The sequence below is a fragment of the Equus asinus genome, chromosome 5 (genome assembly GCF_041296235.1).
Source record: "Equus asinus isolate D_3611 breed Donkey chromosome 5, EquAss-T2T_v2, whole genome shotgun sequence".
NCBI lineage: Eukaryota > Metazoa > Chordata > Mammalia > Perissodactyla > Equidae > Equus > Equus asinus.
The window spans coordinates 104,191,073-104,261,811 of NC_091794.1; the positions used below are offsets into that span (position 1 = coordinate 104,191,073).

The 70,739-nt window shown below is 51.9% G+C and overlaps 1 protein-coding gene across 3 annotated transcripts; it reads left to right on the forward strand.

The window, feature by feature from the left end:
- The first annotated feature begins 512 nt into the window (after window positions 1-512).
- LRRC38 (leucine rich repeat containing 38) lies at window positions 513-42,158 on the forward strand. 3 transcript variants are annotated; one of them, XR_011503618.1, is made up of 4 exons: window positions 513-6,993; window positions 29,880-29,960; window positions 30,640-31,549; window positions 37,644-37,776. XR_011503618.1 is itself a non-coding variant. In XM_070511023.1 (3 exons), exons 1-3 carry the CDS (start codon window positions 6,351-6,353, stop codon window positions 30,657-30,659), a joined length of 744 nt encoding a protein of 247 aa, XP_070367124.1. In that variant the 5' UTR covers window positions 513-6,350; the 3' UTR covers window positions 30,660-37,632. The 3 variants fall into 3 exon arrangements, 2 of the variants coding, with proteins under 2 accessions (XP_070367124.1, XP_014691640.3); XM_070511023.1 differs by lacking the exon at window positions 37,644-37,776 and having other exon boundaries at window positions 30,640-37,632; XM_014836154.3 differs by lacking the exons at window positions 29,880-29,960; window positions 30,640-31,549 and having other exon boundaries at window positions 935-6,993; window positions 37,644-42,158.
- Window positions 42,159-70,739: the final 28,581 nt, after the last annotated feature.

Below are 70,739 nucleotides of genomic sequence, written 5' to 3' on the forward strand. Positions count from 1 at the left end.
AGGGGTATGGCTGCAACATTTTATGCTCCACACAGGAACATCCCTTGGGAGGGATGAAGGTCCTTGCTCCCTGAGAAGAGATGGAGGGGCATCTCCAGGTGAGACGCCACTGGAAGCTGCTGAAAAACTGGCAGCCTAGTTGAGAAGCTGTAGGTAGCAATTAGGTAGTTAGTTAAACATTTCTTGAATGCCTATTATGTTCTGGGGCTGATTCTAGGAACAGGGACAACAAAACGGCTCTCATAGGAGTTCCATTTTAGTGGTGGGAGGTAGAGAGAAGAAGTAAACCAGCCAGCAAGCTAGGTAATGTCAAGTAGTAATAAATACTTGGAAGAAAATAAAACCAGGTGGTGGCATAGAGGGTGAGTGGGGAGAGAGGGAGTCAGTGAAGGCCAGTCTGAGAAGGCGACATTTGGGTTGAGAACACCTGAATGACCAATTGGCACCAACCATGTTAAGAGCTTGGGGAAAAGTATTCCATGCATAGCATGGGCAAACGTCCTGGGGTGGGAAAAAATGTGGTGAATTCGATGTACAAAAGGACCAGAATGGCTGGAGGGTGGTGAACCCAGGGGCGAGGTCCAAAATGGAGTGGGAGAGGCATGAGGGCCAGACTACCCAGGGTCTGGTAGGATTTTATTCCAAGTGCTGTTGTGTTATTAGCTAGCTATTGCTGTGTAACAAATTACCCCAAAATTTAGCAATTTAAAACAAAACACATTTTTTTTCTTTGAGGAAGATTAGCCCTGAGCTAACTACTGCCAATCCTCCTCTTTTTGCTGAGGAAGACTGGCCCTGAGCTAACATCCATGCCCACCTTCCTCTACTCTATATGTGGGACACCTACCACAACATGGCTTTTCACCAAGCAGTGCCATGTCCACACTCGGGATCTGAACCAGCGAACTCTGGACTGCCAAGAAGCGGAATGACAAAACACATTTTTAATCTCATCGTTCCTACGGGTCAGAAATCCTGGTATGCCTTCGCTGGTCCACTGCTTCAGGGTGTCTCCCAGGCTGCCATCAGCATGTTGGCTGGACTGCAGCCATCTCAAGGTCCAACTGGGAAGGCCCCACTTCAAGCTCACGTGGTCGTTGGCAGGACTCAGTTCCTCATGGGCTGTTGACCCTCGGCCAGCCTCAGTTCCTCCATGTGCAGGCCACTCCAACACGGCAGCTCGCCTCCTCAAGACACGCAAGGCAAAGAGGCAACAGAGGGAGTCTGAGAGCAAGACGGAAGTCACCACCTTTTGTGACCTCAGCACAGAAACAGCAGCTATGACCTTGACCATATTCTTTTCATTAGAAGCAAGTCATACTTCCCGCCCCCACTCAAGGAGTCCCAGGCTGTGCCGATCCCTGGGGGTCTTAGAAGTCTGCCGACCACACACGAGAAGCCATTGGCAGCATCTGAGCAGGGAGGGGACATGGTCTCACGCATGGTCTCAAAGGATCACGTTGGCTGTCTTGAGTCTTGGGAGTGTGCGCGGGGGTTGGGCATAGCAGAAGCAGGAAGGCCAGTGGGGACTTCTGTAAAAGATGCTGCCAGTTTGGACTAAGGAGGTGACGGTGGAGAGCCAGAGAAGGAGAGCAGAGGGGACTTGCCAACGGACAGGAGGTGGGGCAAGCGAGGAGGAATCGGGGACGACTCCCCACTTGCTGTGAAATGTGCGTCCTGCCTGTCAGATGGGGTGCCTCTGATACTCAGGACGTGCGCTCCGTGTTTTCTCCTCCTGGGAGAGACAGGGTGGCACTGTCCGCATCCTCCTCCAGCCCTACCGACGTCGCACATTTGCCGGATGGCTGGCCAGCATTAGGAGCCCCGGCCGGGAGCAGAGAACAGATGGCTCCTTGTGCTGGGCTGAGGGGCTGACCCCATGCCCTCAGTCTCATTAGTGGGCCCACGCTCAGACCAACCAAGCCAGCGGGGTGGGGTAGGGGGGTCGGGGAGGGTGGTGAGGGTAGCTGATCACTTATAACTGCTCACACAATCAGCCAGAGCTGGAGAGGGCTAAGGCATACGTGTGTATGTGTGTGTGTGTGCGCGCGTGTGTCTGTCTGTCTGTCCATCTGTCTGTCTCAGGCAGGCTACATTTGGAGTGGGGAGTATGGTTCAGGGCAGGGAGAGTAAAACTGGTCCTAGAACCTCAGGACATTCCTAACAAATAAATTCCAGACAGACACTTAAATTCTTTACCTGAAGAATACCACCTCCACGAAATCTTTACCTGCTACAGGTGAAGAGACAGAGTGATAGGTAATGACGTGGCTGCCACTCACCGTGTCGGTCTCACTGCCAGGCCCTAGATGGACATCTCCTTGCATCCTCAGAAGCTCCCAGCACAGTAGGCACCAGCATCATCTCATTTCACAGACCGAAGACTGAGGCTTAGAGAAGTTAAGTAACTTGCCCAAGGTGACAGCCAGCGAACGGGACAGGGATGTGACCCAGTTCTATCTGACTCTAAACCCACGTTCCCAACCACTGCCACCACCCTGCCTCCATTTAGGCTGGTTGAAGATTCATCTCCTGGTTCCAGGGGTGAAACTAGGGGCGGGAGCTTGTCTTCTAAAAAGTGGGTCCAGGCTTGCCAGCGAGGAGGAAACCAGCCTCAAGTTTCACTGCTGGAGACCCAGCAGGCCAGAGATGGACCCGCTACCTGGATTTAAGGCCTCTGCTCTCATCCATGCCGGTGGCAGATGGTGCCCCCTGGCGGTGGCAGCTGGGAAGGGCCCTGGGTAGTAACATGGAGGAGCTTGGGGTTGGCCAGCTAAGGGGGGGACGCAGACACCTCCTTTCCTGGGGCCCATGGGGTGTCCTCCTGCCTCCTGCCCAGGTCAGCCAGGCGCTCAGTGGAGGTGATACACACCAGTAACCCAAATGCCATCACCAACACCAGCTACACTCTTATCATTCAGCCGGAGGGTCTGCGCCTAAACTCACGCTCCTGCACACACCATGCTGGTATCACCTTGTTTACCATTTAGGGCCTGGGATTTTGGCTAACTTAGAGGTCAGTCTGACAACCGAAAGGGAAAACCTCACTACTGGATTGTTTTTGCCAACAGGGACCAGGCCCGCATGGGGGATTTCCTGGCGACCGCCATCCACATAGATCCCCAAGGCCCAACCTCACGGGGAGTCCGACAGGGGCCCCTTATAGACAAGACAGGAAGTGCCCTGTGACTCGGGGAGCACAGAGAAGGGGTAAGGAATTCTGCCCGGACAATTGGGGAAGGCAAGACATGGGGTTTTAAAAACATCAGAATATGCTGGGCATTTGCCACGCCCCTGTTTTGAGCCTGCTGAATAGGAATCAGGAAGTGTGTTGAGTCTGAGGATGAATACAGAAGCGGAGCTGAGAAGCGGGTCTCTGAGGGTCTCTCCAGTCACCTGTGCTGTCTGCCCTCAGGCTGCAGAGGCCCCCTTCCCAGGAGGGAGCAGGGCGAGCAGAGCGGCAGGGCTCTATTTCCAGCACTATCACTGACTCATGGTGCGACCTTGCCGAGGTCATGGCTCTGCATTCCTCGCTGGGGGAAAATCAGAGGTGGCAAGGCTTGCATTTTCCCAAAGGATGGGAGTCTTGGAATAGGAGGGACCTCCCTGCTCCCCAGGAGCCTCAGCTCTGTCTGGCCCTGAGGATGCTAATGAAAAACTGCTTAGATTTGGCTTCAAGGCACTTGGGGGGCACTCAGAGCAAGAAGCAAGGAGTTCCTGCTATAGCAAGACTTACGGCCGTTTTTAACGCAGTCTTTCTCCAAACACTTTGCAGATCATGTTCCACACCGATGTTTCCCCACGTGGCTCCACATTGCTGGTGGAAGGGCAGAGGGAAGGTATTTTCTCTCTCGTTTCAGGAGGAGGTGATCAAGGCCAGGGGTGGTATTTCTCCACATTTTCATACCAGAGGCGCCTTTTATTACTCACTACCACGCGTCCGTGCCCTTTTGCGAGCCCTTGCTAACTGCTCTGCATTTATCCAGTAGACAGTCACCTCTGTTTTCATTACTCAAAGTCACCCATGAGTGCCAGTCTCTGCTCAGCACAAAAGAACTGGGGCTACCACCACGCTCGTGGCCAAGAGTGACTTCCTCATAGGTAAAGGCCCGATTTTCACCAGATTTTTTTGAAATTCTGGAAAGAGTTCATTCTCATGGGGCCCAGGCACCCCAGACTGGGAAGTACTTCACCAGAGAAATTGAGTGGCTCCTGGAAGGTTCTGTAGCTAGTGGTGGGGCCAGGACCAGGTCCAGGGGCATGATTCCCAGGCCAGGGCTCCAGCCAACCAGACCACTCGGCAGGGAGGGCTGGCGCACAGAACACAGGCGCAGGGTGCACGCGTGCAAGACGGCAGGTGTCCCAAAGCAGCACTGCTGAGCTCTCAACCCAGTCATGAAGAGGGTCCCCTCGGCACTGGAGCGAGCAGTTGGAACCGAGCCTGAGACTGGAAAGGTGGAGGGTGTCACAGATTGATCCAGGGTGTTCTTGGAGAGCTAGAAGGGTGGGGGACCTTTTTATTCTGCCACCTGCCTGAACTTTGTCTGACACCACAATAACGCATCATTTGTGCTGCCTGGGGCTCTCCCACCCACTCTGAGGATTCAGATTATTCTCCAGCGCCTGCCTCTTCAAGGGGATGAGACCAGAGTGGGGGCTGAGCCTCTGCAGCTGGGATGACAAAAGCAAACTGGGGACCCTGGGAGAGTGGGGATACAGAGAGGGGACTCGGGAGGGCTGGCTTGGTGGCCTGGGATGTAAGGAGAGAAAGAGCTAGAGGACCCCCAGTGCCTCAAAGCACCCCCCTGTGTCTCTGACCTTCCCCCCAGGGTCCCTGCACACACTCATCATCTGCTGAGCCACTGGCTCAGTCCCAGAGGCTCAGGGTTTTGATCCATCGGAAGGCATCAAGACTGCGTGTACCTTTGGAAAAGGCTGGGGGCTTAGCTCTGTGGCTTCAGAATCCCAGCCTCCACCAATCGGCATCGGGGCCAGGGCCAGGGCAGGGTCTCTGGGGGCCTGTGCCCAACAGCTGTTCCCTGGGTTATTTTGGTCCACTGGGAGCTTATCAATTCCAGGGTATTTGGACCAAAATAGCCAGCAGCAGGACAATCTCTTGGTGGTTCTGTGGAGACCTCTGCTTAGAAAAGTTTCAAAATGGGGAGGGGGGAGGGAAAGGAGTTTGGCCTGGGGGGTGGCGAAGAGTGGAGTCTCCTGCCACTGTCGGAGCCAAGCTCCCCACCCTTATTGTCCTTCCAGCCTTGACCACTCCCTGATCACCTCCCTTGGGGACCAAAGCTGGGGCTTCGGGGTGGGAGGGAGTAAGAGTCAAGAGGAAAAGATCATTTTTAAACTGTTTCTTGACACCGTGGTCCTCCCCCCAAAACTGGTGTCATACATATTACATTCTCCCATTTTATAGATGGGGTAAACGGGGTCCCGAGACGGGGAGGCGCTGGTACTGAGGCCACACAACTAGGAACGCGGGACACTGCCTGTAGGTTGCGCCTCGGCTAGACGAGCAGCAGATCTGCCCAGCGGACGCCAGCTCCCCGGCAAGCTCAGGGCCAGTACGGAAAGTGCTGACTGTCCCTGACTTTCCTTTGGGCCACAGCGGGGGGCCCTGGCAGCTGCCGGCCTCGCTGACCCCGCTGCCTCACTGAGGTGGGTCAAGTGCGGGTGGGGGGAGAAGGAAGGAAGACCAGCCACCCCGGAGCTCCTTGGAGCCCACTGGAGCCCGGCCCAACCCCAGGTCAGCAGCCCCTGGCACGGTCCCTGAGAGCCCGCCGGGATTGCCCCAGGCACAGAACCACAGTGACCTAGGTCGCGCTTCCTTTGGCAACCGGGGTGGCCCGCGGCGAGCGCGCTTTGGCACCAGGCGGGCGCGGGGGCACGGGGCGCACGCCCTCTGGAAATCGTTGGGGTCGGGAGGCGCTGGGTTACTGAACTTAGTCGTTGAGAGCTCCTAGCCAAGTCCGCGCGACAGGTCTTATCGCCGGGTCCGGGAAATAAGCTGCCTGGGTGGGGCCGCGTTTGGCGACCGCTACTCGGCCACCCCTACTGCTCCCGCCTCTCCCCTGGGATTTTCCAGCGGGTTAATTTCCTGTCGGAGTAAATCCTTCGCGAGTCCCTCGCCCCTCCCTCCCCAGCTCTCCTCGCTCGGTTCGTGCCGCCCCGGGCTCCCCTAGTCCGTCCGCGCCGCGCTCGGTCACCCCCGCGCGCCCGGGCGCACGCCCTCCCCGCCCTCCGGCTCCCAGCGCCCGGCGGCCGGGGCCCCGCGCGCCGCCTCGCGCCAGGCTCGTCCCGAGGGCCGCGTCCGCGTCTCCGCGGCTCGCGCGGGTCCCCCGGCCATGCGCCCCCGCGCCGCCCCTCGCGCCCCCGCCGGCGCCGCCGCCGCGCTCCGGCTCTGCAGCCTCCTGCTGCTGCTCGGGCCCGGGCACGCGTGCCCCGCGGGCTGCACCTGCACCGACCCGCACACTGTGGACTGCCGCGACCGCGGGCTGCCCAGCGTGCCCGACCTCTTTCCCCTGGACGTGCGCAAGCTGCTGGTGGCCGGTAACCGCATCCAACACATCCCCGAGGACTTCTTCATTTTCTACGGCGACCTGGTCTACCTGGACTTCAGGAACAACTCGCTGCGCTCGCTGGAGGAGGGCACGTTCAGCGGCTCGGCCAAGCTCGCCTTCCTCGACCTCAGCTACAACAACCTGACCCACCTGGGCGCCGGCGCCTTCCGCTCCGCCGGGAGGCTGCTCAAGCTGAGCCTGGCCAACAACAACCTGGCGGGCGTGCACGAGGCCGCCTTCGAGACCCTGGAGTCGCTGCAGGTGCTGGAGCTCAACGACAACAACCTGCGCAGCCTCAACGTGGCCGCCCTGGCCGCGCTGCCCGCGCTGCGCACTCTGCGCCTGGATGGGAACCCCTGGCTCTGCGACTGCGACTTCGCCCACCTCTTCTCCTGGATCCAGGAGAATGCGTCCAAGCTGCCCAAAGGTGAGCCAGCGCGGGGCGGCCAGGCTGGGCTGGGGGAGGCGGGGCGGGAGAGACCCCCGCAGCTCAGGAGCCCCCGGGCAGGGCGCCTCTGGGTGAGCCTGGAAGAGGAAGCTCTGGGGCAGCTGCCCTGGATGAGAGTTGCTGCGGGTAAGGTTCCCAGTCTGAACTTGTCCTGGAACTCTCCTAGGGCGGGGGGCTGGGGAGGGACACATCTGGAGTCCTGGCTCCTGATGCCATGCGTCTCCCCCTGTTTCTCCAGCAACTCCCTTTCTGAAGTTGGGTATCTAGCATTTCTGGGTCACCCACCATCAAGATCAAGATGAGCTCAGGGGCTTTGGGTCCCAGCACTGGCAGATGCTGCCTATTACAGGCTCCTCCTAAGCGGAAGACGTCCTACTGTGTGGGAAATGGCTCACCTGCCAGAGAGCGCTCAGCTCCCTGCGCTGAGCATTGAGAGGGAGCGGGTGGTTCTTAGAACTCGCCAGCAGCCTCCAGAGCCTGAGCAGGTCTCAGGTCCTCAGCTTCCAGCTTGCTCTTCTGTCTGAAAGGGGTGAGGAGTGCTCCTGGTGAGGAGTGGCAGCCCAGCAGGAGCCAGCAAGGCAGTAAGGCTTTGCAGGGCCGTGGCTTTTCAGCCCGGATATGAAACAGGGACTGGTGCCCTTTTGCTTTCCTGGCGCACTTTTCAGAGGGGACGTGGACGTGCATACATACATACGCCTGGCAGACGGGAACATGAGAGCACAGCGGCTACGCGGCCCTGTGAAGGCCAGCGGGAAGGAGGCAAAGGCAGAGCTGAGAAGGAGGGAACCGCGGCATCATAGGCATGAGCCCCAGGACAGGGAGCAGGCGGGACGTCCTTGCCCTCAGCGGGTTCCAGCCTCCCACTCACCGGTGAGCATGTGAGCCTGGATCCCAGCGGTGACCTCTCGGAGCCATTCTCTGCCTCCCTCCCACCTTGTCCCCAAGGGTTGGCAGAATGGGAACCAGAGCCCATTAATAAGGTGCGCATTTTAAAAGGTGACATAGATGAGGGTTTAGCTTTTGTACCTTTTTCCATTTACCGAGAATTCAAGGATGCTGCTCCCCTAGGCCCTGAATTCCTGTGCTCACTTATTCATTCCACACTTGGCTAAGCACAAACCCCAGGCACGGGGGCAATTGCTCCTCAGCAGACGCAGGCCCCTGAGCTGGCACCTGCAGCCCAGGCTGGCTCTCCCACCTGGCAAGTCCTAAAAAGATCTGACTCGTAAGGTGCGGAATCTCCCGACTTTAAACTTTGCCTTCCTTCACCTGCCTGGCTCCCCAGACCCTCCCCCGGAAGCCTGTCCCGGAGACAGGGGTGTCGGGATGAAGCCCTCACTGTGGAGTGGGGTCTGCCTCCGTTCTGATTGCTCCTGCCTTTGCTTCTTGGTGGAGTCGGCCTCATTCAGCCACACTGTTGGTTGAGTTGGTATAATTGGTCGCATTCATCATCTACACGAGGGCGAGGTGTTATGGGGTCAGGAGCCATGGGTTTCTTTCAGTCTCAATTCTGCCATGGATGGCTGTGACCTTGAACAGGCCATGCCTGCTATCTGGGCCTCAGTTTCCTCATCTCTAAAGTACTCTGGTTGACCTCTGAGATCTCTACAGAGGATTTGGAGTCTGAAGACGTAGGTTTGAGTCCTGGCTTAACAACTGGGTGACTCGGGGCCGGCCCAGTGGCACAGCAGTTAAGTGTGCACGTTCCGCTTGGGTGGCCCGGGGTTCGCCGGTTCGGATCTCGGGTGCGGACATGGCACCGCTTGGCAAGCCATGCTGGGGTAGGCGTCCCACATATAAAGTAGAGGAAGATGGGCATGGATGTTAGCTCAGGGCCAGTCTTCCTCAGCAAAAAGAGGAGGATTGGCAGATGTTAACTCAGAGCTAATCTTCCTCAAAAAAAAAAAACTGGGTGACTCCGTTGGGGGTCACTTGACTTTTTTGAGCCATATCTTCCTCCTGTGTGAGACTAGCACACAGGAATGCTGTGTAGTCCTTCTGACTCGGTGGACGTCAGGATCGAAACCAGATAATGTGGGTGAAAGTAAGAAGGCAAAATGTTATTCCTCCCACTGGCTGTAACAGAGGAAAGAAAAGGAACACCAGGTGGAGGATGCCTGGCTGGAGAAGGATGGCCACGTTCAGGGCAAGGAGCAGTGTGCAGGCCCTGGGGGAGGGCCGGTCTCCATCAGGAGGAGAGGACGGAGGCAGCGAGAGGGCACATGAGGGCTTCCGGCACCTCTCGGGGTGAAGCGCCCAGAGCAGCTTTGCTCCCGCTGCAGGATGCCCGCGTGTATGGCCAGGACAGTGTCCCTTGAAACGTGGCCAGAGGCAGGGTGAGGGGGTGGTCAAGGGACTAGCACAGCCCTTGACGGGGGAGAGCCGAGTTCCAATCCAGACTCAGATTTCTGATCCGAGCAGTGTCCCGCACCCTGTTTGCTGTGAGGTTTGAACGAGCTCAGCCCTCTCAAGGCCACAGTGATGCTGAGCACAGAGTAGGCGCTCCGTGGATGTAATCCCCCCTTCCCTCCCCCTCCTGCGTTTGCGCCCCCTGCATCTTCACCGAGGCAGCAGGGCCAAGGGGCTCAGAGCCCAGCCCCTGGCACCGAGCTGCTTGCTTCCAATCCTGCCTCTGCTTCCTCCTAGCTGTGTGACCTTTTGTACCTCAGTTTCCTCATCTGTAAAGTGTGGATGATACTAGTACCCACCTCATAGGGTTTTGGGGCACTAAAAGGGTATTATGTATAAAGCACGTAGGACAGTGCCTACCCACGGTGAGGACTGTATGGGCCTCAGTGCTGCTGTTGTCATCCTGTTTGAACTAGAAGGCCCGCAGAGGTGATGGCAGTGACTTGCCCGAGATCATAGAGTTAAAAACATCTGGGGGAGGCACCAGGGCCTCCTGGCTCTGGGCCCCCCTGCCAGGCTGACCACCCACTTCCTGCCGAGGAGAATCAGCCTTGGGGCACAAGTTCCAGGGCTCTCTGGGCAGGAGCCCTGCCTCTCCCAGGGGAGGGGGTGCAGAGGGGGCAGTGAAGGGGGTCGCCTCCTCCTTGCCTTGCCCTCACCTCCCCAGCCCCTCCTACCCCAGAGAAGCAGAACGGAGCAGGGCAGGTGACCTTGACTGGCTCTGACAGCTACAAAAATTCTTGTCTGCCAGGCGAGCCTCTCGTGTGGCCGCTGCACTGACGGGAACCCTCGGTCACAGAGCAGATCATGGGGAGGAAAGAACACCGTGGGGGTGACTGGCCCCCTCTGTCCAGGCTCCTTCAGGGCTGGGGTCTCGTCTGGGTCTGAGGACTCAGGAGGAACTGCCCTGCTGGTGCCAGGTCTGCAGGAGGAGGGCGTGGGGGCCAGCCGAATGCCCAACAGCCAGCTTAGCAGAAAACCCCAAACAAGCCCCAAACAAGAAAACAAGCAACCCCCAGGATGCCTAATTAACTCTGAATTTCAGATAAACAACAAATAATATCCTAGTATGAGTGTGTCCCATGCAATATTTGGGATATACTGAAACACCAGATTTGTTTTTGTTTTCTGAAATTCAGTATTTATTGGGTGTCTTGTATTTTACCTGGCAGCCCTTTGTCATTATAAGCGTCATCTCTTTTCATGGAACAGCTGTGCCTGCCAGGTACCTCTGCCCACGATTTACCCAACAAGAAACAAATGAGGCGGGAAGACGCAAAGCAGTTTGCACCACGGCACGTGGTGGGTGGCTGAGATGAGCTGGCTCTCCGGGGTGTCCGATCTCCCACCGAATTCTTCCTGATGGGCAGAGAACTGGGGGATATCCCCAACACTGGCCCTCCCCATCTCTGATTCTCCTGGTGACGCTGGCTGACCTTCCAGCCCCAGAGTCTGTACCTGGTCTGGGGGTTCTCCCAGGAGTCAGTGGGTCACCAAGGACACGGTGACCATCCCTCTCTAAGTAGAAGGGGTTCCTACTGGAAGCAAGAGGCCTGGGCAATCGGCTGGGGTTGCGCAGGGGTAGGGGTGGGGGGAGTAGGGAGGCTCTGAGAGGCAGGGACACGCAGAATAACATTCTTCTCAGCCCACAGTGATCCTGAAAACCTCTCCCGTCCCTCCCTCACGTGCTCTTCCCTTTCCAGCAGCCCAGTGAGGTGGGCGGGGCCCCTGCATGCAGATCACTGGGGGGCTTGTTTGAAATGCATGTTCCTGGGCCCCGGACCTACTGCATGAGGCTGGGGGATGAGGCCCAGGGCTCTGACCTTTAACAAGTCTGTACCCCCTCAGGGGCTTGCTGGGTCCCCAAAAGCTTGAGAAATGCAGCTGGAGGGGAGGGCTTTTTGCCGCAGCTCTGGAAGCCCAGGTCTCCTCATGGCTCAGTCACTCACGGGCTGTGTGACTTCAGAGGACCTGTCTGCTCTCTCTGTGCCTCAGATTTTTCTTTTGTAAACAAAGGAATGTGGGCAGGAGGATTTAAAGACTCCTTCCAACTCTAAAATTCTATGATTTCAAGGGAAGGGAATACTGTCCTTGTTTTAAAGATTGGGAAGTTGAAGCCTGGGGAGGCCAGGTCCCTCCAAACGTCCCTCTGCTGGAGTCCGGAGGGCTGGAGTCTCTGTGCAGCAGGGAGCGGCAGAGCACCAGACGACCCTGGGCCCTGGGCTCCCAGGCCTGAGATGCTGTCACAGGGTGGAAGGACTTTCCACACGTGTCCCCAGCCTTGCTCCTGGAACCACAGGAAGGAACGGCCACTGGCATTGAGAATCAATCGCCAGTGGCCATGGTGCTATCTCTGGCTCTGCTTCAGAGGGGCAGAGAGCGAGCAGACTTCCAGGTGCCGCAGCCCACACCACGTCCTGGGGGTGTATGACAGGGCGGGCATGTGCAGGTCCCAGGCCAGGAGGCTGAAGAGACCAGACACCTTCTTGCACCTTCCTTTCCAGCCACGGCCATACGTGGCCTGCAGGTGACAGCCCGTAGTACTAAGGAAGAAAGGTGAGCTGATCTGCGCCCCGAGACCTTGACACAGAGACTGAGGGAGGGAAGGGCTGGGAGGAAGCGAGGACGGGGCAGAATTGAACAGGGCACTTATTATGCCTTGGGTCTGCTAATCCTGACCCCCTGGGTGGGGAGAGCTCCTAGAGAAGGTCCATCATGGTCCCTGGAGCATCAGAGCTCTGGGGGACTCAGGCCCTGTGGCACACCCTGCGAGAGTCCCCTCTAGGAAGGGTGTCCTGGCAGACAGGTGCTGGCCAAGTCACGTCACCAACCCTGCCTGCTTACCAGGCGGGACATGGGGCTCAGGGGGGTCTGCCCCCTTCTCCCAGAAACTCGAACCCCCTTTTCTCCTGTCGGACATTCTGAGGGCCTGTTTGGATCAGATGAGTGGGGACTTCTCATTATCCTGACGAAATAAACAGGAGCCCAGCCGGAGGGACAAAAGCTGATGCATGCCTGGAGGCCACATGAGGCCTTTCTCCCTCGTGACTCCAAAGGGACTCTATTTCTTTTTTTAAAAAAAATAAAAGCAGTTTTATTTTCCCAAGTATAAAATGACAGGCTCCTCGTAGACTTGGGAAACACACGTAAGTATCCTGAAGAAAATAAAACTACCCAGAACCACGCCACTATTCGTTTCACTGTATTTAGTTGTTTTGTTCTTATGCACGTATATATATTTTAAACAAATTGATATTATACTATACATCTTATTCCTGACTCTTCCTCTTATTGAGTTGTAAGAGATTCCTATCATTACAGTTCTTTGAAAATTTAACTTTAATGGACACGTAATAGGTCATCTTTTAGATCTCACATAAGATCTTATGTAAGATTAATATATATATATTAATTGAACCTGTCCTCTGTTGTTAGAAATGTGGGTTATTTCCTTTTATTTTTATATGTAAACAATGCTGAACTCGACATCCTCATCCACACAGAGTTTGTGGAAAGCTCTGGATTTTTCTGGGGTGAGTTCTTTGAGGTGAGAATGTGGTCAGTGAACGGCTGTGGTCATTTTAAACCTCTACATGCATTTTTGCCTAATTGCCCCCCAGACAGTGGGCACCATTGGACATACAGAATATCTGTCTTGCCACACCTTTCCAGTTTTTTTTAAACATGTTTCCAATCTGACAGGCAACACAACGCCGTCTCCTTATTGCTTTGATTTGCGGTATGCGACCACCGTTTGAGCAGACGTTTTGCGCATGTTTATCCACCTAAGAGAACCATGTTCCTGCCAGGGGTTGACTGAGGCCTCACTCCCGCCTGCCTTTGACAGGTCTGCACATGTCCCATGTGCCACAGGCTACCGCGTTTTTAACTCATCTCTTAATTAGAGTTGAGTCACCGGGTGTCACCTTTCTCACCATCCCCGGTGTCCAGGGCTGGGTGTCAGTTTTTACGGGCACCCTGGGCTGGAGTTCTGGTGGAGAGTCAGCTGCAGGCATGACCTAGAGCCACCTCGTCCTGTCCTGTCCGCTCCCAGGAGAGTCCCGCGACTCTGTCTCAAACACTGGATCTTTCTGAAAGTGTCGCGTTCATGGTGCCACTCTATCAGTTAACTCAAAGGTCACCCTCATTGCTGGGCAGCGTGGGACAGTGGACCTGCCTTCCTGCCCTTGTAGGATGGCCCTGGGGGAACGCAGTTGGGGACTTGCTCTGGAGAGGCCAGGACTCCCTTTACTGAAGCTGACGCGTTGCCAGCTGACTCAGACACCCAAAGTGTTAGGCCTTTCAGCCAGTGGCCTCCACGTCCCGCTATCCCAGAATCTCGGGGTCTCCACTGTAGTTGGGAATGAGATGTCACTTTCGGGCTGCAGGGCAGTGACAGCACAGCAGGAGTTCCACGTATGTGCGTTGTCATGAGGACCTGGATCGAATGCATTCACGGTTACATGAGCCAGATCGCACCCTGAACATGGTCTCCGCAGGACCACAGTGGACGGCGTGCCTGCCTCCAGTCCTGGGGAGCACCCAGGCCTCCTGCTCTCAGGTCCTCGTCCAGACTGTCCCGGGTCACGGGTCCTTCCCTCCCTCCGTCCTCATTCCCTCCCCATTCCCACCTGTACTTCTCTACCTTTCTGGTTCCTGCATACCCGTCCAGTCTCCACCCCTCCAGCCCCTGAGGCTGGGCTGGGAGCCTGTCCTGTGGGATCTCTTGGATCCTGTACCACCTCTATGACCCCTGCTTGACGTTGCGAGTTCACGAGTCTGGCTCATTCTGAGGACATAAGATGTGCCTTTTTTCTCCTTGCATCCCCAGCGCTGGTACCATATAGAGCATGTTTGGAATCCTTCCAGTGGCTTCCACTGCACTGAGAATAACCCAGCTCCCTCCCACGGCCCACAAGGCCCCCCGACCTCTCCTTCTTCCCCACACCCGACTCCCACCCCAGCCACACGGACCTTGTCTGTCCCTGGGACACGCCAAGCTCCAGCATCCAACCAGGGCCTCTGACATTGCTGTTCCCTCTGCCCCATGAGATATTTCCCCTTCAGATGGCTGCATCTTCCTCATTGTCAGTCCCCAGTCCGATGTCCCCTCCCCGAAGAGGCCTTTCCTGACCACCCCACCTAAGCTGTCCCAGCCCCACCCACCCGTGCTTGTCACATCTCCGTGTTGTGTTTACGTCATAGCACTCACTGAGGTCCACGTCGTCTTTTCCACACGTCTTGTCCCTCTGGAAACACAGCTGGGAGATGAGCACACTTGCTGCTGTGTCCCCAGACCTGGAGCCATGCCTGGCACAGACGGGCCTCAGCGGGGCTGTGGGAACGAGTGAGTGGACACTCCCGAGGCCTCTGTCACAAGGGCCATCAGGGGGCAGGCCAAGATCGTTGGCCTTGGCTTTTGTCTTCACCAAATGCCCCTCCTTGACTTGGGTCAGCAAAGGACATCCAGATCGCCTTTCAGTGAAGGCAGAGGACCAGAATGGGACTTCTCTGGGTTTCTTTCCAGATCTGTGGGATGCTAGTCAAATCCCATAGCCGCCCTGAGCCTCCAGGTCTGTGCTGTTCAAAGAAGAATCCAGCCGTCCTGCCCCCTCTGCTCAAGGGGTGCCGGTAAGATGCAGGAGGCATCCTGGAGGCCTGGCTGGCGGCAACTTGCTCTGCTCTGCTGTGCAAGGTGCAGTATGAGCAGCTGGCCAAGGAGGTCAGGACACCGGCCACAAACCTCTCCTCGCTCCCTCTCTCCGTCTCTTGCTCTCTTCAGTGTTTCTCACACTTTTTATTCTCTTCATATACCCATGGGCTTTCTCTACTTTCTCATCCATGTGGCAAAAAAAATATGTATTCCCCGCTGTTCCATTCAAGAGACGAGCTAAGGCCAGGCGAGGCTGTGTTCTCTTGGTCCCAATTCCCAGGTCCCTGGAGGAGGCTCTGTCTGGCTCTGTTCAGGAGCGGTCCCTCTCTTGTCCAGTCAGCCGAGGGGATGGATGGGGTGACATCGTACACGGGGGCTTCCAGGATGTTGCTGGGTGACCACGGGCATGGGGCGGAGTTTGGCGGTGGGGCTGGGCGGGCCACGCGCCAGGCATCCGTCACTGTGGCTGCGCTTCCTTCCAGTCAGCTGTCTGATGGCGGATACATCCCCTCACCCCAGTGTTCCTAGGCCCAGCTTCCCCTCTGTCAAATGCATCTGCCCTTTGACCTCAGGTGATGTCACATGAAGCAGCTCAAAGTGCAGTTTCCTTACCCCCACACATGGAAGCTATTCTCTTTTTCTCTTTATCCAAATCATGGAAATGCAGACAAATGGACGAGACGTGCACCCAGGCTTACAAATCCCACAGGACTTAAGCATCGCCTGTCAGATCCCAAACATCTGACAATGCACGTCGACGGGCGCTGTCTGTGTTTTCACAGCAAATCTTTGTAGCGGCTCTCAGCCCGACCCCTCCCCTTGAGAGGCTGCTGGTCAGGGAGCCCCTGGGGCCCCATCTCCTCCATCCTCCAGGCTGGTCATGGGATAAATGCCAAGGGCAGGAGTCAGGACCTCGAGGGAGCTGCAGGCCCTTCAGGATTAAGGAGTAGATTCTCAGAGATGAACCCAAACCAAAGAGCCAGGAATCGGGGCCCTTGTCCCGGCTCCATCACCAGCTAGCAGTGGGATCTCTCGTGTCCCCCCTCTCAGTTGCCCTAGATCTTAAGTGGTGACCCCAAATGTCCCCAGGGGCAGCAGGTGGGAGTCATCAGAGAAAGTGGGACAGGAGGAGAACCGAGATGGGCTCATGGGCGAACGGGCTCATGGAAAACAATTTAGGGTGCTGTACTGGCTGAATTCCCCAGAGCACATGGGCGGCTGTCTTCCTCCTGCTGGTCACCAGTTTTAGACCCATGGGCTCAATGACACAAAGGCCCCGTCTAGCTCTGATTTCGGCTGACTCTGTGCCTCCTGAGCCAGCCTCCTCCTGGTCATGGGACGAGAGCATCGGGAAGCCCCTCACCCCAGCTCCTAGAGAAGGTCTCCTGGGTGGGTCCCTCGGCACAGGTCCCAACACCCCGCAGCTCTATTTCAAATGCGGAGGTGCAGGGGTATGTTCCTCTCTCTCCCTCTTCAGAGGAAGAGAAGACCCCCGCCCCCAGCATTAGAAAGAATAGCATAGCTGTTTCGAGAGACACCAACGAGATGATCTCTGCTTTTAAACGTAACCGGCACAAATGGTTGTCTGCATCAGAAATCAAAGTTGCACACGGTCGTGTTGAGGCGCCAGGAGCTTCAAGCTGAGGGTCGGGACATCCTGCCCCTGCTGCCACCTCCTGGACCTGGGCAGGTGGCCTTTCGTTCCCTTGTCTGTCACCCTGAGGTTTGTTGGGAAGATAGGGAAATTCTGATGTAAAAGGGCTTTAGAAGGAAGTGGAAAGTGTTTGCGAAAGAGAAGGGCCACTGTGAGCCCTGTAACATTACAAGACAGGGATTTACAGACCATCGGCCCCCTTGACAATCACACAAGAACCAGAGACCAGTGATGGGGCAGCCAGCACACTCTACCCAGCTGGTGGGACACAGGAGAGAGGGTGGGCACTCCAGGTCACAGGAATTGCTTGATGATGGCAAAACCACAGCTCTACTGATCATTTATGGGGCGGGAACAAAGGGAGGAGGTAGTGAGGAGATGAAGCATATGCCCAGCTGGTACAGGACAGCCGGGAGGATGGGAAAACAGGTTGGAGGCAGATGTGGGAGCCTTGGAGGCCAGGAGAAAGAACTGAGGCCTGCAGAAAAATGACGGGAAGGATATGCATCCACATGCCCAGGGTGATTTTCTCTGGGTGAAGGGCTGGCTTTGTTTTATTTTATTTTATTCGTAATTAACACTTTATTTTTTGGAGCAGTTTTAGGCTTATGGAAAACTGAGCAGACAGTACTGAGAGTTCCCATATGCCCCTCAACCCCACGCCCCACCCCCATGCCCCTGTTATTAACATCTTCTGTTAGTGTGGTCCACTTGTTACAACTGACGGACCAGAATGGGCACCTTATTATGAACCAAAGTCCCTAGTTGACATTAGGTTCGTTCTGTGATGTCCATCCTGTGGGTTTTGACGGATGGATCATGTCGTGGATCCACCATCACAGCATTGTACAGAAGAGTTTCATGACCCTGAAACGGTCCTGTGCCCGATGTGTTCATTCCTCGTGCCTCCCCTCCCCAACGTAAACACTGATCTTTTTACTGTCTCTATAGTTTGGTCTTTTCCAGAATTGCATATAGGTTTTTTATTATTATTTTATTGAGGTCATATTTGTTTATAACATTGTGTGATTTCAGGTGTACATTATTATATTTCAGTTTCTGTATAGACTGCATCATGCTCACCACCGATTGTCTAGTTTTTATTTGTCACCATACACACGTGCCCCTTATCCCGTCACCCTCCTCCCACCTCCTTCCCCTCTGGTGACCACTAATCTGTTCCCCTTATCCATGTGTTTGTTTATCTCCTACATATGAGTGAAATCATACGGTATTTGTCTTTCTCTGTCTGACTTATTTTGCTTAGTGTAATTTGCTTAAGATCCATCCATGTTGTCACAAATGGCACGATTTTGTCTTTTTTCTGGCTGAGTAGTATTCCATTGTATATATACACCACATCTTCCTTATCCATTCCTCCGTTGATGGGCTGTTGGGTTGCTTCCACGTCTTGGCTATTGTGAATAATGCTGCTGTGAACATAGGGGTGCATAAATCTCTTTGGACTGTTGATTTCAAGTTGTTTGGATAAATACCCAGTAGTGGGATAGCTGGATCTTACGGTATTTCTATTTTTAATTTTTTGAGAAAACTCCATACTGTTTTCCACAGTGGCTGCACCAGTTTGCATTCCCACCAGCAGTGAATGAGGGTTCCCTTTTCTCCACAACCTCTCCAACACTTGTTATTTCTTGTCTTGTTAATTATAGCCACAGAATGGCATAGAGTATTTAATGTCTTCTTTTTGCTTCTGGGTGCTTTCCTGCGCTGACACATGGCCAAGTATTTTGTGTCCCCCGCCCCTTAACTTTATTTCAGTGCAACACGTAGACAGACAGGCACACACACCCACTGTTAGCAACTCCTAATGGGTCCTGTGGGGGCTGTGAAGGCCACAGCTCTGTCTTGCTGCCCCTCTCCAGGGTGAGATAACTGCTACTCGCTTTGTCCTTTCAGGCTCGGGTGGTAAGGCTCACCCCCAATGCTGGTAGAGGCCTACAGACTGCCCTGTGTCCCTCGTCGACTCCTAAGGCCAGCCCATACCTCTGTAAACAGTCCCTTTGATAGACTCACTTCAAATAACCCCATTGGCGGTGGGGGGCGTGGTTTCCTGCTGGGGTCCCCGACTCCAGGAGCTTCTGCAGATTCCTGAGCAGGCAATGATGAAGGGGGTTTTTGTGGGTTGAATTGTGTCCCCCAAAATTCATATGTGGAGTCCCTGACCCCCAGTAGCTCAGATTATGACCTTATTTGGAAATAAGGTTGTTTTAAAGGTACCCAGGATTTGTTTCATCAGTTTGGTAAGACAGGCCGACATGGAAATGATTGTCAGGAAGGAAGAAGATTCATGCTCATAGATCTCCAGAAACAGGAGGCGGGGAGCCCATGCAGGGCCACACCGGGAAACAGCAGGGACGGCCAGGAGGCAGAGGGAGTGACAGCAAAGAGCAGGCACCAGTCCTCATTGTGGTTTCCACGGGCAGGGGTGGGTGAGGGGGGTAAGCGGCCTGGGCAGGGTCAGGGCTGGCGGATTTGAATAATTTCTGCAGGCTCTGGGCTACAGGGCGGGCCCTAGTTGTCCAGTATCTGCCCTGGGGTGACTTAGGGTCCAGGACTGCAGGAGCATGATAAAAGGCAGTGGGTGGGGGCATGGACTGGCGTTGGTTGGTTTGCATGTCATGTCACAGGTGTGCACTCAGGCGAGTGTTTCCTATCTCTAGGATGGCTAACCCTGGGAAGGGCAGACCCTCCCTGGGTCGCAAGGCCCCAAGCTGTCAAAGCATCATAAATACACAAAGTGAAAACCATAATTAATACAAGAGTCACTGCAGATGTAATCGGGATGAGGCCATTAGGGTGGGGCCTGGTCCAGTATGACTGTTGCCCTTAACAAAAGAGGAAATTTGAACACCCAGATGCGCACGGAGGGAGAATGCCATGTGAAGATGAAGGCAAAGTTCAGAGGGATGCTACAAGCCAGGGAGTGCCAGAGATTGCCTGCAAAGCACCAGAGTCCTGGAAAGAGGCCACAGACCCTTGCTCACACCCTCAGAAGGTATCAGCCCTGCCGACCTTGATCTCGGCCCTCTGGACTCCAGAACTGGGAGACAAGAAATTTCTGTTGTTTAAGGCCCTAGTCTGTGGTCCTTTGTCACTGCAGCCCCGGAAACTACTCCAGAGGATGTTGATAACCTCCCTCCTGGCCAGACGAGGAGGCTTGGATGAGAGAGCCTCCAAAATGGCGTCCAGCCCTTGCGATTTTGTGATGTCAACACAAATTGCTTCACTTGGTGTGCACGTGGGGAGATAAGCACCGAGGTACGAATGGGGCTCTTGTTTCTTTGCTTGGGGTTCGTCCCTGCTTCCTGCCCCAAGCGGGCTGCTCCCACTGGCTTCGCTTATTGCATCTCCGCCGTGTTCCAGACATGTAGCTGAGCACGTCAGGGCAGCTCGCCCAAGAGAAATGGAATGCGAGCCACGTGTATAATTTCAAATTTTCTAGTAGCCGCATTTAAAAAGATCAAATAAGCAGGTGAAATGAATTTTAATATTTGACCCAGCATATCCAAAGTGTTATTCTTTCAACTTGTAATCAGTAGAAAAATCATTCATGAGATATTCTTCCTTTCTTTTTTTCATACAAAGTCTTCAAACTCTGGGCTGGATTTTATACTCACTGCGTATCTCAGTCCAGACTGGCAACATATCAAGTTCTCAGCATGTGGCTGGGGCTGCTGTCATGGAGGGTGTGGCTCTGAGTCTGTTAGTGTCTTCCAAAGAGGTCAGTGCCAGCAAGGACCTCCCTACTTCACAGGTGAGAAAGCCAAGGCACAGACAGGTCAAGGTAACTTGGCCAAGGTCACGCCAGCCAAGAAGTGGCAGAACGGAGGAATGACCCCGAGGGACTGGCTCTGGGATCTTTGTCACTAACCGTTGTACGGCTTCCTGAATCTCATTGCAGAAATGAGGGTCCCTTAGCCGCAAGCCCACCCTCTGGGTCTCTAGCCCCTGCCTCAGGCTCGGAACCACACTTGGTGGGTGAGTCCTCCCAGCTCAGACCCTTGACTTGGACGGAATCAAAGGTGACTCGAACACCTTAGTGGAAGCCAGAATAGACGCAACACCTGTGAAAGCGAGTTCAGCTCCTCCTTTCTGCTCTTATGGGAGCTTCGTCTGGAGCAGTGACCCCCTCCTGCTTATCACACCGATGTCAAGTCACGTCCTTCCTCTGCTCAGAACTCTCCAGTGACTCCCACATCATCAAGAGTAGAAGCCACAGTCATTCCAGGGGCTTACGAGGTCCCGTGATCTGACTCCCTCTTCCCTTCTTTCTGACCTAATTTCTTACCACTCTCCCCTCCATTCGCTCTGCTCCGGGTGCCCCAGACTCCCTGTTCCTCCTCAGACACACCAGGCGCCTTCCAACCTCAGGGGCTTTGCACTTGCTCCCTCTACCTGCAACGCCCTGCCCCTGGATGTCCACATGACTTGCCCGCTCACTCCTTTCAGCACCTAGCTCAGGTGTCCCTTCTCACTGAGCCTTCCCTCCCAGCCCCACTGAACCCCATGACATGCTGCCTCCAGCTCTCCTCCCTCCCCTCCTTGCTCCTCTGTTCTCCATAGCAGCTGTCGCCATGTGCCACGTCATTCAATTTACTGATTTACTCATAGTCTATCTGTCTCCCCTCACTAGATTGTAGCCATGAGAGTGGGGACTTGTCTGTTCGTTCACTGTTATCGCCCCAGTACCAGAGCTGCTCTGGTCTATAACAGGTGCTCAATAGATGTTTGTTGAGTGAATGAATGACTCAGTGACGCCAAGACAGGGCAGAGGGAAGAAGAGTGGAGCAGAGGAGGCCTCCAGAAGCTCCCCCTTGCTTGGAGAAACCAATTTAGTAAACTCATTCTCATCAAAGTATGAGTGAGTTGAGGAGTAACCTGGAACAAATACAGGAAGGGACCCCTGCTCATCGCTGAGCCACTGATCTGAGTAGCGTTTCAGACATGGTGACACTCGGATGGGTCAGGTCAGGGGAGAAGGTTGGGGCCCCCGGTCTTCTTTGAATCACAACCTATAAGCAGTTACCCGAGATTCCTTTGTATTTGGAGAGCAAGACCATGTTGGTATGGGAAAAATGGATGTTTAACTGTCAAAAGTAGGGACTCAGAAGGACATGGCCCTGTCTCCAGATGGCTGAGGGGCTGTCACTGAATACAGGAGACCTGTTCTGGCCTCAGAAGATAGATAAATGGTTAGGACTACCAGGAAACTGATTCTGATGCACTATAAGGAGGAACAGCTAGCAATCAGGGCTCCGAAAATGGGCTGCCTAGGGAGGTAGTGAGGTTGCCGTCATTGGAGGCATTCAAGCAGAGACCATATGACCACTTGTCAGTGGTATTGGAGGGAGCATCAAGTGTTGGGGGGGATTTCTGCCCATGATGCTTCTGTCCCTTGATTCTGATTCTCTGGGGTTCCTTTCATTTTGTCCTGGTTCCACTGGCCAAGGAAACATGTCTTGAGGGAGGGTCCAGTGTGCTTGAAATCCAGTGGCTGTCCCTACCTTGATGCCCGGAGCCATCGCTCCAGCTCCCTTCCCTGCCCCTTCTCACCCCTGCTTCTTCCTGAACCGAAACGGACGGAGCTCTTCAGCTGTGCAGCCGAGAAAGACAGAAGAAGCCCTGAGCCTCTTGTCCCCTCGGGTCCCGCTCTGCTCACGCCGAGTCATCGTCGGAAACCAGACCATTTGCCAGCAGCCAGAACTGGCTTCTCAAATGTGCCATGTATGTGCTGCTGGCGTCCAGCTCCCCTTCAGCCAGGACCCTGACCTCCTGCGGCTATCCCCGTGAGCCCATGGGACCTGGGCCTCCAGACACATCAGGGCTGTCATTCATTTCTCCATGAATATTTGTCGTGCTTCTGTCCACACTCCGCAGAGACTGGCTCCCAGATCTTTGTCACTAACCATTGCACGGCTTCTCAAATCTCATATCAGGAGCTAGGGTCCCTTAACTGCAACCTCACCCTCTTGGGTCCAGAGCCCCTGCTTTAGGCTCAGAACTAGATTTAGTCAGTGCACGTCCCTGCGTCAGAGCCTGGCCTTGGCGTGGTGTAAACCGAAGACGACTTGGCCATCTTAGTGGGAACCAGAGCAGACTGCGCTCTGTGAAAGCAAATTCAACTCCAGGTGCCGAGCACGTTGCCATGGACCTGGCAAAGCCTCTGCCTTTGTGGAGTGAACATTCCAGAAGGCTCAGAAAAGCTTAGATTTGAGGATTATCCAGTCTACTCTTTTTCATTTTCAGATGGGAAACCATGGCTCAGGGAGACCAGGTGACTTGCCCAAAGCCACACAGCAAACTAGTGAAAAGCCAAGCAAGGAGCCGAGGCCCCGATTCCCTGGCCAGTGCGCTTCCCTCATATCGCACGGCCGTCCCTAGAGGGAGACGTCGCACAGCGGCTGAGAGCACAGGCTTCGGATTAGACCCACCGTGGTTTGAACCCTGCTCCTTTATGCACTAGCTGTGTGAGCCTGGGCAGATTGCTTGACCTCTCTGTGTTTCAGTTTTCTCATGTGTAAAATATGAACAATAATATCCCTAAGTCCATCGTGAGGGTCTAAGAGGTCACCCCTGTAATGTGTTCAGCAGAGTGCCCGGTGCACAGAAAGCCCGTGACAAATGCCAGCTGTTGTCAACACCTGTGTCGCCGCCCCAAGGACCCAGTTCCAGAGGCTCGCACTTTGCGACAGATGTGTCTCAACGTGGTGTCACTGCAGGCGCTTGGGACTGAGGGTGGGGGCCACTGGCTCCTCGGCTCCGCTCTGCCACTGATGTGCTGTGTGATCTGGGGGGATGCGTTAGTCTCCTGTTGCTGCTGTAACAAATCACCACCAAATTCATGGCTTAAAATGACACAGATCTAGTTCTTACAGTTCTGGAGGTCAGAAGTCCAAAACGGGCTGAAATCAGGATGCCTGGTTTCCTTTGGCCTCTTCTGCCTTCTAGAGGCTGCCCACATTCCTTGGCTCGTGGCTCCCTGTCACTCTGACCTCCATTTCCATTGTCACATTTCCTCTCTGACTCTGACCCACCTGCCTCCCTCTTGTAAGGACCCTGTGACCACATTGGGCCCGTCTGGATAATCCAGGATAATCTCCCCTTCTTAAGACCCTTGACTTCATCACAGCTTCAAAGTCCCTTTGCTCTATAAGGTGACACACGCACAGGGTCCGGGGCTTCGGATGTGGACGTCTCGGGGGCATTGTTCCGTCTACCACAGGGAAGTCACTTCACTTCTCTGGGCCTGTTTCCCCACCTGTGAAAGCAGAGGGTCAGATAAAGGGGAAGTCTTCTCCGCCTGCACAGGTCGTTTCTAATGAGCCCCCCCATTCCCCACAATGCCTCCCCCTGTGGTCACTTCCCAACAACCCAGAGCTCTGACCCTAGCGATGGCAATTGCCACGGCGCCAGGACCCACTGCCAGGTGAAGGCGTCTGCTGCCGGGGGCCTGGGTCCACCCTTAGCCCTCACTGTCCAAAGAAGCATCAATATAACAAAAAAACAGCCTGGCTCCCGACTTCCCACGACGACGAATTGCTTCGTGGGTAAATGATTTGGGAGCTGTTTGGGGCATAGAGAGAACTTTATGGGCGGAAGGGGAAAAAGGCCAGCACTCGTGGGGAGATGTCCTGGGGCGATTGTCACGAGCAGCACAGATGGGGGAGCCCACCAGGGACTCTAGAGAGAGGCGGGTCTCACATGGTAAGAGGGAAAGACAGACGGGGTCCAGAGGAAAGAGGAAAGGTGGCACCGCTGAGCAGAGACGAGGGAGTGGGGACACATAAAGTCCAGTTTCATGGCTGGGATGAAATTGTCCACCGAGGAGAGGCCAAGTCAAGTTCTACAAATGGCCGGTCAATACTGAGGGCACCCGGTATCATGGAGAGAGGGTGGGCTCTGGGGACAGTGGGCCCGCCTTTACCTCCAGACCTTCACAGACGAGTGGCATGACTTTGGGCCAGTTGCACAGCTTCTCTGAGCCCTGGTCTCTGCAGCTAAAAAATCCGCCACATCTGCACAGCTGTGTTCATAGCAGCGTTATTCAGTAGCCAAAAGGGGGAAGCAACTCAAGTATCCATTGATGGATGATGGATAAACAAAATGTGGTCCATCCACACAATGGGGTATTATTCAGCCTTGAAAGGAAGGAAGTTCTGCCACCCACTACAACATGGATGACACTTGAGGCCATTATGCTAAGTGAGATAAGCCAGTCACGAAAGGACAAAATACTGTATGATCCCACTTATCTGAGGCCCCTTAGAGGAGCCAAATTCATAGAGACAGAGGACGATGGTGTGGCAGGGGCTGGAGGGAGGGCGGGTGGGATGGAGGGTTAGTGTTTAATGGGGACAGAGTCTCAGTTTTGCAGGATGCAAAGAGTTCTGGAGCTGGAGGGGGAGATGGCTGCACAACAACGTCAATGTGCTTAATGCCACCGAACTGGACACTTGGGAATGGTTAGGATGGTCAATTTTATGGTATGTGTATTTTACCAGAATTAAAAGTTCTTTTAAAAAAATGAGACCAGGAAAAAAATACCCCAAAGCAGAGCATCTCGGACTCGGCACCGTTGACGTTAGGAGCTGGCTAATTCTTTGCCCTGGGGGCTGTCCTGTGCACTGTAGCATGGCGAGCAGCGTCCCTGTCTTCCTCCCACGAGATGCCGGTGGCACCTCACCCAGCTGTGACAACCAAAAGTATCTGCAGACATCACCAAGTGCCCGCTGAGGGACAAAGTCACCTCCAGTCGAGAACCACTGCTCTAAAGGGCTATTGTGAAAGAGGATCAATGACATGATGATGGCAAAGTACTTGCCATAGTTCCTGGTAAATACTAGTAGTTTCAGTAAATGTTACGTCCCTGTAGAATGTCATCTCAACAGTGTAATTGGGGACGGCCCTCTTAACATGCATGCCCCTCATCACCCCCGAGACACTCAACATATGGCTTCTTCCAGCTGGCCAGTGAGCCCACCATTAGAGATTAACTTGGGACAGTGGGTGCTCAGGAGGGCGGGTCAAGGCGGGGAGCCACAGTGGGTGTCTCTGAGCACTCCAAGGCAGCAGGGAGCACTGATCGCCGTGAGCACTGATCGCCGTGAGCACCGGGAGGGACCAGACTCACAGGGGCGGTCTTAGACTTCCTCACACAGGCCTGGCCAGAAGGTTCCCTCTAACCAGATCATCAATAATAACTAGATGCAGGTTGGTATCCCCAGCACTCGGCCCAGGGCCCAACTCAGAGCAAATGTCTGTTACTGATGATTGAGGTGGCACTGGTGGCGGTGGTAGAAATGGTGGAGGTGGGCATCATGGTGGAGATGGTGGACATGCGGGAGGTGGACATCATGATGGAGGTGGTGGACATGCGGGAGGTGGACGTCATGATGGAGGTGGTGGACATGGGAGAGGTGGACATCACAGTGGAGGTGGTGGACGTGGGGGAGGTGGACTTCACAGTGGAGGTGGTGGACATGGCGGAGGTGGTGGAAGTAGCAATGGAGTGATGGTTGAGATGATGGCAGTGATGGTGATGGTGGGGGTGGCAATGGAAATGCATGCATGCCTCCTAGAAGATAAAAGTTTCAGCCCTCAGGGATCATCTCTGCTCATTTCTTACCGGAGGGAGGACAGGTTGGGAAAATCGCATCACGGGTCAGTCGATTTTCCATTCTTATGCGTGGGACTGATGTCAGCGTCCTGAGGTTCAGGGGTGGGAGTCAGGCTGAAGTGTGGGCGAGCAGACACGAGTCGCAGCTCTGGTGCGGGACCCACTCTTCTGCACCGCTCCTTCTCTAGGACGCGCTCTGTGGCACCAGGGCCAAGCAGGAGCCCTGGACCCGAGGCTCTGATGCGTCTTTCTCTGGTGGCATCAGCTGAGCGCTTAACTGGAAGATCTGCCGTGAGCCACGGAGGACAGCTGGGAGTTTGCCCCTGTGAGGCAGGGACGGGGGAACAAAAGTCAGCAGCGTAGGAAACCGGAGCCTGTGTTCCCCGGCAGCCTGCCCCCAAGAAGCAGGAGCAAGCCTTGCAGCGCCATCCTCAACGCCCCCTCGGATGCCCCTCGTGGGTCTTCTTTGCAGCACCGAGCAGCTGCAGCAGTGGCCATGGTACCCGCATCTTCTCCAGGTGCTGATAGTGAACTAAGAACCCGGTGCCTGGAAAGTGCACTAAACAGGGAGTCCAGAGACCTGGATTCCCTCCAGACTCTGTGTGACCTTAGACAAGCTGCCTAACGTCTCTGGGCCTCCCGTCTGTAAAATAAAGGGGAGAGATGGCTGGGAGAGTGACTAACAGATGTCAGAGGGATCAACCACCCTCTCTCTCCGGTGCTCCTTGTCACTAGGGCCTTCTCACACCTTGATAAGACTTGCAAAGCTCTTGGCACAGGTCTCAGGCAGGCAGTTCACAGAAGAACAACTCCAAATGGCCAATGAGCACACCATACAATGTTCACCTCTACTGGCAATCGGAGAAATGGAAATTAAATCAACAATACGCTCTTTGATGGCTTGTCAGGTTGGCAAAGCTAAAAAGTGACAAAATCCATCGTGGGCACGAGTTCCAGGATTCTCACACGGTCCTCACCTTCTGGGAATGTGTCTTGGGGAAATAATTAAGAATGTGTACACGGGGGCTGGCCCTGTGGCCGAGTGGTTAAGTTCGCGCGCTCCGCTGCAGGCGGCCCAGTGTTTCGTTGGTTCGAATCCTGGGCGCGGACATGGCACAGCTCATCAAACCATGCTGAGGCAGCATCCCACATGCCACAACTAGAAGGACCCACAACAAAGAATATACAACTGTGTACTGGGGGGCTTTGGGGAGAAAAAGGAAAAAATAAAATCTTTAAAAAAAAAAAAACAAAGCGCCAAATGATTTAAAAAAAAAAAAAAGTGTACACTGACGCTCATAGCAACTTTGCTTCTAATGAGAAAAAAACTGGAAACCTCCTGGGATTGGACAAGTAAATCGCTGCTCATTTACATAATAAAGTATCCTCCCTTACAAGTGATATCTGATTGGCTAGAAAGATGTTCCCAGTATGGTGATCCAATGGAGTGGCAGAGTATATTTCTGCTTAGAGGATTTATATACACGTACACGCAGAAAAATCCAGAAAGGTGTAAGCCAACGTGTTAAACATGCATTTATGGGCTCTTTTATCCTCCTCCTTTTTGTTTATTTCTATTGTTTCACTGCGTACACAGGCTTTGTATAATAAGTGGAGTTAGGTAAACAAAAATAGAGTTTTAATGACAAAGAGTGCTTAGGAGAGCCTGTCGCTGATCTGGGTTGGGCAGTTCCTGGGAGGCCAGATCAGGGGAAAGGCCCCAAGAGATCCTCTGGCTGCAGGCCTGTTTGCTGGCAAGGGGTGAGAGATTAATCTCAATCTACCATCCGCTGTGTCACCATCTATTTCGGGAGAATGGCAGCCCTTCACCCTCTCCAGCTCAGGTGTCAGCTGCTGGGGAGAAGTCATCAGTCAAGGAGAGAGAGCCTGGAAGGGTGGCAGCAGGCCGGGAGCTGAGCCGCCCTGCACAAGGAAGGAGGCCCGTCTCTGCTCCATGTGCCCTGTGGAGAAGGAAGAGGTGTTGTAAAGGGAAGGAGCAGTGGTCCATTCTCCCTAAGCCAGAATGGAACCCACTTTGGTGGAAGGTGAATATGGGATGGAGGAAGACCCAGAACAGGACAGAAGGAAGGAGCCCAGCTTCCCATCAGGTGTGCCCGTTCACGGAGTTGTCTCCCTAAGAGGGGAGGTGAGCTGTCCTAAATCCCTCCCACTCCCTTAAGCCCCTGGAACCGCCAGGCACATTTGTAGGACATCTGGGCAGAGTGAGATGGCCTGTGGCTGTGGGACAGGCAGACAGGACAAGTGTGCAGCTCGTCCTTGAACTGCTTTCCTATAATCCGTGGTCCTCTTGAGTGTAAATGACAGAAGCCAGCCCTGGCCAAGGGAAGCGAGGAAGGGACCACTGCAGGGAGGTCAGGGAATCTGCAGAACTGAAGAGAAGGCTGAGGGCAGCAGGCTCCGGCAAGAATGAGGCCGCTCTGGGAGTCTAGAAAGCGGAAACCAATCAATGGGGCGATTTGTCCAGGGTGGGGTGCTGGACTGAGTTGGCTTCAGCCATCTTTTTGGTCCATCCCCTCAAGATCCAGTATATTGGGCCAGAGAGACTGGCCCAGGGTGGGTCATATGCTGAGCCCCAGCCAGAGAAGGGTCATGCATTTTAAGAAAGTCGCACCAAGACAGAGGTACCCCAGGGGTGAGAGGTGATTGCCCAAAGAGAAGTCTGAGAGTTGCCTCCAAAGAGGAGAGATGGAGGGGGAAGCCACAGGGCAGCGAATGACTGTTACCCCGGAGACACCTGTAGGGGGTCAAATGGGTCCTCCAAAAGGATGTGTCCAGGTCCCAACCCCTGGAACCTGTGAATGTGACCTTATCTGGAAAAAGAGGCTTTGCAGACGTAATTAGGGATCTAGAAATGAGATCATCCTGGATTTAGGATGGGCCCTGAATCCAAAATGACAAGAGAAAGACAGAGGGAGATTTGAAAGAGATGCAGAGCAGGAGGCCGTGTGAAGACAGAGGCAGAGACTGGAGCGATGCTGCCACAAGCCAAGGAACGCCAGGAGCCGCCAGAACTGGAAGAGGCCAGGAAGGGCTCTCCCCTGGAGCCTTGAGAAGGAGCCCGGCCCTGCTGGCACTTTCGTTTCAGACTTCTGGCCTCCGGAACTGTGAGCGAATACATTTGTCTTAAGCCACGCAGTCTGTGGTCATTTGTCATGGCAGCCCTGGGAAACCAATAAACACCCACACCCTACAGCGTGACCTTCTGTGTTCTTTCCACTGAGTACTCTGGGCTTGGGCCACCGCTGGAGGTCTCATGGGTTCCAAACCGGGTTTACACATTTACTGTGCAGCTTTGGCGTAATTCTAGGACCTGCTGGGTCTTCATTGCCCCCACAATAACCTCTGCAAGCGTTTTTAAGGCAACAGGGTGATGGCTAACAGCACAGGGCCTGGAGTCAGAGTGCCTGGTTCCACGTCCTGGGTCCACCACTTCTTAGCTGGATAACCTTAAGCAGGTATCCTAACTGTTCAGTTTCCTGTCTGCGAACCAGGGTCATCCCAGTACCAGCCGGAGAGTCTGCTCTGTGGAGTGAAGGAGTGTAGGCGATGCCCGGGAGGATTCCTGGCCCGTGGTAAGGCTACAAGGCGGGTTAGCCAATTTGCTAACATTCACTCAAAAATATTGTTTGAAAGTTCTCGGTACTGGAAGTAGAGCAGGAAACAAAACAGAAAGTCTGACCTTTGGGGAGGGGCAGGGAAGCAGGAAAGAAACAGATAAATACATGCATAATGAGTGACTTGGTGCTGAGTGTTATAGAGAAGAATAAAGCCAGCGGGGGATGGAGAATGATGAGGGCATGGGGAGGCCTCTCAGATAAAGTGACATGTGAGCACAGACCTTAAGAAACGGAAGAATAGAGCCAGGCAGAGGGAACAGGTGCAAAGGTCCTGAGGTAGGCCCGTGCTCCGGGTATTTGAGAAAGCAAGCAAAGTGGAGGGGAGGGGTTCTCAGGGAAGATAGCAAGGATTGTGGGTTTCACTTTGAGAAAAACAAGCAACCTTGGCAGGGAGGGGTGTTGAGCAGAGGAATGATGGGATGTAAGTTTTTCTGTAAAAGCCTCATTCTGTCTGCTGTAGGGAGAATTGGGCCGTCTGTGGGGTAGAAATGAGGCTCCGGCAGTTTTCTCAGTAACGAAGCTGACACTCTAACCTCTGTCCTCTGACTCCCATGCCTCCCCATCTTTCAGTCTAGACCAGGGCGGGAACCGTGTTATCTGTTGAACCCACCAGCTATTACTCTTGTGATTTCAGAAATCATCTGTAATAAATAGGAAGAGTTCTTCACATCTGGGGTGCACTTCGCTGAAGAAGGGAGAGAAATCACAAAAATTGACAGCTCCCAACATTGTTGCCACTAAGAATCTGTTGCATTCATGTTTACGGACCCCGAGTGTGAAAGATTTTGTCTACTCAACAGATTGCATGTTGAGTGGATGCCCTGTAGCTCATCGCAAATGGGGAGTGGTTTCTGATGGGCTTTTGACAAGCCAGTCCTGGCTTACAGACCCGCAGCCCACCTGAGGACCCGGCAGGAACTGCACGCAGGAGCCTTCTCACCTGGACACTCCTGACTTGTTCTGGATTTTCTCGGTTTTTGCGATGTTCGTGTTCTGAGTGCCAGGCTCTGAGCTGGGAGCTGTGGGTGCAGACGTGGGAGACCCAGGCCCCCCTGTGGAAGAGCTGACCTTGTTGGAAGAGGTGGGGGGAGGCCAGGAAGGAGAGGCTCCACTCAGGGGCAGGGAAAACACAGGAAGCATTCAGGGCAGGCTTCCCAGAGGAGGCGTTTCCTGAGTCGCTTTGAGCAGCAGGTGGCAGACTTCCTGTAAAGGGCCAGATAGTGACTATTTTAGGCCTGGTGCATCATGTAATCCTTTGCAACTACTCAAACCTGCCATTGCAGCACAGAAGCAGCCCTAGATAATGCGTCACTGATGGGCCTGGCTGTGTTCCAATAAGACTTCACTTACGCAGACGAGCGGGAAGGGGAGGAAAGGGGGAGTCGGCCCTGGAGCTGTTGTTTTCCGACCTCTAGTCTTGAAGAATAAGGAAGCCCCGGGCACTTGTTGCCGTGGGAGGGAGCGTAGGGATGCAGATGGTACTCGCTCGTTTTGCCCAGGCACGCACAGGCCCGTCACGAAATGGGAGCAATGAGGGCTTTGCGGTAAGTTTTCTGAAGGCCAAATGTATTTACTGCTATTTAATCATATCGTGCCCTTCTTAGTTTTAATGGTGGACAAATGTTCTCTCTTTTATAAAACGATGATGGGATGTGTGTGTGTGCTCGCGCTTAACGTCCTAACGGGGCAGAATTATAAACTGCAGTCCTATGTCCGTCTCCTCTATTTCTTTTTTTAAAATTTTTTTATTAAGATTATGTAAAATTCAAAAGCCTGAGGACCACAGCTCCAGACTCCAGGCTCCCGAGAGATCTTCCACGTCCCGGCTGCCTCCAGGACACAGGACAGGCGGAAGCACACTGCCCCGGGGGACGCACACTCAAATGCTTGGGGCCGGCCAGGTGACACGGATGAGTGAGCAGACCCACAGCAGGTGTCCTGTCTCATTACAGCAGCCTGACGATGGTCTCCATGTGACAGTGCTGCCCTCTCTCCTGAGTTAAATGTCTTTTCAGATTCTTAAAATAAAAGACCACCACCGCTGCCTTCACACGCAAAAACACATTGCAGCCTGAGTGTGGCTCGTGGCTGCCACTTTTGATCTCTTAATCCAAATTCTCCATTCCTGGCAGTGATTCTCCGGCTACTCACGGAGGGCGTCCCTTCTCGTCTGCATTTCAGAGCATCCACGGAGCCCTTCTCCTGACACGGGCGTCCAGAGGCTGTGCTGGCAGCGGGACCTTCCGAATCTGTCCAGCTCAGGGCCTGGGGACCAGGAGGGTAGCTGGAGGGTTCTACGGCATCTCTTTAAAAGACACTGCGCCTGGAAGGAACTTGTCCTGAGGCGCGGAGTCGGGGGGTGGGGGGGCCAGGGCAGCCTCGGGTCTCCCTGCCTGGGAGACTGGATGGAACAGTGGAGTGGCTGGGGTCAGTCTCAGCTCCATCATTTCCTGACTGTGCAGCCTTGGGCAAGTCATTTGGCATCTCTGTGCCTCAGTCTGATCCTCTGTAAAATGGGATAATTATAGTAGGCTCCTCATAGGGTTGGCCTGAGGATTAAACGGGCTAATACGTGTGAAGCCCTAAGAGTGGCGCCCGCCGGCACACACAAAGAGCCGCGTAATTCCTGGCTTTCGTTGGCTATTCTTAACTCAGACAGCTGGGGAGATGGGGCTCAGGAAAGGAGGGAGAAGATTCCAGTCAAGTAGGGACATCATGGGCGCCCCGTCCTCACCTCCCCGTGCCCATCCTTCCTCCCCTGCCACCGCCGGCCCGCTCCTGGGTTCCTCCTCTCTCCTCTCAGCTCCCCTGGGCTTTCTCTGGACTTTTCTTATGCAACTTCTCACTTCTTAAAATATCGTTGTTTGTGTTTGTGTCCTGATGCTGCTCCTCTTGGACCTAAGTTCCTCGAGGCCAGGACTGCGTCTTTCTCTCCCTTTTTCTCTTCCTTCCTTCCTTCCTTTTCTCTCTCTCTCTCTTTTTGTCTCTACCATAAAGCCCTTCCTCCGTTTTGTTTAACGCGTGAGTCAAAAAGAGCTGTTTCACAACTAGAAGTCTGTTCAGAAACTACGAGCAGCCCTGCCTTCGAAGGTACCTACCCAGGCAAGTGTTCTAGTCTGAAGCCGTGGTTCTCAACCGGGGGCTCTGTCTCCTTCCCTGCCCCGCCTCCCGGGACCTGTGGCACTGTCTGGAGACATTTCTGATGTCACACTGGGTGGGGGTCCTGCCGGCATCTCGTGGGTAAAGGCAGGGATGCTGATCAACAGCCAGCTGTGCACAGGACAGCCCCCACATCAAGCAGTTATCTGACCCCAAATGTCAACAGTGCCGAGGTTGAGAAACTATGATCTAAAGGAAGATGCTGCAGGAGAGAAGAGGGGACCCCAAAGTCAGAGGACCCCAACTCCAGGATTCTGCTGTTGGCCTTGTGTGTATCTTTAGAGCGCTCTGGTCGCAATGCCCTGCCTCCCTCTGCTGGCCCTCTCCCTGGCTGACTCTCTTTGTCCAGCTCTTCTTATTTCTCTGCCCTTTGTGAGCAACGAAAACCCATTAAGTCAGCGCGTCTTATCGTGATAGCTCCATCGAGCATGGTTCCAGAGTCGCCCACCCCTGGTGGGCTGGTGTGTGGCTTTTTTCAAAAAAGCCCGTTTCCTCTAGCCACAGAGAAATGTGAGATGACATTTTCTAAAAGCGTCACTTTGTAAAAATGCCAAGCCTAATCTCAAGGCACAAAGAGCATTGTAGAAATCAGAATCGACTCAGGGAGCCACGGCCAGCAAAGGTTGGGTTTGAACGGCAGGCCCTGTAGGCTTGTGTCGTTTTATTGTGGTTGTTTCCAGTTAGTACAGCTCACTGAGGAAAAAGACTTCTAGGAAGTTTCTCTAGGTCCTGATGGCCTGTTATGGGTTGGAGGATTGCAAATATTATCTGGGATTTAGGAACTGCCTGTCCTTCATGTAGTGCGTTGGTGTCCATCCTGTTTATTTTCATAACATCTGTGGCTGGTGGGGGGAAGGATGTTAAAGACAGGCAGGTCAACTGATTTTTCCACTTTTCCATTGAAGAAAACACAGTGTCTGCAAGGGAACCAGAATATAAGTCTATCTTAAAGTTCTCCTGTTCTGTTGAAATGCATTTAAAATGCTCAGAAGTAAGCAGAAGTTTGGCTTCTTTAAGAAAAAGAAAGTCAAAAACCATAGTCAAGTGTAAACCGGGGAAACCTGCAGAGCAGTGGTCCAGCTGATTCCTCGGGTCTATAAGTGGGTACTGACTTAGGGACGGCGGAATGTGAGTCTGGTTGCTAGGCAACGGTTCCCATGAGGAGGAGAGCATCAGTGGGTTGGCTGTAGACTATATAAAGGATGGGCCAGGACAGAAGGAAGGAGGAAGCTTCTGGTTCTGAGCTGGAGAAGGAAATATAGACAAAGGCGCAAGGGGTGGTGGCCCAAAGGGTGGTGGCAGGGTTGCACAGCAACCTCCTAGCAGGACTGCTCTTTGCGGGATAGAAGCCACTGATCAGCAAAGTGTGAAGAAATCCTCCTGGGTTTCAGATAATTCTGGAGGTGGGTTGAGGGCCAGCTTTTTGAAATCATTAAAGCACTAAAAAAGAACAATTGAAGGTTTTGCTGAGAGTTGGAAGGAAGCCAAAGGCAAGCAGAGATTGAAGGCTATTGAGCTTAATGTCAAAATGGTGTCTTTACAGCTTTGTGAAGCTGTGTTGCCAAAGTCAAGCTGCATGGACTCTCTGTGCTTCAGCTTTCTCCGCCACAAATGGGCAAAATAATAGCACTAATAGTAATAATCGTAATAGTACCTGCCTCAGAAGGCTGTTGTGGGAGTTGAGTTCACATGTGCGTAGCTCTTACAGCAGTGTTTGCACATATGCAGTAAGTGCAACGGGAGTGTTAGTCACTACTGTTTTGTTTTTCTCTCTTCTTCCAGATCAGAAGCAGATCTGAGCTCTTTATGCATTTGAATATCATGCATTTTCTTGTGTCTGAAGTTTGTAAAATCGAGGCAGTAACTTGATTTGGTCTATCGTTCGCATTGTGTGTCAGTCAGGATGTGTAGATTATGCTTGGTAATAAACGGTCTTTTGTGGGTTAACACTAACACAAGCCTACAACTTGTTCATGTCCAACGAGGGTTTGTATTAGTCAGCTCAGGCTGCCATAAAAAAATACCACAGGCTGGATGGCTGAACAGCAGACGTTTATCTCTCACAGTCTGGAGGCTGGAAGGTCCAAGATCAAGGGCTGGGAGGGTTGGCTTCTGGTGAGACCTCTTCCCGGCTTGCAGACAGCCACCTTCTCTCTGTGTCCCCACAGGGCCTTTCCCCTGTGCACCCACTCCTGGTGTCTCCTCCTCTTCTTATAAGGATACCAGTCCTATCAGATCAGGGTCCCACCCTCTGACCCCATCTAACCTTAGTCACGTCCCTCAAGACCCTGTCTTCCAGCACGGTCATAGTGGACGTTGGGCTTCAACACCGATTTGGGCGTCTGCATGGGGACACAACCGAGTCCATAACAGGGTTGGTGGTGGAGGTGGGGCCTCTCTTCATGATGGGCACTCGGAGCCCCTGGCTGTCAGGCGCTGCCTCTCCCCATGTGCCCATCTCTCCACCTTGGCTGGTCCTAAATTCCCCTTGGCTCTCGCTGCTGCCCTGGCTACGCCGCGTCCCCAAACGCTGAGCTCTTTCCAACTCTCTATCTTCTCTGCCTGGACTGCTCGTCCGCGGCTGCTTCCAGCTCAGCCTTCAGATCCGAGCTGAAGCCATACCTCCTGACCACCCCGGACGCTCCATCATTTCACCCTGACATTTCGTCTTCAACATTCTATGTATTTCTTGATCCGCTCATTTATCGTCTAAAAAGTACGCTGCACTGGGGCAAGGCCTTGCTTTGTTCGTGCTGTATCCCCAGGGCCACAGATAGTAGATACCCATCAAACATCTGTTGAATGCGCGAATGAGGGTCTGTCTCTCCAACTGGAATTTGCACTCACCGTGGGTGGGGCCTTTTTGCTTTGCTCCTCACCAGTCCCTTGACCCAGGCTAAGTACTCAGTAAATGCGTGTTGAATGAATAAGTGAGTGCATGGAGAGCCATCCTCAAGTTGCTCAGTTTCTCTTGCCTCGGGCAAGTCTTCCCTTGGGCTCACTAAGTCAATGGAGGGTGTAGAGCTCGCCCATCTGCAGTGCTTGCAGCCGCCCCTTGCTTCACCGAGTGGCAGATGGGGCACCCCGGAGGAACCACGTTCCGATAAGGGAGCGGTCATCTGGTCTCTCTAAAATGTTATAAACCCATCACACTAGGAACGTGTCCCTCACCACCAGGTGACTGACAGCTTCTGTCACTGCCACCACTCCACTTGGTGGCAGCCACGGGAAGATGGCGTCACTTCCTGTGTCCCTGGCTCTCCTCTTCCTGGCTTTCCTCCCAGCCTCACATACCCTTGGCTACAGGCCAGGCCTCTGGAGCCGGATTGCTGCAGTTGGAGTCCAGACTCAGCCACTTACTGGCTGTGCAGCTTTGGGCAAGTTACTTCACCTCTCTGAGTCTGTGTCCTCATCTGTGAAATGGGGATGACATTAGGACCTCATGGAATTGTTATGAGGACTAAATGAATTGTTATGTGTGAAGTGCTTAGAACAGTGCCTGGCCTACGGTAGGTTCTGGATAGCATTTATTATTGTCATAAAGCACTTTCTCAACATGTACTCGGATGTGACAGTTTTCTAGACAAAAAGATTTGACACTTCTTTTTAAATTAGCCAAACACTCTTCCAGTGAAATCTTAAAGAGAACTCCAATATACAAAACCAAGTTTACGAGGGCACCTTTGGTCATAGCAGGGGTGAGCGTTCCAGAAGCTCTCAGCCCTCAGACAACCAGAAGATAATGCTCCTCAGGTGTGCCTCCTGGAGCAATAGCACCAGAGTCACCTGGTTATTAAAAATGCTTTTTAAAAATGCAGAGTTTGGGGTCCCCCCCAAGACCTGCTGAATCTGAGTCTCCAGGGGTGGTGCCTGGGAATCTGCATTTTCATACAGTCTGCGGGTGGTTCTGAAGCACCCGGGGGCTCCATGTGAGCTTCGGTGACTACCGTTTGAGGGCCACCTTCAGACAGAGCCTTATTCTCCCCGCTCCTGTCAAGGGAAGGCCCTTCGAGGGGAGTGGAGTTTCCACAAGGCTGTGCTGATCCTCTGGACGGCGTCGTCCTGAGGGCGATGAGGAGGAGGATGGTGTCCAAGTTAGGAAACAGTGTGAGCAACTGCAGGGCCATCCATTGGCACTGCCCCATCCCGCTGCATCTCCCCCGCGCCCCCCCTCAAGGCTGGGTCTTCCCCAGGCCTGGATTAAGGTCCACCAAGCTTCCAAACCCAAAAAAAGATCATGCTCCCCTTCTGTCACCACCCTGAGCAATTCAAAATCAGAGTACTGTGCCTTAAAGTCAATCAAGGGAGACCAGCATTCTGAATTCTCCCGTGGGGATGACTCTGAGACTTTAAATCAACTGTTTTCCCGTTTGGGGGCTGCTCCCCCTCCGCTGTGCGTCAGCACTTGCCTTGCGAGCTTGTGGGCCACCCTGTGCGGCAGCCTAACCCTCTCTCTCGCCCTGCCCGCCTTCTCCGCAGGCATCGACGAGATCCAGTGCTCCCTGCCCGTGGAGAACAGGAGGGTGTTCCTGCACGAGCTGTCGGAGGCCAGCTTCAGCGAGTGCAAGTTCAGCCTCTCACTCACAGACCTGTTTATCATCATCTTCTCCGGCGTGGCCGTGTCCATCGCTGCCATCATCTCCAGCTTCTTTCTGGCCACCGTGGTGCAATGCTTCCAGAGGTGCACCCCCAACAAAGACCCCGAGGACGAAGAGGACGACGAGGATGACTGAGCCGCCCCCTCCCATTCCTCACTTTCCAGAACCCAAGCCATCGGCTCCCCTCCAAGAAGAGAGGGACGTGCTGAGAGGGGAGAAGAACCGGCCACCCACAGTGCCCAGAGCACAGAGCCGCACCTGCTCCGTGCCCTGCACCCCGGGCGCGCCTGCTGGGAGCTCCGCTCTCAGAGTTTGGAATCCAGAGTGGAGCGGCCCAGGAAGGATCCCTGGAGGAGAGCCGGCTCTCGGCGGGAGGGGTGTGTGGGGAGAAGATGGCTGAGTCCCGCTTCCTAGTCGACAGGTGAAAACCAGCCCAGGGCACATGCAGACCTCAGCTCGCCCACAAAGATGATTTTGTGCCGTCCGTTCTCTGACCTGTTCTGGGAGACCTGGCAGCATCTCCTTCCTGCCAAGTGGCAGCAGCTCAGACAGCGGGGACTCAAGTGCGGGTCCCCCTCCCTGGAAGCAGGACTTCTGCTCCTCTGGAACAGGCTTCCGCAACCTTGGGATGTTACGCAAAGAACAAACCCACGTCTGGCTAAAACGGCGCCGAGGAAGAAGCTAAGAAGTGGCCGAAGGACGTTTGCTGTTACATGTTGGTGACAGAGTTGGGAAAACTTCCGTTGACAGAACTCAAACCCTGATCCTTCTCCTAATGGTGGCAACTCGTGGAGGAAGGAGGGGCGTTCTGTACAATCCCGATGCCGTCTGCTCTTCCCTCTGAGGGACAACCAAGTCACTTCCCCTCCCGTCCCGCAGCCCCTCACCTCCCACCCGTTCGGAGTCCCTCCTCATCCACATGAGGCCTGCTGTTCCCTGTGCTGGCACCGTTCCAGACATGTCGTCTCCAGAACTTGCAGGAAACTTTCCTGGAGGCCAGGATTCCAAAAAGCAGGTTGCGTCAGCCCACCAAAATGTTAAAAAAAAGAAAACATACGAACTAGGACTTGGCCTCAGAGAACCCTCCATCGGCGGCCTTGGGGGCTATGTGACATTTCTTTGGCGCACAGGCTGTGACAGGCAGTGTTTTCCAGGCTGTGGAATGCAGCTCTTCGGTTCAGAGACAATGTGAGACAAACAATGTCATGCACCCAGCGGGTTAATGCAAGATGGCAGGAGTTAGCCGCGTTGGACCTCGCTGGGGACTGATGCCTAGACCAGGGGCTTGGGGGAGGCTCCTGGGATATTTCCGGGAATCAACTCTCCATCATTTCTCGTAATACATCCCTTATGTTTCCTTCCTTCTTTGCTCCCTTCCATCTTTGCTTCCAGAAGGGTTATCTGAGTGCTTGCTAAGTGTCAGGCACTGGTCCAGACGCTGCAGATATGCACTGAATAAGACAGGCAGGGCCTCTGCTCGCCTGGGGCTCGTCTTCTTATGGGGGGAACATAAAACAGACAAGTGAACAAATCCCATCACAGATAGTGATAAGCACCATGAAGGAAATAAATGAGGTCCTGTGACCCAGAGTAACTGGTCGGAGCCACTCCAGAGTGGGTAGTTGGGTGTATTGGCCAGAGTTCTCTAGAGAAACAAAACCAGTAGGAGATATGTATATTCTAGAGAGGGAGGGAGGGAGAGGGAGAGAGAAAGAGAAAGAGAGGGAGAGAGAGAGCGAGAGCTTATAAGAAATTGGTTCACATGATCATGGCAGCTGAGAGGTCCCGTGATCTGCGGTTGGCCGGCTGGAGACCCAAGGAAAGCAGGTAATATAGTCCCACTCTGAGTCCGAAGGCCTGAGAACTGGGAGAGCCAATGGTTAAGTTCCAGTTTGAGGACAGAAGACCCAGATCCAGCAGTCGGGCAGAGAGAAAGTGAATTCCCCCTCCCCCCATCTTTTCGTTCTGTTCGGGCCTCCAGCAGGTTGGATGGTGCCCACCCAGGTGGCAGAGGGCCGTCTGCTCTCCTCGATCTACAGATTCGAATGCTAATCTCATCCAGAAGCACCCTCACAGACACACCCAGAAATAATGTTTAACCAGCCATCTGGGCACCCCGTGACCCAGTCAAGTTGACGCAGAAAATCAGCCATCACCTCGGGGAAGGGCTCTGATTGGCCAGCTTCGAACTGCATCCTGCCTCCTGCTCTCACCTCCCTGCCACCTCCTTCCCTCCCTCCTTTCCTCCTCTTCCACTCTCTTTCTCTCCTTACCCTCTGTCCTTGAGGAGACTCTCCGTCACCCCTTCTAGCCCCCAGCCTTGTGGGCTCCAGTGGCGGAGACCTCGGGCTCAGAGGGGCTGACCTCTCACGGAGTCACCAGGCAGGTGGAGAAGCGGGCAGCGTCTTCCCAGACTCCATGGCAACCTCAGCACCCAAGGGGCCACCTCCGTGGGCTCCACCTTCAGTGCAGATAACGCTTCCCTTGAGGCAACAATAGGGGCAAATGGAAATTGCTCGTCATGACCCGCTAGATGCTGCTCGAACTCCTGTCTGAAGTTCCAGCCATTATTTGCACCTTATTATGAATGAAGATATTCAGTCAGGCGAGAACTTCCCTGACATGGGGCCACAGGAGGGAAGATAGAAAAGATCACGGAAGAGGGCCAAGGGCTCAGAGGCTGGAGTTTGCGACACAAAACAGTCTAAGGCCAGCACCTGCCCAGCCTGGCCACAGACTGCACTGAGCCTTGTATAGGGTGGGAAGTGCTGCCTGTTGTCAGTCTCCCATCCCCACTCCCAGGACCATCCTACTGGGGACACAATTAAAGCCCTGGATCCAGCTGGGCCCCGCCAAAGTCACAATGCGTTTCTCTGAGAATCTCGGGGAGATGGTGCCCCAGGCTGTGGAAATAGCGCCAGATCCTTGTCCTAATGGGTTCCGGGGAATGCATTCCCTCTTAATGAGTTTATTTTATTCCTTCCGTCCATCTCAAGTGATTCAATCTGGCCAGTGGGCTCAGCTGTTTGCTCAGAAGGCACAAGCCCTGCACAGTGTAGGGACCAGTGGTCATTTACGGAATGAATGAGTGAGTGGGGGAGGGGGTGACCCAGGGCTTGCTGGGTGCCAGTCAACCATCATTTCTGTCGGCCGCACCCCAGAGTTTGGGAACAAGCACGATTCTGGGGAAGAAGAGCTTTAAAACAGTGCCAGTTGAAATAGTCACTGCCTGGATATAAAGTCCCAGTGAAACACTGGGGACGTTGAGGACGTGAGGGACATCTGCCATCAAGCCCGAGAAAACACACTGACCAGGAGCCACAGCTCAGCCGGGCAAATGCCCTTTGAGAAGTGGCATCGCACAAACAGTAGGCGATGATTTAGTGCTCCCTGCTTGCCATAGGGTCTCCAGCGATTATTAAAAACAAGGACAATGCCGCATGCCAGTTGAGGGCCTGCTCTGCACCAGAATCTCCACTGTGTCATTTGGTGTCATTTGTCACGCCCCCAGAGTCACTCTCATCACACTGTCCCATGTTATTTTCTGCACAGTACGTGCCACGGTGTGAAATCATCCCGCTTGTTGTTCACGTGGTTATCGGCCACCTCTCTGGGCTCGCACGCGAGTTCCCCAAGGGCAGGAACCCAACCGTTTGTGTCCCTGGTGTTTGGAGCAGTACCTGGCACACAGGAGTGGCACAGCCAATATGCATATTTGTTGAAAGAGCAAACCAGTGAATTCCAGGCACCGTACCAGAAACTCTACAGACCCGAGCTCTGCTGAAGCATCCCCACGACTCCAGGCGAGAGCCGCTCTATCCCAGTTTTGTAGAGGAGGAAACCAAGGCTCAGAGAGGGTGAGTAGATGACAGGATGCAGCACAGCCAGAACAGGCTCGCGGCTGTTGGAACAGATTCCAAAGCCTGTCCTCCCAGTTATGATAATAGCTCATGTGTGTCGAGGGCACTCTCTGTGCTAGACGCTGAACCACGCCCATTATGCAACTCCTGAACCCTGGAAGGCAGTGTAGGTGTCAGGGTTCTCCAGAGAAATATACATATAAACTGTAGAAAGAGATTTATTTTGAGGAATTGGCTCATGTGATTGTGGAGGCTCAGAAGTCCAAAATCTGCGGGGTGGGCTGGCAGACTGGAGAGCCAGGGAAGCGCTGATGTGGCAGCTCACATCTGGAGGCCGTCTGCTGCACAGTTTCCTCCTGCTTGGGGGAGCTCAGTCTTTTGGTCCATTAAGGCCTTCAACTGATTGGATGAGGCCCCCCCACATTAGGGAGGGCAGTCTGCTTTACTCAAAGTCCACTTGTTTAAATGTTAATCTCATCTAAAAACATCCTCATAGAAACATCCAGAATAAGGTTTGACCATACATCTGGGCACCATGGCCCAGCCAACTTGACACATAAACCATCACAGGCAGGTACCGTTATCACTTCCGCTTTATGGATCCATCACTTCCACGTGGCCGATGAGAGAACTGGTTTGGCCCTGGGAGTGACGTGCCCAGGAGGGGCACAGCTGGTAAGTGATGGAGTGGGATTTGGCTACAGATGCTCTGACCACTGCACACCCTCTCTCTACCCAACTGCATTTCCTTCTCAGGCCAGCAGGAGCAGGCCTGGCAGCGACAGCGTGGAGTGGCACATTTCTTCAGGCTATGTGCTGGGCTCCAGGAAGAGCAGCCTGCACCTGCTGGCTGCATCCAGGATGAGTTTATTTTAAGCCTCAAATCCAACATCTTAGACCCCTTCGGAAGAGTCAAAACCACTAAAATATCTTGTCTCTCTGCCTTGCTCTCCCTAAGATCTGATGCCCAGAGGATTCTGGCAGCATCACAAATGAATTCATCTTATTGTGATGACAACGGGTGCCACGGGTATAACCCTGGGACCTGGGCAGGGGGCCCTTCTCTTGGGTCTAGCGCTTAAGAGGGCCTTGTTCTGGTCCTCCTCCAGCTGCACTCTTCCCCCTGGGGTAAAGAATCTGTGGGGCCATGGGCACACACCTACCCAGAACCAGCGCTCTCTTCTAGAATGTTCTCTGGGTACTCAGGACCACAGAATTCCCTGCACAACAGACCCCAAGCTCGGGGGTCGGCCTCTTCCCAGCATCCCTCCTCTGAGACACTGAGTGGCCAGGTAGTGGATGTTGGTGGCGGATGTGAATAGAGGTCAGACGTGTAGTCTGGGTGTCCATGTAGGTGTGCGCAAGACCCCTAGAGGCGCAGGCTGAAGCCAGGGCTGGGAAGAGAAAGGGGGAGTCTTTGATGGCTCAGCTTTCTCGACATGGCCATATTCTGGTGCAGATTTCCAAGAATTCAAGAATCATCGTTTAAACTTGGTCTTGCAAGACCTTAAGGAGGTATTGCTGTCAAGGTAGCTGGGTGGCACATTTAGCAGTTTATCTTCATTTATGACTTGTGAATGTTTAGATACGGGTGTGTGGAGAGTATTTGTACTCTTCTCCTGGTTTCCTAGATGTTACAGATAGGCTTGGGTACCACAGCAGGGTCCGAAGGGCAGCCACACACCCCGGCTCTGGCCTTAGGACTGGATACTGCTGCTGCCCTGTGGGGCTGGTCCACAGGGGCCTGTATACAGAAAAGCTGAAAGATGCACCCACACCATCGCTTCCCCCCACGATAGAGAAGGGTCTGCCTTGAACCTCCATGCCTCCCCCGCCTCCTCCTCTTCCCTCTCCTCCTCCTCCTGCCCCCACACCGTCCCTCCAGGCTCAGATGGCCCAAGTCACAGGTGCAGTCAGCGTCTGGGGGCCATGGTTTTTCCAACACTGTTAAATTTAACTGAACCCTGGAGCACATCACGGCTCTGAGTGTCCTTCACGTCGCGCCACCACCAGCTGAGCCAGCCGCCAGCCTTGAGCCTTGGCCATAAAGTCCTTTTTAGTGGCCTCTAGTGGCCTTGAGCATTAAGTAATTTATTATTTGCAAAGTGGTCTATTCAGCCTTGTATGGCGAAACCTCCCCAAAGCAGATCCCTGTGGGTTTCATTTGCCTGCAACCAACAAGGTGGCTGTGTTCTTCAAGACCCCAGGCTAATAAACCCATGTCCTCGCTTTAAATTGTTTTTCCACGGAAAAGATTTTTCAAAAACGAAAAAGAACACTGTTCTCTGCTGTTTGCAAATGCGATCCATTTTTTAAAAACACACCTTTTCAGGGTGTAAGTGAGTTATTATATTTTGGCCTTGCAAGAAATACAATGAGCTCTTCTGGTAAAACCTCACCGCCGTGTTCAGGACCGTTAGTCGTGAACTCGCTTGCCCTGTGGGGTTCCGCTGGTACCCGAGCTGGGTGTCGGTTTTCCAAGAATCGTTCTTTCAGGCTTTGCCTCTCAGGACAGAGCCGCCATCCCCATCTGAGCCTCTGACTGCGAATAATGGGAGCGAAGCAACCGTGTGTCAACCGGTCTCAAAAGGAGCCCTCGAGGGTGGAGGGACAGCCTCTAGTGGAGCGTCCACTGTGTCCTCATAGCCAAGTGCCCTCAGCTGTGCCATGGACCCTCTCGGAACCGCCAGCCCTCCCCCGTGAACAGAGTAACACCGACTTCTTGGCAGAGTTGACAAGAGCACAATAAAATAATGGGAGGGAACGCCCACTCAGTGCCTGGCACAGGGGCACGCCCCGCAAACCTGGTCCCTTCCCTCATCCGTCAGAGTCCTAGCGGTGCCTCCCCGAGCACGCACAGGTGCACAGAGAGGGCGTCATCTCAAGAGAACTGTGGAATCAGAGCTTGACTCCCAGCACCAGATGACGGGAGCCGGAAGCCAGCGGTCCAAAGACCTCTGGCATGGAATGAAGGAGCTCAGTTCTCATCCTGCCATTATGTAATCGGGCCCCAGCCCCACTGCTAGTGGCCTGTCTGACCCAGCTGGCTTTGGGTGCTCAGGAGTCTGCATACACGTCAGAGGCCGCCTTTACACGTGTAACCCGCACGTCCCTGGGCTCCTCTCACCAGGAATACAAATGAGGCCACATGAATACACAAGTTATGTTGTCCTGGTGGAGCCCACCTGCCTGACCGCAAGTGAGTAAAAGTGCCTCTCTGCCCATCCCCCAACCCACCGGCAGCAGGTACGTGTGGGCATGGGGAGTCTCTCTCAGGCTTAAAACCCAGTCTGAACTGGCCTCCGCTGAGCGTCCATCGTGTCTGCTGAGGGTTCTCCCTTGCCCTGGGCAGTGGGTCCTCCACCCACCTGGCTGTGGCTCCTTGGGAGACCCCGTGCCTGCCCTGCCAGGTGTTGAATCCCAGACCACCTTCCCTGAGGTGCTCCCACAGGTGACCTGCCTTCAGCCCCACACGCCCAGCAGAGCCACAGTGAGCTTCTCATGGGAATGGGGACAACGCCACCTCTGTGAGGTCAGACTAGTCCCTAGGCCAGGCCCAGAATCTGACCCCTCACACCCTCCCAGTTTCCCCATCTCTTGGGCTTCTTCCCTGAACACCAAGGCCTCTCTTTGCCGGGCCTCCTTCCACTCGGGTCTGTCAGCGTGAGCAGACGGATTCCTGGGCGGGCCTGCCAGCACCTGCAGCCACGGCAGCCGAGCCAGGGGCGGCTCCGGCGGGGTGGGACGTGGACGTCGATGCCGTTCAGCACCTCTGTCCCCTCCGGCTTGATAGGGGAGGCTGCAGGGTTCTGCTGAGACTGGGGGAAGCTGTGGGCTCCACATAGTCTTACGAGCTGCCTGGAAAGGAGAGAAATGCAGGAGTGGGACGTCCCCAATGTGGGGCTCTGAGAGGCACCGTGGACATCTCCCCCTGCCCCACCCCACGGAATCCTTTGTCCCCAGAGATGCCCTCTAGACTATAAGCTCCATGAGGTCGGAGCCATCACTAAACACCAACCCCTGCCCAGGCCTGGCAGACAGGAGCCCCCAGTTGTCACATCAGTGGAGGAACACGTCTGAAGAGGGCCTTCCTTAAGGGATGGGGTCCAAGGGAGCCAGGAGGCAGGGCAGAGTCCAGGCGGGGCGCCACGCCAGCTTACTGCACTTGACCCACGACCCCTGAAATGGTTCTAACAGAGTATCTGGGAGCTGTATTTCTGGAGTATTAAAATAGCAGAGTAATAAACCATTCAAGCAGAATACCAGAGTATCCACATTCTACCTGAGTATTTGGGGGGCGGCTGAGCGGGGCCTGCTGCTCACCCGGCTGGCCCTGAGGCTGGTCATGCTGCTGTGAGCGGTCCCGAGCTTTACCTCCCTGCTTCGGCCCCATCCCCATCATGCACACCCTTCAGCCCCTCAGCACTCCTTCAGCTCCCCACACAGGCCTCGCTTGGTCCAGCCCGAGGGCCCTTGCGGCTGGCTGTCCCCTCTGCCTGGGCTGCGCTTCCCTAGATCTTTGCTCCTTCTTGTCATTCAGGTCTCAGCTCAAAGGTCACCTTCCCAAAGAGGCCTTCCTGCCCATCCCAGCTAAAGAACCCTCCCCCACCCTCTGAGCATCATCCCCCTGTTCCATTCTCTTCACGTTGCACATCTCTGTGTGTGCTTCTTGGGCTTTGTTTGCTTGCTTGTGTCCCTTCCCCTCCAGATTGTAAGCTGTAAGAGCAAGGTCCATGCCTGTCTTTACCCTGTATGCCCAGAGCCGAGACCTGTTGTGGGCTTGGCAGGAGCCTGATAAATATTTGTGAAGTGGATAGATGAGGTGGGTGGGTGGGTGGATGGGTGGATGGATGGATAGGTGGGTGGATAGGTGCATGGATGCATGGGTGGATGCACAGATGGATGGATAGGTGGGTGGATGGGTAAATAGATGGATGGGTGGGCAGATGGATAGATGGATGGATGGAAAATTTTATACCCTTTCCAAGGACTTGAAAGCCACACGTAACGTGTGAGGAATACAACCAAGGAAGGATTTACAACTCATACTGAGTACGTTAAAGGAAAATGCCTCTTCACCTTGCAGAGGTCACAGTTCTGAGCCCAGGGCCACAGCCGTGTCAGGAAACATTTGTAGCGGTGTCTTCCTTATCAGCTGCCCATCTTTGCTGTAGTGCAGGAGCCTTCCCTGCTGCGGGGTGTGGCTGTGGGTTACAGATGCAAACCCCCAGACTTCGCACCTTGCCTTTCGTCTGAGAGCCCAGGAGGACAAGCCCCTGTCAGATCGCCATGTCCTGTTAGGCACTAGTGGCCACATCCTCTCCTCTGAGCCTCCCCTCCCCCTGCTCTCCTCTCCATGGCACCGCCAGCCTTGGCATCGGCCGCTGCGTACTGAGTGATTTCCATTCCGACCATCTGACCCCTAATTACTTCTGTTAATTACTTGGACAGGCTTTCCCTGCAAAAAGGGCTTAAACCCGGGGTGGGGGGTGGCGAGAAGGGGATGTTCTTCACCTGTCCTTGTCCGCCACCTGCCTCTGGAGGGAGGAGACTGTGCACCATCCAGGTTATTGAATTTTCCAAAGATTTGCTCTCAACGGAGGTCAGTCTGTCACTTTGATGAGTTCTCTCTAAGAGCTTATTCTTTCGCTAATCTTGAATTTTCTAAAGTGCCTGATTGCTTGTTGGGAGAAACGAGTGGCATAGCAGGAGAGGGAGGGGCGAGCGCCCCTTCATCAGTGCAATGTGGAATTAACCGCCTCAATGCTTTCTGGTCCCCTGCTGACTCCCACATCCAAGAAAAGGCCAGCACGGAGCCGCCCAGCCCAGTACGGAAGTCCAAGTGGGCCACAAATGCCTGCAGCTCCCATGCCCCTCAAGTCATCATCTCATGGATCACAACACCCCTCCCAGTTCTAAGGCGAGTGAAACAGCCTCACAGGTTCTCTGGGTTTGGGCTTTCCCCTCATTTCCCCCATCTGTTCTGCCTAAATCCTCCTTGTCCTGGACGCTTCTGACTTTGGACTCAGTCACTCCTTCACTCATTCAGTATTTGTTAGGAATTCACCCTTGCCTGGCCCTGGTCACACTGCAGCACACGACAAACACAGACTCCAGCCACAAGCAGTTTTCCACCAGAGAAACAAGGAGAACAAGTGATCACAACGATGTGATGAGTTAGGAGATGCCTGGGGAGCCCAGAGTGGGGCCAGCTCCGCGTGAGGGCCAGAGAAAGGGTCCCTATGAGACCCAGCGACCCTGTGCAAACCCCGGCACCGGGAGACGAGCAGACTCCGGCAGGGCTGCTAGCAGGGGACCCCAGCCCCCCATGAAATGCCTGTCTGCGAACGCTCAACGCCGCCAGGAGAATTTACTGTTTGCTCCAGCGGGTACCTGACAAGAGGCCGGTCCCAACCACCCTTTCTTAGAGATTCACTAAGAGGGGCTCACAGGTGGGAATCCCTCCTCTGGCCCTTTGAGGTGCGTATGTCTGTCTGACAGCTCAGGAGGGCCTTTCTCAAGGGCCTGAAAGCCACTCCTTTGAAATGTAATCTCAGCAGGTGGGACCCCAGTCTCCAGTCTCTGTGGAAAGAAGCTGAGCTTCCAGGATCACCAGCCGGCAAGCACGGCGGGCCTAACCGCTGTGCACTGACCAGCTGACCACTGACCAACACGGCGTCATTCTTCGCTTCCCTCACTCTGTTGAGGCCCCACCTTCCCCCGCCCCATTCTCCCTGTGAAACACCTAGTCACCGCCACACAGTGGGAATGGAGCTCTGCTCTTTTCCTACTGTCAATAGTTGCTGTGTAAAATCTGTTTTCACCGCTTGAACTAAGGGCTGTGCCTATCTTTCACTCTGTGGAAGCGACTGGAATCTGAAGCTGGAAAGGTGCACAGTAGTTACCAGGCTAAGTGGGTGGGGATGGGGCAAGCGGGTGGGGGGAGAATGTTCTAGGCAGAGAATAGGGGAGAAATCAAAGAGGCTTAGAGGGGCTGCTGATGGAAAAGGGGATGAGGGCTTGTCCGTCCTAACCCTTGGTAGGCACAGCCTGTCCCTCTGTCTCCAGGGAGGGGCTCCGGTGCTAACCGAAGTTTCTCCTGCACCCATCCAGCCTGCTTCCCTCCCCCTGGTCACCCTGCCCAGCTGGCGCTCAGCCTGCCCTGCCACCTCCCTGCTGGGCCGGTTCGGGCTGCCCAGCCCTCTCTGGAGATCAAGAGGATGCTGCTGGCCTATGGCTTCTTTTCTCCCATTTAAAAAGGTGGAGGGGCTGGCCCCGTGGCCGAGTGGTTGAGTTCATGAGCTCCGCTGCAGGCGGCCCAGTGTTTCGTTGGTTCGAATCCTGGGCGCGGACATGGCACTGCTCATCAAACCACGCTGAGGCAGCGTCCCACATGCCACAACTAGAAGGACACACAACAAAGAATATACAACTATGTACTGGGGGGCTTTGGGGAGAAAAAGGAAAAAAATTTAAAAAATCTTTGAAAAAAATTAAAAAAATAAAAATAAAAAGGTGGAGATATAATTCACATACCATAAAGTTCAGCCTTTTAAAGAGCAACAGTGGTCACAGTATATTCACAAGGTTGTGCAACCATCACTACTATCTAATTCCGGAACATTTCATCATCACAAAAAGAAACTCCATTCCTCTTAGTGGCCACTCCCTGTTCCCCCTTCCACCAGCCCCTGCAGCCACTAATCTGCTTTCTGTGTCTATGGATTTGCCTATTCTGGACATTTCGGCTAAGTGGAACCATGCAATATGTGGCCTTTGGTGTCTGGCTTATTCTACTCAGCGTAATGCTTTCAAGGTTCATCCATGTTGTAGCCTAGATCAATATCAGTATTTGTTTTTTATGGCTGGAAAATATTCCATTACTTTGGAGTAATGGATACTCCACGTTTGCCCATTCGTCAATTGATGGACACTTGGATTGTTTCCACTCTTTGGCTACTATGAATGATGCTGCTATGAAAGTTCGTGTACATATGTTTTTTATGAACATATATTTTCAGTTCTTTTGGATGTATACATGGAAGTGGAATGGCTGGGTCATATGGTGACCCTGTTTGACTTTTTGAGGAACTGCCAAACTGTTTGCAAAGTGACTGTACCATTTTCCATCCTACCAGCAACGTACAAGGGTTCCAGTCTCTCCATATCCTCACCAACACTTGTTATTGTCTGTCTTTTTTATTTTAGCTGTCCCTGTGGGTGTGAAGTGGTGCATGGCTTCTCATCCCATCTTTCCACTCACCCCTTCTCCGATTCTGGCCTTGACTATATGAGTGGTACCGCTCTCCTTTCTAGTTGCTCTTGGGGTCTGGTAAGAAACCCTCATGAGTTGATGAGAACACCTCAAACCCAGGATTTGTAACTGCTGCTCTTTTCTGTGTCACCTGGAGAAACCCCTTTGCCAAGGCAGACAGCCGAGAGTGGCCTGTGTCCATGTGCGAGGATGTGAGCCCGGGTTCTTTCACATAAAATGTGCTCAGTGAGGCTGAGCTCCAGAACCTTCCAGCTGCAGCATTTCCCATCCTAACTGTCACAAGCTGTCTTTGGAAATGGAGTCCACACTCCGGAAGACAGGTGCGTGCCTGCGGAAGGGAGGGACAAGTTCTCAGAAGACCTGCTTTGACTCAGCGTGTGAAGGGCGTTGTTTTCAGGAGGGCCGGGCTTGGGGCAACGAGCAGCCTGGTCCCGGCCAGGAGTCCTGTCCAGAACCTTCAGGGCTCTTCCTCCCCCATAGCTCTCCCCTCTCACCGGATGGCAGACCCTCTTGCTGGAAGGAAGCTCCAACGGCAGGAGCTGGAGCAAATGATGGCTCTCATTCACCATCCCCGCTAGAAAGGTGTTCACTTGCCTCCTGTAAGGGCAGCCGTGTTGCCTGGTAAAAGGAGGTTCTCGTCACTGAAATGGCTGGAGTGGAGGCACACACTGGGCCAGGTGCCTGGAGGCCTGAGTGGGGGGATGCGGTTTCCAGTTGAGCTTTGTCCATCCCCCACTCCTGGGGGCTGGTCCAACAGCCACCGCTGTAGCCGGCTCTGGCGGGCAGCTGAAGCCACCTCCTGGGAGTTATACTGCTCTCCCGACGGTGGTGTGTTAGGACAATGGCTTACCAAAAAATGTCCCTGATTTGTAGCATTTGTCAATTTCCATAGTGTAAATATTTCCCTCCTTGGCCAATTTCAAGCCACCAACATAATGTCACTGAACGCAGACTGGGAAGAGATGTGCACCATCGGGCTCACCAGCTGAGCCCTCCTCCCATGGTCCCCCAGGCCAACAGCCAGCGATGGATGGGGGCGGCTACTCAGGGGGACCAAAGCCCCCTTCCTTTGCCTCAAGGTAGGACAGGCCCTGGGGGACAATTCCAGGGCTCTCTGTAGGATGGTGCTAAAGCTGGACTCCTCCTGAAACCACAGTCTTACGTTCTTCCTTCCACCTCCCTCACTCCCTTACTGTTTCTTCCAAGGGCTCGCGCTCAATACACCACATGCCCACAGATCCCAGTCTCAGGCTCGGCTTCGAGGGGACCTGAACCCAGACAGGCCTCTCTGCCAAACAGTGGCCCCCAGCAGGCTCTGTCCTCAGTCAGCCAGTGGGTCTCCCCACCCACATGTGGGTTTCCTGCCAGTGGCGGGGAGGGAAGGCATGACCATCCCCCTGACATTTTTGGGGTCAACAGAACAGCCCTGTGCTAGGAAGCAGGAATCTGGCCTGGGGTCCTCACTCCACCTCTGACCCTGGACAAGGCCCGTCTGCTGGGTCTTCCCAACTCTCACAAGGAGAAGGACGGGTGCAGACTCCATCAGCTCTAGAAGCTTTGCAATTCTTGGTGAGGCCCTCTCCTGGAAACTGGGATTCATTATGCCTGGTTTGGGGTGCTTCCTGTTTAACAAATGCCTCGGGGGAGCCTGTTGATGAGGTGAGTGTGGAAACCGTGGTTCTAGGCAGGCTTCTCAGCCTCAGCACCGTGGGCATTTGGGCTGGATCATTCTTTGTCACGGGGACTGTCCTGCACATTGTAGGATGTTGAGCAGCATTCCTGGCCTCTACCTGCTAGATGCCACTAGGACCTCCCCAGTTGTGACAACCAAAAATGTCTCCAGACTCTGCCAAATGTCCCCAGGGGGCAAAATGGCCCCCCTCCCCACACCCTCGCTCAAGATCCATGTGAACCTTGAAATGTCATGGCCACACATCAAACTATGGTAAAGAGACCATACGGATTAGGGCCCCGCAAACCTCTTTATACTTTAAAAAATCTGTTTACATTATATTTTCCAAATATATTTGCATAGGAGTGTGCAAATATACTTCCTTGTATTTTTCTTAAATGTATCATTATTATTACTTTTATTATGATAGTAAGCGGGGGATAGGAAAACTACACCCAATTCCATCTCTGGGGACACATTAATTTTCCTCTTCCTCCCTCCCCTTCCAGTGTCCCTTCTTAACCACTGTCCTTAGACAGAGGCAGTTCCCTTTGAGTCCCTCTGTTTGTCCTCATGGCTGTTAGCTGAAGCTCCTGGAAGATCGAGGGAGACTCGAGGACTCAGGAGAGAGCTAGAGGTGGGAAAACACACAGGAGGAGCAGGAATGTTGGGGGAGAAGGCAACCCACGGCCCCTGGGGGAGGAGCTCACAGCCAAACCAAATCAGGGCCACAGCACGTTCATCAGGTCCTAGCGAGTGGTGGGGTGCAAAGGTCCTTCGCATTCGGAGAGTGGGTGGAATCCCAGAGCTGAGTGCCCCGCAACCTTCGACAGACGTTGTTATAAGCAGTCGCTTTCATCCCGATAGCATCCTTGAAAGCCAGACAGAGGAGTTTGGACTCACTGTTACGTTATGCACTAGAGAGCCACGGAAAGTTCTTGAGCAAGGGCCTGGTGACACCAGTAACATTCTAAAAAGCAGGAAGGATGCTGACATCTGCTGAACTTACATGCTTTCTGATGCTGGTCCAGCTTACAGCAAGCTGCCTGACAATAACCGATGGGTAACTGGAGGAGATGCCGGGCTGCCTGTCAATGAGACAGAAGTCGTCGTGTAGCCGGTTGCTGGGAATTCCCTGGATGTCACGATCATATTGCAGAGTCCATCCCCGTCCAGGACACGCAGGGTTCAGGGGAGCAGGGTGCTCTTGGCAATGGGGTGCTAAGGGAGCAGGCAGCTTGTTACAGTTGGCAGGGCCGATGGGCGCTCCTGGTCAGTGTCTGTCTGGGCTGTGGCAGGTTGGCCGGTCCTCACTGTGGACAACGCCAGCTTTGTAACCTTGGCCCTGACATCCCAACCAGCACCTTCCAAGCGCTTGGATATACGGATGGGGCCCAGGGATTTTCTCCCATGTAAGGGAAGAATTTTCTCAGATTAACCAAAAACAGTAAGGCACAGATGGTGCTCCGGACAAGGCTTTGGAAGGAAATTCCGGCCTCCCCAGGTGTATTCTCAATTCTGCTGAATCCTCTTGAGAGTCAGGAACAGGTTTCTTCAAACTGTCTTGGGGCAAAAGAATATTGTGGTGTAATCATAAGCCCCACCCCTGCCCCTTTTCTTCCTCCTTTCTTTCCTCATAATCTGCATTTCTTTTTTTTTTTTTTTTTGAGGAAGATTAGCCATGAGCTAACTGCTGCCAATCTTCCTCTTTTTGCTGAGGAAGACTGGCCCTGAGCTAACATCTGTGCCCATCTTCCTCTATGTTATATGTCGGACGCCTGCCACAGCATGGCTTGATGAGTGATGTGTAGGTCCACACCCAGGATCCGAACCTGTGAACTCCAGGCCGCTGAAGCAGGGCAACTTAACTTAACCACTTGGCCACGGGGCAGCCCCTGCTTATTTCTTATTGGTCTGAACTTGGGCACCAGGCCACAACTACTTTAGGGGTGTCTGGAAAATTAAGTCATTTAGCCGGGGAGTCATGTGACCGATTAAAACGCCGTCGTTTTATTCACAGGCAAGAAAGGGAGAATGAGCATTGATAGACAGTTAGAGGGCTCACATAAATATGTCATCCGGGAAGTTCCATGCCCCACCCCAACTCCCCAATCTGTCTCAGGTGTGACCTGCGACTGGGGCTCTGAGCCGGGAACACACAAATTCGGCCAATCGTCTGTATTTTCTAATTTGGCCTACTCGCTAAAATTTATTTGTAACCCCAAACCAATACTCAAGACACTCCTGCGGTAATTCACAGACGCGCCCATGCTCGGAGCGTGAACAGTTGGAGTTGCCGGAGCGCGCACGTTCCCAGCTGGGGTCGAACAGGCGGCGCCCCGCCCTCAGGTCTCGGCCCTTGGGCCCCAAGCAAGGGTTCAAGGTCGGGTTAGTGCCACGGTTTTTGCATTTTCGCGCATTGTTGGTGAGTTCTCTGTTTAAAACGGCCCCTACGGCCTGTGCGCGGAGGCTGCGGTGAGCTCGACGGGGACGCTGCGGTCCCCGGGCTCCGCCAGCGGCCATGCTGCCGGCCGGGAGCTCACTGCTGGTCAGTCAAGGACACACGTCAAACGACGCGTCCAAGATCAGAAATGTACGTTAAACAAGGTTTTGTACTCATCAGTTGACAAAAATGTGGTGAGCAGAGGCGCGAGGAGCCTAACCCTGCATGTCCCCCAGGGAACAAGGGTTCAGAATTCACCAGTTCAGTGTTTTGTCCACTTTATGGATCACTCCTACCAGGACTAATAAGACTTGAATACAGTGCACAGGCCATCTTGTTTAATCCTAGCCACACTCCTGTGAAGGAGGAGCCTTTAAGCGCGTTTGATAAATAGGAAGAAAATAGCTCAGAGAGGTTAAGTGGCTCCCCCAAAGCTGCACAGCCAGCAAGTGAACTTGAACTCAGTTCTGTCCAATCCGAGTTCTCCCTCTCATCCTGTCTGGGTTGAATAGAGAGAGCTGGAGTAAGTTCAAAAACCAGGATGGAGGTGGCAAGGTAGAGAATTCTGTTCAGAGAGGTCAAGCACGCAGCTCAGAGCCCCTTCTCCCACCCTCTCTGGCCCCACCCTCTGCCGAGGGGCCTCAGGGAAAGCAAGCAGGTCTGCTGGGGCCCCCAGGGCTGAGCTGCCGAGTGGACAGCCGGCTTGGGGCTGGCTCTGCTGTAATGATAGTTACACATAACCGAGAATTGATTGCCCCCAGCTCACGCCCCGCTGTCTGCCTGGCAGAACACTGCAATCCATCTTTACACAAGGCTGGCAGCTGGCAGCCCCGCACCGCCCTCGGCCCCAGGTGCTGGCCAGCAGGTCCCCCCCACCAGCAGCTGCAGCAGAAAGAACAGAAAGACATCCGCCTCTGAAAGAACATGGAAACAGCAGACGGCGAATGCAGAAGGAGCTTATGTTGTTTCGGGTGGAAAAGAAGCCTCGCAGGAAACATTGAGGTAAAAGCAAAATGAGGATAGCTGAGGGGGCTCAGAGCCAGCAAGCAGAAGACGACAGCTTTAAACGACTCTAATGATTTCTAATCATTGGTATTTTGCCTCCCATGTGGAATAGGCTGCCCGCCCATTAGATTTCCCACAGGGTTTGACCGTCAATGATCGGCAGTGTGGTGGGTCCCTGCTGGAGCATCACTAGTCACGTTTTGCAAGGCAGCCCATCCCGTCTGGACCCCTTCTAATTGTTAGAAACCGCCATGGGGGTGGTGAGGCCTGGACTAGGAATTCACCTCGCTCAGATCCCTTCCAGCCCTGGGATTCTTCAAGTAAAATGGCTACAAAGTCATGTCCTGGGGTGAGACTGGCCGTGGAGAGGATGACAATGATAACGATAATAATTATCTTCTGAGCTCCTGCCACGTGCAAGGTACTTTCTGGATATTTCCCAAACCTCTGTGCCAGACAGGTCAAATTATCTGTGTTTTTCCCTCGGGAACATTGATCTCAGATGGGAAGCCATGTGCCCAGTGAGGCACGCCAGTGAGTGGCTGTGTCTTTCCCGTTATACCGCGCCATCCCACCGCCAACACCAAGAACCATCCGGAAGCCAGTAGCTCTGGATGAGATGGGCAGGAAGAAATAATTCTCGACAACAGTGACTTCTTTGTTAGAATCCGTTCCTCGGGCTTCCTGGGATGACAGGGGGACCCTATCTTCTTGACCAGGGATTTCCAACTGTATCATTTTTAGCCAAAAAAATCATTTTGAAAAAATCTTCAAATAGAACCTGATGGAACCCAAGCGGGACATGAAGAAGCCCAGCAGCATGGGACGCCTCCAGGGACCGGCCGCCTGGCACATCCCTCATCTCCGGGCAGGTGTGTCTGTCATCCTTTGCTCCCTGATATGGAAGAAATCAACAGTATCAGCCACAGAGGAGAAGACAGGCCCAGGTGGGGCTCTTTCGCTCCCAGCACGAGATCTCCCTTCCTGGCCCCTGGCTGACTAGGCAGGCTGCCACCTGCTCTCCTGGCTGCCTCTCTCCTCCCGCAGCCCATCCAGCCTCCTCGCGTCTCCAGATTACTCTTTATCAAGCACTGCAAGGTGCACAGGAACCTCCCAAGTCTTTCTGGAAAGGGTCACACAGTCACCATTTTAGGCTCTGTGCACCACATATTACTTCTGTTATATAACTTTCTTGCTTTTGTTGGTTTGTTTTATTTTTACAACTTTTTAGAAAAGAGAAAACCATCCTCAGGCCACAGGTTGTACCCAAACAGACATGAGCTACATTTGGCCCGTGGGTCACAGTTTGCTGACCTCTGGCTTAGAGAATAAAGTGCACTTGGAGCCTGGCGTTCAAGGCTCCGCCACAGGGCATGTTGCGTATGAGTGTGAATGTCATCCCTCAGAGTTGTGCAGTGCACAGCCTGTACAACTGAATGTGGTAGCCTGCCATGCCCCTAAACACTGGGAATCTCTCCCTCCTCTGAACTTGAAAAAAAATCGTTATTTTATGAAGCGTTATTTCTATCTAGATTCATGGCTTTCCACACGTGGGTGTTCAGCTCTCTTGCTCTCTTTCGCTACACTGTTATCTTAGAGTCTACCTCCTAAAAAAGCACCTTGGATGTGTCCCTTCTCGCTTCTCCATTTTCTACGTGGCGGACTGGAGTTTCTGAAAGTGGCTGTGGTGATGTCTCCCACCCCCCCGTGCCCTCCTGCAATGTGACTTTGCCGTGCCTCCATCCAGACACAGGGTCAGTGGTGAATGTGGGGGCCTGGCACTGCTCTGAGGACTGGAACATGGGGAAGTGACTTTGGGTCGGTGCCTGGGGCCTGGCAGGCGCTGCTTCCTGCCCCTTCGAAGCAAGCGTCGCAAAGGAGGTTCACCTCCCTGAGCCCACCGTGCTAGGGGAATCCCAGCTGTGGGGGAGGCCCTGGGGGGTGACAGGCCACATGGAGAGAGAAAGGGGAAGAAGCCAGGAGCACCAAGGAGCCCGACAGGGGAAACAAGGAGCCCCCCGGACGGTCCTGTGCCGTGGACACTCACGGAGAGAACAGGCCACGGACACACGGCCCCGTGGAGAGGGTCAAGGCCCCCGGGTGAGTCACTGGGGAGCAGAGACAGCGGTCCCCGCTGCACCCACCCAAATTCCTGAACCATGAGCCTCAAAACACGGCTGTTGATTTACACTATGAAGTTTTAGTTTGTTCCACAACCGTGGTCAGGCAGAACATCCTATGCTTCACGCGTGCCAACATCATCTCTTGGTCTTCCAGAACCGATGAGCTGGGCTCCCCTGCAGTCCGTTTTCCCCCGGGGCACCAGAGCAAGCTTACTAGTCAGGTCACACCGCTTCCTGCTTAGAAACCTCAAAACCTGTCAAAGCTTTTCTGTTACTCTTAGATCAGGCCTGCACTGGCCCCGTGGCTTCCGAGGGCTGGTCACCCCCCGACTCACCCCCTTGTGCCAGGAACTCCGCAGCGGCGTCGGCCACGTCCGGGAATGAGCCGGGCCTGTCCTGCCCTAGGGCTTCTGTACGTGACCCCCCTGCCCCCCACCTTGACTGCTCTTCCCGGGTGTTGAGAGGGCTGGCTTCTCATAGGTGAGCTGGCACAGCGTTTCCTTGGAGAAGTCTCCCCTGGCACCAGAGCCGAAGGAGACCTCCCGCCCATCCCCTCATCTCCTCTGCCTGGTTCCTCATCCCTTCTCCCTCCAGCTCCTTCTCACAACTTGAATTGCTTTGATTTGTTTTTGCTGGAGGGTCCGTCTCCCTCACTAGAATGTAAGCTCTGTGACGACAGGGCCAGCGTCTGTCTGACTACCTTGTAGCCCCGGCTCCTGGCACAGTGCTGGACAAATGGCAGATGCTCAGTTTGTGGAATGAATGAATGAATGAATGAATGAAGCTCCTCCAAGGTCTGGCTTAGGCCTAATGCATCCCTGAAATCCCACAGTGTGTAGCCGGGTACCTGACTCCAGCAGATATTGCTGAACGAATGGGGTGATGCCCGAATACAGATTCTACGGGTGCCCCTCATGGAGGACAGGAGTTGAGATGGGCCTCGTTTCCCATCCCCGAGGGAACCTGAGAGGGCGCCTCATGCTCTTCCGCAGAGCCAGGTCAGGGAGCAGAGAACTGAAAGACGGGGTACTACCTCCATCCAGTGAAACCTGGGGAGACAAATGAATGAATGAATGATGTGCTCAGCCCAGGCCACTCCTGAAACCCATATTCTGACAGGCGTAAGGCCGACCAAAGGTGCCCGGTCCAGCGTCCCACCCCGGGGAGACCCGTAGAGAACTGTTGGATTGAAAGTCCATGAATCGTCATCTGCTTGGCCCCTTGTCCAGGACTGACAGGCGAGAGCCTGGAGGTGGGGAGACCGCCTCTCCCGGACCCTCGGGTTTCCTGGAGGAGGACACTGACTGTCCACCCCTCGGCCCACACCTTCTCTCCTGCCCTCCGCCCCTCCTCTTTTCCTCCCCCGTCACCTCCACTCTCATCCTCAAAGCCTGCAGCTCAGCCTGGATGGGTCAGGTCAAGTGGGGCAGGGGACTTCACAGATCCCAGCCGCAGTCTCCGGTGCTGGGACAAAGCTGACACTTGGACCTGCGCTCGTCTAACTCCTGCATCCTCTCACTTGGTTCTGAACCTGGAGATGGGGGAAGCGGGGTGACCCGTCATTGCCCCTCAGGTCTCAACAACAACGCCAGTTATATGTCTTGAGCACCTACACGGACCAGACAGGGGGCCACTGCTGGGTCGACACTGATAAATAAGACGGGTGAGGTCTCATGCCCTCCTGGAGCTGGTCATCTAGAAGCAACAAGAACGCAGAACCTCATTACAGATTGTGATACGTTTGTTCTGTGGACGAAACCAACAGGGTGGGGGTGGGGAACAGCGGAGCGGTCAGGGAGCGTTTCTCTGAAGCTGAGACCTGGAGGATGAGGAGGTCTGTAAAAGGACATAAGAGCAGGGGTGGGGTAGGGAGAGCATTCCAGACAGAGAGGAGAGGGCTCCTGCCTGTCTCCTGCCACCCCCCAGAGCCAAGGTTGATGTCAGCTGCAGCTGCCTGTGCCAACACCCATCCCAGCCTCCGGCAGTGGGAGATTTTACCCCGGAGAGAGGAAGGTCACCCCTGTCTTGTTTGGAGGCCAGTTAATGTCCCCTACAATGTGCCGCTGCGGAAGGTGACAGCTCTTTGATTTATCTCTCGCTGACATTCCTCCCTACTGGTGACTAGGCAGCACGTAAATAGACCCGAAGTGCATTCGGACGAGCCGACCTGCATGCATATTTACTCAGGAAGCAGAAGCTGCTCCAGACGAGGAAGAAACCGTGTGCTAGCAAAAAGAATTGTTGGGAATCTGAAAGGGTTTGGTGAAAGCCACATACAGAGGATCGAGGGGGAGGGGAAGAAGCTGCCAGCTTATCTAATTTATCACACTGACCAGATCCTCTTCAACACAGCCCTGGGGAGTAACAGCATAGAAAATCAATTTTGAGCTTCTCTGCAAACAACAACAACAACAAAACACATTAACTAGTCTTTTATAATCTTACTTGATTATGCCAGAATATAGTCTTGAACCTCCAGTGGAATCTGAATCGGGCAAAGGGAAGTTAAAAAAACATCTTGGTTATATCGAGCACTAGACTAAAATTCCAGCATCTACAATTTTTATCGTTCTCTGACCTTGGAAACGATGTTTGCTTCCTCGAAGCTAACTGTTGTCTGTCGTTTCCCGGCACCCCAGCGAGTAAATCTCTTTCTACCTTCTCCTTCCCTTCTCTGTCTCGCTCAGCATCTCGAATTTGCTTCTTTGTCCTAAACAGAGACAATCACAAAAAAAAAAAAAAAGAAAAAAGCATCAAGGACTCAAACGAGATGAGGCGAATATGTAGGTTATGCTCTGTGCTAACCAAAGAATTAAAAATAATGCGGTCACCTCGCGTAAGGAAAGAACAAAGGCAGGAGGTGGTAAATCTTCAAAATGACCTTTCTTTTTATTATCCTTTCTTTTTCCTGGGGAATAGGAGTCTTAGGAGATGGAAGACTTCTCAGAGAAATACCGTGGGCCGGGGCCATCGTTAAAGTGAGTGGAGTTGCTGCTGTAACTTTCTCCCTCTGGGGACCAAAGAGGGATTTGAATTTTCAAGGAAGTTGAGCCCACCGTCTGTAACCGCCTTAAAGTGGGTCACGGATCTGCTCTAACAGATTTCACTGTCAAACAGGAAGATGGCACCAGCCCATGATGACAAGTTAATAGATTATTTCTCATCCCAGGGCCTTTGGATGGCTTGGAGATGTTAGGGACGTAAAGGCAGGCCACGATGTTAAGTGGAAGAAAAAATGCCCTGTTTTGACAGTGAGTTAACTTTCAGACAACCTCTCCCGGTGCCCGCTCATGAATATGTATGAATATGTATATGTTTAAAGAGCAATTGAGTGAGAAGAGATTACCTCCAGCACATTGCTCATTTTTCTTAAAGTGTCTTCTTGAACTCTGTCTCCCTTTTGCACTTCACAGCTTTCTCCAATGGGCTGCGTGCCCACGTCCTAAATTCCAGGAGCAACGTGGACTCTTGGCATGGCTGTCCTACTGTTTTGTCCTGCGAACCCAGGGGCCACCTCTCGGCCACTCAGCAGTGCCCACGGAACCGTCCTCTCGGCTGGAAACAGGTTTGACTCGGTGTGGTGGACTATGAGTGTCCCATCCAGACCCGTACTGGGCACCCCCTTCCCCAACTACTGTGAGTGTTGATTGCTAACGGCTCCCAGCTCCCCAATTCTTCCAGATAGTCACCCTGCGCAGGAGTGGACCCCTTTGTCAGCCCTGCCCCAGGCATCCCACAGCCATAGCTCACTGACGAAGGAGAGCAAAAAGACGCCCCCCAGCCTCCAGGTGGACCCCCACTGTGGTACACTCCAGGCTCCAGAGCCCCCTGTGGGGTCAGGCAGAAACCGGCTCCAGCGGGGAGCAGGTCCTTGTTTGGCGCCGTGGCCTGTCCTGTCCTGTGTCCCACACGCTCTGCTCCCGAGAGCCGTCCCCGATCAGTCCTGTGCACATGCATCCCTGTGTCAGGCTCTGCTTCTAGGGAACCCACCCCAAGACATCTGGACACGCAGGTGCCCAAGAGAGGCAGTCACACTGACCACACAGATAAAACTCATCCGCGTCGTCTTTGCAGAAAGGTTTTGCATTTGAGAGCGTAGAACCTGACAAGGAACATCGAGGGTGCTTTCTCCTCCCGTGGGGGGCGGCAGAGACCTGGTGCAGTGCTGTCCACATGAGAAGAAGGAACTTTCTCATAAGGAGGTTCTTCTACCCGTGATGGCCACACGCTAATATGAGCATGAGTGGGTCAGGAGTGGACGTCCCTGGAGGACAGTGACAAGGGTGACCAACTGCCCGGGGAGGTGAATAAGGGCAGCCCTGACAGCACTCGCACCATCTGGGGGAGTAGACTCAGCGGTGGTCTGAGACCCTCAGGATGCGTCCGGTCTCTGATGTCTGTGGAAATCTCCATAGTGTAACATCGCTTATATTTATAGGTTACAGATGTTATAACTAAGGTAAAAATTCTGGCTTAGGGTAGTGTTAGCGGAATCATTTAACATCACTAGAGATATTTGGTGAATGTTGTTATAAGTTCAGAGAAGTTCTGTTAATAAAGGGCATCTTCCAGAATCCTACAGCAAATACTACAATTAATGGTGAAACAACAGAAGCCTTCCAGGCTGTGTGCTGTAACACGTCTGCTAACTTTGCTATTACTTGTCATTGCACTAAGGTCCTAGCCAATTTTATAAAAAAAGGAAAAAGAATTGATATGAATGTAATGAATAATGTAGATGATATGATTGTCTACCTAGAAAATCCAAGAAAAGTAATAAACTTACTTGAACTAATATGTCAGTTTAGCAAGATGGGCAGGTACGACATTAATATGCAAGAGTCAGGAGCTCTCAGACTTCCAATTTCTTGTACAAATACCCAACCACAAGCTTAGGAATGCTGGATAGAGTATACTGAAAACTGCTTTTAATGCGTAGCTGAGCCCGTGAGTGAAAAAAAGGAAATATTTGTGGGCTGGAACAAAAGGGAGCTTGAAAGTAGAGTGATGAGAAAATGACATAACTAATGGCTGCTGCGGGCAAAGGAGATTAGCATGATGGGTCATTACAGGCCCAGACACCTAGGGGCCTGGTGTTAAGACCCGCATCGGGGATGAGTAGGAACCTAGCCTGCAAAGGACAGGGAACGGAAGTGAATAGCTCTTCACGAAGCCAGGCCATCCAGAGCTCACCCCAAGTGAAGGGATGGATTCTAAAATCCACCTGCCAGGGCAGGGATGGTTATGGGTGGGGAAAGAATTGTCTCCCTCATAAATCTCATAAATTCAACCTTCCAGCCTGTTTCTTGTAGGCTTGGGGCCTATTTTATATGCACTCTGTGGTCTAGGAAACCCCAAAATGAGAAGGGTGATCCCAACTTTCACAAGCCGCTGGTATCGCTGGGACGCTTGGAGGAAGCAAAAGAGCACGGTGACCTTGGGGGATCCGATAACATGAACTATGAGAAATTCCCACAGATAATTCCCTGGTGAAGATGAGTCCACAAACCAGAATTCTAACACTCGTTTGAAAATATCCCAAGAGCTGGGGTCATCAAACCAAAATACTCAGGAGGATTAGAACCCTGGAAACTTCAGAGAATAGAACAATCTGAAAAAGGCTCTAAAGTAAGATGTTAGAAATGAATAAAAACATAAAAGAATCAAATGCTTAAGAAAAGACAATGGTTAAAAAAAGAGACTTTTTTTTTTTTTAAAGATTGGCACCTGAGCTAACATCTGTTGCCAATATTTTTTTCTTCTTCTTCTCCCCAAAACCGCCCAGTACATAGTTGTGTAATTTTAGTTGTGGGTCCTTCTAGTTGTGGCATGTGGGATGCCGCCTCAGCGTGGCCTTGTGAGTGGTCTGAGCCCAGGATTCGAACTGGTGAAACCCTGGGCAGCCGAAGCAGAGCGTGAGAACTTAACCACTCGGCCACGGGGCTGGCCCCAAATTTTTAAAAATAGAAACAAATAGAACTCTTTGAAACTCCTTATCCAAGAGATAAAGACTCAAAATTTCCCAGATTGGCAAAAGACACAAAACCCAGAAATTCAGGAAGCCCAAAAGATCCCAAGCAGAGTAAAGGCAAATAAATGCACACATAGATAAACTATGTGAAATCCAGAACACCAAAGACAAAAAGATTATCTTGAGAGAGAAAACAAATTACTTATGAGGGAATGACAATTTGACTTGCAGCTGGCTTCTCAACCCCCCAATGGGAATCAAAAGTCCTTCAAATAGAAATAGTATCTTCAAATCACTAAGAATATAATTGTTGTCCAGAATTCTAAATTCAGCAAAACTCATGTGAGAATGAGATGGAATAGAAGCCTTTTAAGACAAGGATTGAGAGAGTTTTTCACCTTTAGCTCTGTCGAAAAAGAAAATCACATGTGTAGAAAAGGTCTGAGATTCAAAAAGGAATGGTAAATAGAGAAATTAGAAAACATGCTGTTAACCCAAACAACTTTCAACTGTATAAAACAGAAGTAATGACAAATTGGGGGGACAAAAATAAGGGCTAATTAAAATCCTAGTCAATAACGTGATGTAATGTAAGATGGGAGAGTAACTGCCGTTAAAGTTTCTGTGTTGTCTGGGAAGAGGATAGAGACGCTAACTTTATATTTCACTTCCTTTCATTTCTTCTCTCTCTTCTTTCTCTTTTATTTCTTCTTCTCTCTCCCTGTTTCCTTCCTCCATCTTTCTTCCCAGCGCAGGAGCAGAATTGAAATATTCGAGGTTCTTCGTTCATGGCTCATTATCACAGCTGGTCCGTGAGAGGCCCCTGTGTTGAAGGTGTGTGGTTATACGTCTGTACATATTCCCTTTTATTCTGTTATCCACTTCCACTTCCCTCCCACCATAGAAAACCACTGTCCTATTTGATCTAGCCTTGAATTTGCCTGTGCCCTTATGAAACATGTAGTGTCATTCTGTATGTGTCTTTATTTTAATTTACATACACGGTATAGTGTATAGTGCTACAGAGAAAGGGGCCCTACAACAAATTGCCCAATCCAGGACGCTCTGGAGACTGCATGGAAGAGCTATCGTTATTACTATTTCCAGAACAACAGGGATACCCTATTGGACTCGTAACCACCTTAACTGTAGGCCTTGTTCTCTTAGTTAATTTTTCCATTTAGCAACATGTTTTTAAGATATAATAATAACAATAACAGTAATATTATTTGCTATATGATGAATACCATTGCAACTCTGTAAGGTATATATTACTATCCCCAATTTATGGGTGAATAAACTGAGGCACAGAGAGGTCAAGAGAGTTGTACAAGGTCACACAGCTAATGAGAAATGAGCCAGTTTTGAATCTAAATTAGTCAGTCTGGCTCTGGGGTCTCTGCTACTACCCAGGATACCATAAGTGCCTCTGAATCCAAAGGTTCTGAGGATCTTTGGCAGGACTGGGGGTACAATGGTGAGCATAGCTGCCTTCCGAAGGCTCTGAGGGTCTTATCTTGCTTCATATCTCAGTGAGAAGGTAGCTAAAGTTTCTCCATTGCATCTGATGTTTGATACGAGTTTTTAGTTTATGACATTTCATTTTCCAAGAATTTTTTTTATCATAAATAAGATTTGATGTCTATAAAATTCTTTTCTGCATTTTTGAGGGAACCAAACTTTGCCTTCTTTCATCTGTCAACGTGGTGAATTACGCTGATAGCTTTTTCAGAGGTTGTCTTGTGTTCCTGGAATGAACGTCTCTTGATCATGATATATTACTTTTTAATACACTCTTGGATTCAGTTAGCTGAATTAAAATTTTTGCCAAACGAGCCTATAATTTACTTTCCGTCTAATGTCTTATTCAGTTTTGAAATATAGGTTACAGCTAGCTCATAAAATGAATCGCACGGCTTTCCCTTTTGTCTGTTTTCTGGAACATCTTGTGTAAGACAGAAAATACCTGAAACTGTGGAAAATCACGTGGAGAGCGCCTGAGCCTGGAGCTCTCGGGGAGGAGTCTCGGTAATTACCATTTCAATTTTTTCGATTTGTCTATTGCAATTTCTGTTTCTTCCTGCAACGAGTTTGTCATTTCATACTTTTCCAGAAATTTATCTTTTTCATCTTGGTTTTCAAATTTATTAGCATATGGTTGTTAATATTTTTATTATAATACATTTTTATTATCAAATATACATACAAATAGAAGACCATCTGTTATACATATGTAATATGTATATATAAGACTATATGTATATAAATAATATGTATACAGTTGAAAAAATAATAGTAAAATGAAGGCCCATGCATGCACCACTCACCTTAGGGCTACTGTGTGTCCTGCCCCTCCCCCTCTGCCAATTCCAGCCACCTAAATCTCTTCCAATGATTTAATGACCAGGAGAGGTGTACCTCAGGAATACAAGGTTGGTTTAACATTTGAAAATCAATCAATATAATGAACTATATCAATGCAATAAAAGCAAACAAACCCCATATGATCATCTCAATAGAAGCAGGAAAAGTATTTGACAAAATTCAATTATCCGTTCATGATTTTTTTTAACTCTCAGCAAAATAAGAATAAAGGAAAATTCCTCAATATGATAAACGTCACCCTTAAAAATATTTACAGCCAACTTCATACTTAATTGTGAAGGACTGAACACTTTCTCCTTAGATCAGGCACAAGGTGGGGATGTGTACTCTCGTGGCTTCTGTTCAACATTGTACTGTCCATTCTAACCAGTGAAACAAGGTGACAAAAACAAAGACAGGCCATGCAGATTGGCAAGGAAGAAGTGAACTGCCTTTTATTTGCAAACGGTATGACATCTATATAGAAAAGCCTACGTAATCTACACCAAAACTATAAGAACTAAGTGAATTTGGCAAAGTCACAGGGTACAAGGTCAATATATAAAAATCAGTTGTATTTCTATACTAGCTACTAGCAACAAACAATTGAAATAAAAATTCCATTTACAATAGAATCCAAAGGCTTGAAATACTTATGGGTAAATTTAATAAAATATGTTCAAGACCTGGATACTGAAAACTATAAAACAGTGTGGAAAGAAATTAAAGAATACCTAAATAAATAGAGAAATACATTATATTCATGCATTAAAAGACTCAGTATTGTTAAGATGTCAATTCTCCCCAAACCTACAGATTAAATGCAATCCTAATCGAGATTCCATCAGGTTTTTTTGTAGCAATTGACAGGCTTATTCTAAAATGTATATGGGAATGGCAACAACCTTGCATAGCCAAAGCAATTTTATAAAAAAGGAACATTTTGGAAGACTCATACTACCTGATTTCAAGACAATATAAAGCTACAGTAATCAAGACAGTGTGGTGTTGGCATGCTGACTAATGGAACAGAACAGAGAATTCGTAAGGAGAATCACACATATGTGGTCACTTTTGATAAGGTGCCAAAGTACTTAGATGGGGAAAGAAAAGTCTTTTCAACAAATGGTGCTGGTACAACTGGATGCGAACAAAATAAATATCAAAACTTACCTCACACCATCCATACAAATTAACTCAGAGTGGATCGTAGATTTACATGGAAAAGTTAAAGCTATAAAACTTCTAGAAGAAAAGTTTAGCATAAAATCTTTGCAATTGAGGAGTGGACAAAGATTCTTCAAATAGGACACAAAAGATAAAAGAAAAAATTGATAAATTGGACTTTATTAAAATTTTAAATTTTTATCTTCTGAAGATACCACTGAGAAAATAAAAAGACAAAACATAGACTGGGAGAAAATATTCACAATACATATATTTGACAAGGACTTGTATGTGGAATATATTAAAAAATTCTTACAACTCAATAATAATAAGATCAAAAGAATTGGCCAAAAGATTCAAACACAGAAGAAGACGTACAAATGCCAAATAAGCACATGAAAAGGTGCTCAACATCATCAGTTGTAGAGAAGTGATGTTTCTCTAAAGAGAAACATAAGCTTATTGTTTAACCCAAGAATTCCACTCCTAGGTACTTACCCAAGAGAAGTAAAATGATATGTCCACACAAAGAATTCTACATAATGCTCACAGCAGCTTTTTTCATAATGGCCACAAACTGGAAACAACCCAACAAAGTGTGGTATGTCCATACAGTGGAATACTACACAGTAATGAAAAGGGAAGAACGAGCTATAACGCACAATGTAGGTTGTTCTCAAAAGCATTACGCTCAGTCAAAGAAGCTGGACACAAAAGACAACATACTGTATGATTCCATTTACATGACATTCTAGAAAGTGCATCTATGGTGACAAAAAAAACCCAAAACCAGATCAGTTGTTACCAGGGGGCTGAGGTAGGCATGACTGACAGCAAAGGGCACAAGGGAACTTTGGGGATGATGGAAAGATGCTGTATCTTGATTGTGGTGGTAGTTTCATAGGTGTATACATTTGCCAAAATTCATCAAACTGTAGACATTCAATGTGTGTAGTTTCCTATCAATAAATTATGACGCAATATAATCAATTTTTAAGTCTACATGAATCAATATCAATAAATCTCATAAACAAAATCTTGGCTTAACAAAAGCACATTGAAGACAGATATATAAAGTATGACGTTTATGTAAAGTTTACCAACATCTGAAATAATATACGTTATTTACGGACACATATGTACGAAAAATGTAATTAAAGCATGCTTGGAAATAATATATAACAAATTTAAGACAGTGGTTATCTCTGGGAGGGAGGAAGAGACAGGGGTTCAGCGACAGGGGAGGGTTCCCCAGAAAGAGTCGTCTGCATCTATAATGCTGTAATAGGCTTTAAAAAAATCTAAAGCAACTACGGCAAAATGCTAATATTCTGAGTGTAAAGCTGGGTGTGAATATCTATGTATTCTTTATATTACTTAGCATACTTTGTGTATTTGGGATATTGGGATAAAAATTACAATGTGATTACATGAAATATGAAGACGTAGAGATGAGAATGTTGAAATCTCTTTAGAGAAGTTTTGCTAAGAAGGAGAAGAAATGAAACAGGGCTGGAGGATTATGTGAAGTCAAGTGAGGTTTTTCCTTTCTTCCTGTCTGTTTTTTGAAGGGCAGACAGTGGAGAGCCTGTTCAGAAGTTGATGAAAATGATCTAGCAAACACGATGAAATGGATAACAATTCAGGAGAGATGAGGTTAAATACAGGGAGAAAACACTGAAAAAGCAAAGAGAAGCTGTGGTGTGTACAGGGTTTTTATTACCATATGATTGGTAATAGCAGGGGAAAAAAATTAGAACAACCTAAACATACATAAACACGCAAAGGATTAAACTGTGGACCAGTCACTTTAAGGAATACTACATGGCAGCTAAGAAGAATGAGGACAAATCTTTAAGATCTACACTTAAGTGAAAAAAAAGCAAAATGATCAAAACCACACGAAGGCGTTATTTCTATAAGAGAAGACCAAACCAGACATTTCTATATTCACATATAAATGTATAGAAAGCCAGAGAAAAGTCTGGAAGAAGATGCACTAACCTGACCCCTCTGGAGAGGGGCCTGGAGGGAGGAGGACGTTCGGGGGATGTTTGTTATCTGTATTATCAGAGTGTTTTGCATCGAGAATGTTGTTCTGTATTACTTGGGCAAAACCAAAAAAAGTGTGGAAAACAAATGAAGATTGCCCTCATGTGCCATTTACACGTACAAATGTAGTGAGCACAGAATCACAACTGGTATTTCTTCCATGTCCAACGTATTCATATTATCGGTAACTAGCTAATGTTGATTTTTCTCCAAATTTGCATTGTAGTGGAAAGTAACATTTGGCTATAAGCTATTGATAAAGATTCCCATGCATCATGCAGTCATAAACACTTACTACCACGTGCCAGGCTCCACACTCAGCTGTGGGACCATAGGGTGATGGGGACACAGTCCCTGCCCTTTATGGGGCAATCTCTGTCTAACAGGAAGGATTGTCCGGGAAAAAAAAATAATTGTAATACATACCCTTATCATACGATCCACAGTCTCGCCCATTGGTATCTACCGAAATGAGTTAAAAACTTGTGTCCACAGCAAAACCTGCACACAGATGCTGATAGCAGCTTGATTCATAATTGCTGAAACTTGGAAGCAACCAAGATGTCCTTCAGTGGGTGAATGGATAAATAAACTGTGGTATTGTCAGACAGTGGAATATTATCAAGCTGTGAAAAGACACGGAGCAACCTTAAATGTCTATCCTGAAGTGAAAGAAGGCCACCTGAAAAGGCTACATACTGTATGATTTCAACTATGTGACATTTTAGAAAAGGCAAAACTCGAGACAGCAAAAAGGTCAGTGGTTTCCAGGGGCTGGGGGGAGGGAGGGACAAACAGAAGAAGCACAGAGGATTTTTAGGGCAGTAAAACTATTCCGTATGATACTATAATGGTGGATATATGTCATTACACATTTGTCAAAACCCGTAGGATGGAGCCAGCTCTGATGGCCTGGTGGTTAAAGTTCAGTGCACTCTGCTTCTGTGGCCCAGGTTTGGTTCCCAGGAGTGGAAATGAAACCAAGCAATGGGCTCGCTCTGTTTGCCACAGTCTGAGCCAATTAATCACAACGAGTTAGAGATCAAGAAAGGAAGTTTTAATTCAGCTGGCCTGCATAATTGGCAAGATGCCAGACGAATGTCTCAAAAAAACCGATCTTCAAGGATTGCAGAATCTTGAGGCGGTTATATGGGGAAAATGGGCAGTAAGGAGGGGGTTTCCTTCAGGCACAACGGACTCCAGGGTCTTTCATTGTTCTTTTCTTCTGTCAGCTGTGATGGATACCTTGTGGTCAGCCTGTTCCTGGAGAGAAACTCATAGAACAAAGTTTCAATTTATCAAGCTATTGGGAGCACATATGTAAGCGAAGACCATAAATCAGGAAAGCGTGTGAGTTTTTTAGAGCATGTGCAGAGCAGCAAGTAGTCCCACAGACAAGGGGCTGGGGCCATTTAACAACAAGATGGCCTCACTTTTGCTCACTTACAGAACCACATTGCTTGTCTGTCCATAGCCATGCTGTGGCAGTGGCTCACATAGAACTAGAAGGACCTACAACTAGAATATACAGCTAGGTGCTGGAGCTCTGGGGAGGGAAAAAGAGAGAGAGCGAGAGGGGAAGAGTGGCAACACATGTTAGCTCGGGGCGAATCCTTCCCAGAAAAAAACGAAAAAAACATAGAATGTACAACACCAAGAGTGAACCCTAATGTAAACTATGGACTCTGGGTGATAATGATGTGTCAATGTAGGTTCCTCGATTACAACAAATGTACCATCTGATGAGGGATGTTGATAGTGGGGGAGGCTGTGCATATGTCAGGGTAGAAATTCAATGGGTAGGGGCTGGCCCAGTGGCGCAGCGGTTAACTGCACACGTTCCACTTCGTCGGCCTGGGGTTTGCTGGTTCAGATCCCAGGTGCAGACATGGCACTGCTTGGCATACCATGCTGTGGCAGGCATCCCACATATAAAGTAGAGGAAGATGGGCATGGATGTGAGCTCAGGGCCAGTCTTCCTCAGCAAAAAGAGGAGGATTGGCAGCAGTTAGCTCAGGGCTAATCTTTCTCAAAAAAGAAAAGAA

Excerpts from the sequence above, each read along its gene's own strand:
- LRRC38 (XM_014836154.3), top strand. The coding sequence starts at position 6,351 with ATGCGCCCCCGCGCCGCCCCTCGCGCCCCCGCCGGCGCCGCCGCCGCG. Across the intron at positions 6,994-37,643 it reads TGCGTCCAAGCTGCCCAAAG|GCATCGACGAGATCCAGTGC; the intron begins GTGAGCCAGCGC and ends CCTTCTCCGCAG.